Raw genomic sequence first — 72,089 nt, forward strand, 5'->3', positions numbered from 1 at the left:
GTTTTGTAAATAAATGTGTGTGTCTGCAATGGATACAGCATCTCTGACACCTTGCATACTCTAGACACAGATGTCAAAGCCCTTTTCAGCAAGCTGAAAGAATTTGAGTAAAATAGATCAAAAGCCTCAGGAGGACTTGAAACAAGAAAACCTGACACAATTCTATGCACAGTGTTGTCAAGATGCACATCTACAGGTAGTCCCCCACTCAAAACACCACAGGATGTCATATCAGAGAGCAGGAGAAGGGTTGAGGGGAGATAGTAGGATAGTACAACCCCTCCATGCCTGTAGCCTTTTCCACTTCTCCACACAACAGGAATACCTGTCTGAAACATGGCCCTGGGAATCCCACTGTAGAAAGATAGATGATTTACCACTGCAGGTATCATATCCATATTCACCCTGAGTACAAGATAACAAATATATATATATATATTGTGTGTGTGTGTGTCAGATGAAAGGGGGTCATACACATCAGTGCTTCAGATAGTAGCTATATATACACTATACTGTATCATACAGTGCTTTCAGAAAGTATTGAGACCCCTTGACTTTTTCCACATTTTGTTACATTACAACCTTGTTCTGAAATTGATTAAATACAACAAATTCCTCAGCAATCTACACACAATAACCCATAATGACAAAGCGAAAACAGGTTTTTTAGAAATGTTTGCAAATGTATAAAAATAAAAATAAATCCCTTATTTACATAAGTATTCAGGCCCTTTGCTATGAGACTCGAAATTGAGCTCAGGTGCATCCTGTTTCTATTGATCATCCTTGAGCTGTTTCTACAACTACCACCTGTGGTAAATTAAACTGATTGGACATGATTTGGAAAGGCATACACCTATCTGAAGAAGGTCCCACAGTTGACAGTGCATATCCTGTCTTATCCGGTGTCCAGTGTGAATTTAAGTATTTTTTCGCTCTCGCTCTCAGACCATGCCTCAGGACTACCTGACCTGATGACTCCTTGCTGTCCCCAGTCCACCTGGTCATGCTGCTGCTCCAGTTTTGACTGTTCTGCCTGCGGCTATGGAACCCTGACCTGTTCCAGACCTGCTGTTTTCAACTCTCTAGAGACCACAGAAGTGGTGGAAATACTCTTAATGATTGGCTATGAAAAGCCATCTGACTCCTGAGGTGCTGACCTGTTGCACCCTCTACAACCACTGTGATTATTATTTTTTGACCCTGCTGGTCATCTATGAACATTCAAACATCTTGGCCATGTTCTGTTATAATCTCCACCCAGCACGGACAGAAAAGGACTGGCCACCCCTCATAGCCTGGTTCCTCTCTAGGTTTCTTTCTAGGTTCTGGCCTTTCTTTCTAGTGAGTTTTTCCAAGCCACTCTGCTTCTTCACCTGCATTGCTTGCTGTTTGGGGTTTTAGGCTGGGTTACTGTACAGCACTTTGTGACATCAGCTGATGTAAGAACGGATATATAAATACATTTGATTGATTGTCAGAGCAAAAACCAAGCCACGAGGATGAAGGAATTTTCCATAGAGCTCCGAGACAGGATTGTGTCGAGGCACAGATCTGTGGAAGAGTACCAAAACATGTCTGCAGCATTGAAGGTCCCCAAGAACACAGTGGCCTCCATCATTCTTAAATGGAAGATGTTTGAAAGGTCTAAGACTCTTCCGCAAGGTGGCTACCCAGCCAAACTGAGCAATTAGGGGAGAAGGGCCTTGGTCAGGGAGGTGACCAAGAACCTGATGTTCACTCTGACAGAGCTCTGGAGTTCCACTGTGGAGATAGGAGAACCTTCCAGAAGGACAACCATCTTTGCATCACTCCACCAATCAGGCCTTTTATGGGAGAGTGGACAGACAGAAGCAATTCCTCAGTAAAAGGCACATAACAGCCTGCTTGGAGTTTGCCAAAAGCCACCTAAATACTCTCAGACCATGAGAAACAAGATTCTCTGATCTGATGAAACCAAGATTGAATTCTTTGGCCTGAACGCCAAGCGTCACGTCTGGAGGGACCCAAGCATGGTTGTGGCAGCATCATTCTGTGGGGATGTTTTTCAGCAGCAGGAACTGGGCGACTAGTCAGGATTGTGGCAAAGATGAACAGAGCAAAGTAAAGAGCTCCTTGATGAAAACCTGTTCCAGAGCGCTCATGACCTCAGACTAGGGCAAAGGTTCACCTTCAAACAAGACAACGACCCTAGGCACACAGCCAAGGCGACGCAGGAGTGGCTTTGGGAAAAGTCTCTGAATGCCCTTGAGTGGCCCAGCCAGAGCCCGGACTTGAAAAGACCTGAAAATAGCTGTGCGGCAACACTCCCCATCCAATCTGACAGAGCTTGAGAGGATCTGCAGAGAAGAATGGGAGAAACTCCCCAAATACAGGTGTGCCAAGCTTGTAGCGTCATACCCAAGAAGACTCTATGCTATAATCCCTGCAATAGGTGCTTCAACAAAGTACTGAGTAAGGGTCTGAATACTTGTGTAAATGTAATATTTTGTACATATAAATTAACAACAAAAAAACTGTTTTTGCTTTGTCATTGTGTGTAGATTGATGAGGGGGAAAACAATTTAATCAATTTAAGAATAAAGCTGTAACGTAACAAAATGTGGAAAAAGTCAAGGGGTCTGAATACTTTTTGAAGGCACTGTAAGAGCTTACACATCACAGAGCTGAATTGTATTTTGTGGCGGTCTCCACCATCCAAACTGAACTGAGGTGAAAATAATGAAACACAGAGGACAAAGAATGAAAGTTGGAACACTGTCTCCTTATGTATGAAATATACAGGAAGGAGAATCATCGCTGTCTGTCTACTGGTGATGTAGTACACGACTTGGCAGCTCGTCATAAATATCATGATGACCCAGTACTCCTCAGTCAGTGCACAGTAATATCTCATCCTAATATTTATACAGTATGAAGTTTGGACACTCTTTCAAGGGTTTTTCTCTATTTTTACTATTTCCTGCATTGTAGAATAATAGTGAAGACATAAATTATGAAATAACACATATGGAAACATGTAGTAACCAAAAAAGTGTTAAACAAATCAAAATATATTTGAGATTCTTCAAAGTAGCCTTCCTTTGACTTTATGGCAGCTTTGCACATTCTTGGCATTCTCTCAATCAGCTTTATGAGGTAATCACCTGGAATGCATTTCAATTACCAGGTGTGCCTTGTTAAAAGTTCATTTGTGTAATGTCGTTCCTTCTTAAATGCTTTTGAGCCAATCAGTTGTGTTGTGACAAAGTAGGGTAAGTATACAGAAGACCAAGTCCACATTATGGCAAGAACAGCTCAAATAAGCAAAGAGAAACGACAGTCCATCATTATTTTAAGACATGAAGGCCTGTCAATACAGAACTTTGAAAATTTCTTCAAGTGAAGTCGCAAAAACCATCAAGCGCTATGATGAAACTGTCTTTCATGAGGTCCGCCACAGGAAAGGAAGACTCAGAGTTACCTCTGCTGCAGAGGATACGTTTATTTGAGTTACCGGCCTCAGAAATGGGCAATTAACTGCACCTCAGATTGCAGCCCAAATAAATAATTCACAAAGTTCAAGTAACACATCTCAACATCAACTTTTCAGAGGAGACTGCGTGAATCGGCCCTCATGGTTGAATTGCTGCAAAGAAACTACTACTAAAGGATGCCAATAAGAAGAAGAGACTTGCATGGGGCCAAGAAACACAAGCAATGGACATTAGACCTCAACCCAATTGAAATGGTTTGGGATGAGTTGGACCGCAGAGTAAAGGAAAAGCAGCCAACAAGTGCTCAGCACATTCCAAGTGAAGATGGTTGAGAGAATGCCAAGAGTGTGCAAAGCTGTCATCAAGGCAAAGGGTGGCTACTTTGAAGAACCTCTAATATAAAATTATTTTGATTTGTTTAACACTTTTGGTTACTACATAATTCCATATGTGTTATTTCATAGTTTTGATGTCTTCACTATTATTCCACAGTGGTGCTTCCTTTAAAAGTTGCGGCGTACAGCAGCACAGCTTGCAGGGTGCAAAAAATTCTATGGCATGTTAGATACTACTGCGTTGTTGGAGCTAGGAACACAAGCATTTTGCAACAACCACAATAACATCTGCTAAATATGTGTATTTGACCAATAAAATGTTTAATTAAGCCTGCTATGTGCCCCCAGGCTGTTCTCTCAGGACATCCACTCTTGTCTAACCTCTGCTGTGTGTATAACCTCTGTCTGAGATGGACATGCTCAGAGGGATAAGGGGTAGAGTCCTAAAAGGGAAACTGTGCTTTCCGAGGTCGTTCTATCCCTTGAGTCCTGCACTACATATAAGCTATACTACTGCATTACATGTACTACATACAGTATGTGAAGGTCGACGCTATACCATACAGTAAAGGAAGGCCTGTATATTTCACTGTTTTGTGTTATGGCTACTAATGGTATTTTAATACTCATTCAATGCAAAGTAACAGCAAAATCTGTTGTATTTCGGCTTTAGCATTATTTGCCAATTTATTTGTTTTATATTATATTCTCTGTATCCTACTTTAATCTTGTTATTTTCCTACTGTTGTTACTGTACTAGCCACAAAGAACAGGTTTAACTCAACCTGGAGGCATCGACAACAACACAGATTATTGCAACAGTTGTTAGGTATTTAGGCTACCATTAGTTTGTTTGTACTCTGCTCTATTTTGTAGCTGTGAAACATTATCAACGTGACCAACAAGCTAATGATAATTAGCAGTCTGTGGGGGTGTTTTGTTTTCATGTTATTGGAACACAAGTTGGGTCCGCAGGAAGGCCGTTTGAGATGGGGATTGGGACCCAGATGGCACCATATTCCCTATTGGATGCACTAGTTTTGACCAGGGCCCTATGGTCCCTGATGAAAAGTAGTGCACTTGTTGAGAATAGGGTGCTTTTTAGGACATAGCTGCTGTTTTCAAAAAAAAAAAATTCTCCCCCTGGTCCGAATTAGTGCCTCCTAAACACTGATTTACATACGTCTCTTTGAGAGGACCAGTGATTAGCCCGTATTTAAAAAGGCAGAAGGCACAGTTACCGCGGTAATTGCTTTATTAATTTGTAGGAGTTTGGTTTGAGCTAAACTGATAAGATTCCCTTTCATGAGAGTCAGAGGGGCTGGCGAAGTCAACAAAGTCTCTCTCCGCTTAGGGAGACATGATTTAAAGCCCATTTCACACTTGACTTCAGAAATGCCTGAATCATCCTGCCTCTCTCTCTCTGCCTCCTCACCTGCAGAGCTGCCATCTTGTTTTGTCCTTGTGGCTCTGGCACTTTGTCTGTTTCCAGAACAAGACTTTTACAAGAGTTTCACTTTTGTAAAAAGTGGGTGGCAGGTGTGTGTTGGTGTGTGTGGGTGGGTTGGTTGGTGGTTTTGTGTGTGTTTGGGTGGTGTTTGGTTGGTGGTTATGTGTGTGTGTGTGGGTTGGTTGGTTGGTGGTTGTGTGTGTGCCTCTGTACGACACACTCTGGCCTCTCTGACTGGGTGGGTGGGTGAATAATGCTCTTACAAGAAAGCTATAGCCTAAGTGCAGCCATCTTGTCATGTCCATATGCCATCTCCTCTCCCTTTGAGAGCTCATACTTGTTTCTGCACTCTATGTGGGTGGGAAAATATCTGCCAGTGTGTCTCGGCACTCTCCTTATTTCCATTAGAAAGTAAACAGATAGTTTCCCTTGTGACTTTCACTCCCCAACATGGCTTAAAGGTTAATATATATGCCATAGTAGTAAAAATGATAAATAAATGGGGCGGTGGGATGTGAGACAGAATATGCAGTCTGACTCCAGGAAGACGAGCAGCCTCTAAGGCATCAGCTAATGGAGATCCAACTGAAGAAGAAAGAGAACCAGAGCTATAGAGTGAACCAGGGGAGATGGAGGCCATAGGTATATGTGTATTGTGTATGTACAGATGCCGTATCTTAATTTGATCAGATTTAAAAAGGCTTCAAAAGTGTAATTTCGACTTCAGACTTGATTTGCCCAAATGAAAAATGTATCAACCCCTACAAAGACTTTCCATCAAACATAATCCACATAACAATTCACATTTCCTGTTGCTGCAGAATTATTTTCCTACTGTGAGAAACTGGCTCAAATTAAGATACGGCATCTGTATATTTGCTCCTCTATATAGCCAAATAGCCACTCGTATACACTGTCTTCATTAAAACTCTAGTCACACCTGCTAAACCACTGAGCACAGATGATCAGCCAAATACTGTGCTGATCAAATTCCCTTTGTGTAAGCAGTAATTAGAGGGAGAGTGACAAACAGGCTGTGTGTGTGTGTGTGTGCGCGCTTTCTACTCGTATCGCCTCTTCGCTTGCTCCTCTCCTCTGGTCACATCACAGGCTGCATGGATTGTAGAGCGTCTCCATGGCTACAAAGCATGGCTGAATTAGACGTAGGGCATTAGACATATGTTATAACCGGTAACTGGGTTTACTTTCCGTGACAAGACCAATACAATATCCCCCCAGTCTTCCTGTGCAGCCAGAAAGCTTTTGGAATGGATTTTTTGTTAGTTGTTTCTTTTCAAACTGTAAACACTGGGCCATGGTTCTGAGTAAAATTGTTTGGTATAGGGATCCAAATTTGCACTCTTGCAGTGTAAAATTATATTTGTTTTCATCCCCAGAAATGCAGGTATTGTTTATGATTGAATGGCACCTTAACTTAATATCGTGGAGAGGAGTAAAGCAAAGCTGACCGGCTGTACAACACTTCTTTATTGTTTTCCCATAATAAAATGGAGCACGGTGTCAATCATTGGCGTACATCGACCTGGGATGTTAATTGAATGACCTTCGTTAATGAATGCATTATCCCTCCTCATTTGCGGCTGTACGCAGAGTCTTAATCTGCATTAGGAGAACGTGATACGGCGTCCTGTCTCCGTAATCAGTTTATCTCTCCAAAATGTTACATTTGCTGATCTGCTTATTATCTTAATTAGAACGCAATAGGAACAGTAGATATGAACATCTGAGTCTGGACCACCCGGTATTTCATGTAGGCCTAAAAGTGAAACGGAAGCTTTGTTTATTTAGATACTTTTTGACATCTGTTGATTTTGGTTTTGATTGCTTTGGGCTTGATAAGAACCCTGCCAACAACTGAAAGATTCCGTAATGCTGAGTTACATTGTTGTTTTTCATAGTGTTACATTGAATTGAATATCCTATTGCCAGTACATTTTTGCTGGACATAATGCCATTTGTCGTGTGCTGCTTGGTACCTACTTGTACCTACAGCATTCAAGAGGGAGTAATGTAAAGTAACAAATGACAGATAATGATTGGCTTGTGGCCAATACTGTAGGTCTGGCAATCTAAAGGTCAGACAGTAGTGATGATCAGTTTCCTTCTATAGCATATTGTAGTTCTCAGAACTTTGATAGTGTTAGTTGTCACTGAAAGAAAAGAGCCTGCACCTTTTGAAGATGTAGCAACATGTTTCATCAGAATATAAATGGATGAAAGGGCATCAAGGAGAATAGAACTGATTTCCTTTGACATGTTATAAGGCCAAGGGAGACGCAGAGATACTGCAGAATCAGTTTAGATGGTATTATAAGCAGGTAAAGGAAATGTTTGATGCTCGACTCAGATTACATATTCTTCCTGTGGTAATTTTAAAAAAGAATAATCATTTGCAAGAGAAGTTCACACTAGGCTACATACTGCAGTATAGGATATGAATTCACAATCAGATCAGTGACAAATATTGGCTGTGGCAGTCTTTGCTTATGTGAAGACTAATATTATGGTTGTTGATTAATTCATATGTTGTCATATTGAGTTTGTCCAGCAGAGCTGTTCAATGTCGGTCCTGTGGAAACATGACTTCTGGTTTTGATCCTCTCCTAATAAGGGACTAAATCAGACCAGGGACAGCAGGTGAGTTCAATTAACTACCAGGTAGAAGAAAAACAACAGAAGTGTTTCTCCCCTCCAGGACCGGAATTTAACAGCCCTGGAGCCTTGCTGAATTCATATAGGCATAGGAAATTACTGATGGTGGAATGATTTATTTTTGTAAAAATTCTGAGAAACTTTTGAATTTCATGGCAGTTGAATATCCCAGAAGCAAGAAAACAAGTCAGTTGTTTGACATCAATGTCTGTCTTTAAATGATAATTAAACATTAAATATGGGTTGCATAACTGCAATTTGGACTTTCATTCCAGATAACAGAGCAGGGATGACTTGTTTTCACTCAGAGTAAAAGAAAGAAATGGATACATTGATATGTCTATCTCCGGCACCATTTTTGACTTGTTTTATAACCTACATGTAATGAAAGAATAATGGCGATCCTTTTTGGTTTAGGAAATAATTGGCGTCAAGAGGAAAGGAAATAAGGATATGTGAGAGTTTCAGACTGAACCTCCTTATTTAATCATTTGAATCCGCTTCTGACATGATCCCTATAATGAAATAGTTTAGTAAAAAATATCATCCCTGCCTAATGTAGCTTACCAACGGAAACATGGAACTGACATATCCAGAAAGGGAAGAATGTAGTTAGGCCTACACCTAAAATTCAACATCAACTTTATTCCCTAAGTACATTCACACATACTCTGAATTTTACTTAGTGATATAGTGCTGCTAGTGATAGACACCATTTACAGACAGCAGAAAGACAGAGGAATTTACTCAAATGTACACAAAGTAGATGGATGTAAGTGCAAATTAAGTAACATAGAAGGAAGTGTTTGCTACTTTCACATCATCTGCATTCCACAGCTCTGATAAAGCAAATGCTACTAGCATTAAAGTGCTAGAGCTCCCCAACCATCATGTGTGTATTCAACAGTCAAAGCTAACAGTATCAGCGTTGAAGTGTTACTGTTTAGCTGTGGTGCTAACTGTCAAATCTAATGCCTTACATTAGCATTCAAGCCCTAGCTACTTAGCTGTGGTGATAAATGTCAATGCTAATGCCATTACGTTAGCATTCAGGAGCTAGCGACTTAGCTGGGATGCTAACTGTCGCGTTGGTTGCACCTCATTTAAAAAGAGCAATCAGGGGCCGCATGCTGCTTATCAGCAGGTGTTTGGAGCGGAGTGACTCATCAGCATAAACAAATTAACCTTAGATAGATGGAGCCCAGAGGCGAAGACAGATGAATAGAACACATTAGCGAGAAACAAGAACGATAACCTGTCTGTCACATTCACAAACACGACCAGGCTAGGGGGCAGGAGTGTCTCTATTAAAAGATGAGGGTATTTGATTAGAGTTTTGTTATTGTTATTTTGTTATCTGACCATGTCATAGATACATTCATTGTGTTGTTCGTCATCTACTACATAGCTTTGATCATTTAGGCCTAGGCTACTCGGAGTGCAACACACAATTTGTGTGCTGTGACGTCAAGCGAAGTTGAATTGGGCAGTTAGGGGCTACGTTAGGCCAATCTCTATGCTCTCAGTTGTACGGTATCCATATTCGGATATACTCACTGACACAACTTCCATGGATGTGTGACGCTGTCTTAATATGGACACCGTGCAGGTAACTTTTACTTAACTAACTGTAACTTTTGAAAGAACAATGCTTCGTCCTATCCTATCTCTGAGTGAAGGGAAGCTTTATGGCCATTAGGTATTCTCCCAATGCAGTTTGCATTAGCCGGTATGTTCCCAAACAAACAGGAACCTGTCACCTGTGAAATTACTCCATGCATTCCCAAACACCCTTTTTGTATTCAACAGTGACAGATAAATATAAGAACCGATTGTTTTGCGTGACGCATAATTGCTTATTAATGAGACGCAAATTCAAAAGAGCATCACCGTTTCTCGGTCGTCACTACCCACTGGGCACACACTAGTTGAAACAACATTGTTTCCACGTCATTTCAATGAAATTGCTCTGAACCAACGTGGAATAGACGTTTGTGCCCAGTGGGTATTGGCATCGTCTGCATGATACCACACCTGCATTGGAATGGAAGTAACCTTATACCACTGCTAGCTATGCGATTTTATCTAGATGCTTAGATTTATTATTTAACCTTTTCAAAAACTGCTGTGATGTCATCTTTATCTGTGCCCAGTGGGTAGTTGCCACAGTTATAATTGTATTTTTTTACCTTTATTTAACCAGGCAAGTCAGTTAAGAACAAATTATTATTTTCAATGACGGCCTAGGAACAGTGGGGTAACTGCTTGTTCATAGGGCAGAACGACAGATTTGTACCTTGGGGGTTTGAACTTGCAACCTTCCGGTTACTAGTCCAACGCTCTAACCACTAGGCTACCCTGCCGCCCCGCCTATTTCTACAATGTATCTTCTAAAAATAACATTTTAACCCTAACCACACCGATAACCTTATTCCTAACCCTAAACTTAAATTTGTTTAAAATATTTTTTTTGTGTTTTTTTTTGTGAATTTTACCCCTTTTTCTCCCCAATTTCGTGGTATCCAATTATTGTAGTAGCTACTATCTTGTCTCATCGCTAAAACTCCCGTACGGGCTTGGGAGAGACGAAGGTTGAAAGTCATGCGTCCTCCGATACACAACCCATCTTAACACAGCTCTCGGAGGCTACACCGTGCACCTGGCAACCTTGGTTAGCACGCACTGCGCCCGGCCCACCACAGGAGTCGCTGGTGCGCGATGAGACAAGGACATCCCTCCCTAAGCCCTCCCTAACCCGGATGACGCTAGGCCAATTGTGCATCGCCCCACGGACCTCCCGGTCGCGGCCGGTTACGACAGAGCCTGGGCGCGAACCCAGGGACTCTGATGGCACAGCTGGCGTCACCACTGCGCCAACCGGGAGGCAAATTTGTACAATTTTGACTTTGTGGGTATGGTAATTGAATGGAAACTTAACATTGAAGATTTTCTGATTTCAAGCAACAGCAAAATTGTGTATGGCAACAGCTTTTCATTTATATGGGCAGTGAACACAGTGACAGTAAACAAATGTATAAAACAAATGACACAGACAAAACAGAGCCATTGATGTTGTGTACATTGAGCCCTTGGACAATCTTCCTCTCTTGATTATGGACCTGCTCTTTTATGAAGCACTCTACCAACCAACATCAATGAGAAGATCTATATATCAGTGAAGCACTTGGCCTCCTGCCTTTGAGGCTGCTGCTCACTCCTCACCTCACCGCACCACCGGCCATAACACAATGAAATACCTTGGCTCCAGGCCTAAAGCCCACCGGCATTTGTTACCCATAATCATATCATATATTCACACTACCGCCGGAGTGTCTGCTTCGCTTGGTTCTCTCCTCTCCTCTCTTCTGTCTTCTGTCCTCTATCCCCCTTTCTCTGTCTCTCTCTCTCTCTCTTCTACGCCTTGTATATTTGCGGGGGAAAGCATTCTGATTTGTATGAGTGATGACCGGGGGAGAAGCGCAGCTAGCAGGGCCCTAAGAAGCGTCAGCAAGCGAGGAAAACAGTCAGTCACAGCTGGCGTTTCTTTCATTCCCCCGCAACCAGCCAGAGTGACTTGATGAAAGCGTGTCTGCTTTTACAGAAATATATCTTTGAGGCTAGTGGAATGAGAGACTTGGCTCTGATACAGTACACAGCAGAGCTTGCTAATGAAACACAACTCGTATACCTATCAGATATTAATGTTGCTTTCTGTCTTTCAGAGTTGAACTGGCGACTGTGGAGACATCTAGTGTGGAATTGAATAAGAAATGGACTAAGAAGTGAGGCAAGTTACGCAATCTAACTCTCTCCCCAATAATTATTCACAGGCTAATTATCCAAAATGTCTGACAGTCCCTCTCAGTAGAGGAAGTCCCTTCCTCTGCCAACACTGTGTCTCGAAATCCCAGAGCAGAACTAAATGCTAAACGCCCACTTTTATGGAGAAGAGGATGGATGGAGGAGATGATGGGAGTTCTGGGTTTCTCTCTGCCACCAGCCTCAGTCATCCACACAGCCAGGTGGGTGGATGAATTGTCTGGTGCTGGACTGATAGGGCGGGGTGGAACTGGATCAGATGGTTGGATTTGTTTAATAAACTGCTCCTTCGTCGACTTACTGTAGTAAACTAGACCCTTATGGGTTTGAGTGCTCTAGGGCATGTTCAAACCAGGTGTATGACAGTATGGGTTTAAGTGCTCTAGGGCATGTTCAAACCAGGTGTATGACAGTATGGGTTTAAGTGCTCTAGGGCATGTTCTAACCAGGTGTATGACAGTATGGGTTTAAGTGCTCTAGGGCATGTTCAAACCAGGTGTATGACAGTATGGGTTTAAGTGCTCTAGGGCATGTTCAAACCAGGTGTATGACAGTATGGGTTTGAGTGCTCTAGGGCATGTTCAAACCAGGTGTATGACAGTATGGGTTTAAGAGCTCTAGGGCATGTTCAAACCAGGTGTATGACAGTATGGGTTTGAGTGCTCTAGGGCATGTTCAAACCAGGTGTATGACAGTATGGGTTTAAGTGCTCTAGGGCATGTTCAAACCAGGTGTATGACAGTATGGGTTTAAGTGCTCTAGGGCATGTTCAAACCAGGTGTATGACAGTATGGGTTTAAGTGCTCTAGGGCATGTTCAAACCGGGTGTATGACAGTATGGGTCTAAGTGCTCTAGGGCATTTTCATGTTTTGGCTCACTGCCAGTATTTATAAACACTAACTGCAATATTTAATGAACAGTTGCACTCCTAGGTCGACTCACTGTCCCATTCAAACAAGACATTTTGTTGATTACTTTTGGTTGCGTTTGCCCTTTAATTCTTTCACATTTTTCATATCTGTGAGAGAGCTACAGTATGAGAGCACGATCTGTCTGAAAAGTAGAATTCCAAAAGCTTGAAGGTTTGAATTTCCCGCCCGCCCACCCACACACACACACACACACACACACACACACACACACACACACACACACACACACACACACACACACACACACACACACACACACACACACACACACACACACACACACACACACACACACACACACACACACACACACACATCACCATGATAGCCACTAATACGGTTCAGCTAATAACAAGTCCACATATAATTACATGGTATTATGCCTGAACTTAATGAACTTGACATCTACAAACTTCATACAGTGAACTTTTTAATGGTCATGGTGAATACACCAGTTCTATGCCTTTGACAATACAGTACGCCCACTAAGCCAAGCCAAGCTATGATTTGACTCTGCAGTGTGCACACCGTCTAAATTTACCCATCATGGACAATTGGACTCAGAAATAGATCCTGCATTTCTCTGTCTCTAGGTCTGTCTTTCTCTCTGGCTGTCTGTCTTTCTTTTGTCTCTGTCGCGTTTTCTCTTCCGGTTCTCTCTCTCTCCCTTCCTCCATACTACAGTATGTGACGGTCTTAGTGTGAATCCACTCAGCAGTGTACATGTTCTTAAGCAGGCCAGGGATTTCCTCTCCCCTCTCTAGAGTGGAGGAAGTTACCGTTGGACCCACTCCTCCTCATCCCCAGACCCAGGGACACGTCACGTATGTCGGGCACGGACTCTTGTGTAATCCCCCTCCTCACCAGCAGATTTCCCCTTATTACCTAGTCCCATCACACACTGTGAGAAAGCCACCAGGGACAGCCTTTCAGGCGAGAGCGCCTGAGGTTAGATCACTCTAGCTAGCTAAAGTGGATCAGTACACACACACACACACACACACATGCACATATTTTTCAACACGCCTACACAAATGTTCTGATGCATTATACACACACAGTATATCCACAATCACACATGACAATGCCTGCAGTGGCTAAAAATGCAACGGACATCAGTTTGCTAAAAACAGTGTAGCTTCCTCCACCAACCCTGTCCCCATACCGGGCTCCATACCGGGGTCCCCATACCGGGCTCCAACCAGTGATCCTCTGCTCACAGACAGACTTGAGCGTCCTCCTTGACAACGTTTGAGCTATCGGAAAATATCTAATTGGATAGCCCCCTCGGCTGCAGTTCAAGCTAGCTGTGGAGAGAGCTCACAGTACGTTCTTAACTCTGTTACACACACACACACACACTAACACACTTCAAACAATACCTGCAGGGTGATTATATCAGTCTCCTAAATGTTTCCCAGAGAAATTAAACACACAAGCACAGCATTCATATTCCTGTCATGTCACTGAGCCACACACACACGCACGCACACACTAATGCACTTCAAGACAATAAATGTACCTGCAGTATGAATATATCAGATTGTATCACTCTCCTAAATGTTTCCAAGGGAAATTAAACACACAAAAGCACAGCATTCATATTCCTGTCATGTTCGCTGAGCCACACCAATTACAACCCAAACAAACTCATGCACATCATACAGGAACACTCATACATAGAGACTCACGAGCACACATTGAAATGTAGGGACCGGCGAAATGTCCCCACTTGGCCAAATCTACCTTTTTTTACTATCCTTGTGAGGACTTCTGGACCCCACATTGAGACTCACTGTAGAAAACCTCTTCCCAGCTCCCGGCCTTTACTGTCTAGAAGTGCACTGGAGGTGCTGCAGCAAGACCTGCTGCTGTAGGCTACATACTGTACAGTATGTCTTCAAGACTGTTCCTCTTACAGCACGTCAGCATGCTGGTTTCCTTGGAAACCCCATACTGTGTACAGCAGCATACATCATCCTCATATGGATCAATAATGTGCTCATCCAAAAGGTGTGTTACCGTGGTAGCATTATTTTATAGTGTAGCGTTGTCTTCCGACAGGTGGTGTCGGTCCTGCATGAAGCCATAATCCCCGACAGTGCAGAGGAAAGTCACACCATGTGACACAAGACAGTAGTACTGTTGTGAATACGTCTCACTTCAAACTTCCTGAAATAACTGCATCAACTAGACTAGAAACGTGACTCAGACAGTACAGTACACACTGTCTTAGTGAGTTGTAATGGATTCTACCTTAATACATTTATAATGATTTGCTGCCAGAGAATCATACTTACGGACAATAATAATGAACAACTCACAGAAGGGCTTTTGCTTGGGGCAACAGTCGACAGATTTTCAATATCTTAACTTCTATTGGAAGATAATAAAATATTTCTTATCTTCGGACTAACTCTGAGGTGTGTCTGACTCTACTTTATTAAGAAGTAAAACAAATTAGAAAAGTAAAATTCATACATTCAAACCAAGGGATTATGTAGTAAATATGAGAATTTGGACTTGTGCTGTTGTTGAACTATACTGAAAGTAACTGACAGAACTGTAAAGGAAGAGCCGCGCTACTTCAATTGATAAAGCCTCAGTATTAACCTTACATTTACAATGCACTTAAGTAGGAGTTCTAAATCTTAGATAGCTTTTCTTCATTCTCTTGCGTTGCGATGCCTCAGTCTCAAGGTTTTCTATGCGTCTATAATTTAAAAACAAACCCAAATCAGGCCTCTTTTATACTGTACTGGGAATATTTTATACAGTTTTATTTTTTGAATAATGTAACCTGTGTATCACCTTAAACTGTACAAGGTTGTGTCTGGCATTCACTGAACTGTGGTTTATATTCCTGAGAGCTTCTACTCAGTCCTCATCTGAGATTTCTGAACCAAGTTCTTGTTCCCAAGCCCTTTTAACAGTGTCTGTAGATACCTCTATGTGGGCCTGTAGCACATCATACAGTCAAGAGACCGACCCTTTTGACAGGGGTTTGACAAGGATCAAGCTATCTAATGTAGGATTATTTGGCTTCATGCCATACTGTGGGATATGTGTCCTTAAGAAATTCCTGATTTGGAGGTATCTGAAAAAATGTGTTGACATGTTGAACGTTCCCTGTAATTGTTGAAATGAAACTAACCAATTGTTGTGAGCCCCTTCTCCCTCCACTGTGAAAACACCACATCATCCAATGCAGGGTGGAAAGCATGATTCAGGCAAATTCGGCTGTCTATGTAAACACTGGGTATGTTAAGAAAATACCTCATCTGTTTCCAGATCCTAAGAGTATGACAAATGACTGCCTTTTTTCACATATGATGGACTATTGCAGGGAGTGAGGAACGTTGACAGGAGGCCTGCTCAATCAAAAGCCATGAAGGCATATCATTCTGTCCATCCCAGGTAGACTTTCCCTCCAGAAAGACACAATGTTCAGATGAGCAGCCCAATAATACAGTTTGAAGTGAAGAAGGCCAAAGCCCCCCTCTATCTTATACTTGCATAAATGCTTCTTTGAAATTCTGGCTGCCTTGTTATCCCATAAAAATGAAGTTTCTATTGAATCCAGTTTCTTAAAATGGCTTTGTGGTATGAAATTGGGTAGACATTGGAAGAGGTAAAGAGACCTGGGTAGGACAACCATTTTAATAGAGTTTATACAACCAACCAAAGAGATAGGCAGAGTTTTCCAAAAATCTATATTTTGTTTAAGCTGATCAATTTTCATGTTCCAATTCACTTTCAATAGCTGATCAAGGTCTCTTGTCACTACAATGCCAAGCCTTGTGAACTTGTCCCTCACTGTTCTAAACGGGGTAGATTGCAGAAATTGCGTATCCACAGTAGAGGTCAACCGATTATGATTTTTCAACGCCGATACCGATTATTGGAGGACCAAAAAAAGCCGATACTGATTAATCGTCCGATTTGAAAATATAAAAATAAATGTATTTGTAATAATGACAATTACAACAATACTGAATGAACACTTATTTTAACTTAATATAATACATCAATAAAAATCAATTTAGCCTCAAATAAATAATGACATATGTTCAATTTGGTTTAAATAATGCAAAAACAAAGTTGGAGAAGAAAGTAAAAGTGCAATGTGCCATGTAAGAAAGCTAACATTTAAGTTCCTTGCTCAGAACATGAGAACATATGAAATCCGGTGGTTCCTTTTAACATGAGACTTCAATATTCCAAGGTAAGAGGTTTTAGGTTGCAGTTAATATAGTATTTATATTACTATTTCTCTCTATACCATTTGTATTCCATATACCTTTTAATGTTCCTATACTATTGGATGTTCTAATAGGTACTTTAGTATTGCCAGTGTAACAGTATAGCTTCCGTCCCTCTGCTCGTTCCTACTTGGGCTCGAACCAGGAACACATCGACAACAGCCACCCTCTAAGCAGCGTTACCCATGCAGAGCAAGGGGAACAACTACTCCAAGTCTCAGAGCGAGTGATGTTTGAAATGCTATTAGCGCGCACCCCGCTAACTAGCTAGCCATTTCACATCGGTTACACCAGCCTCATCTCGGGAGTTGATAGGCTTGAAGTCATAAACAGCTCAATGCTTGAAGCATTGTGAAGAGCTGCTGGCAAAACACACAAAAGTGCTGTTTTAATGAATGCTTACGAGCCTGCTGCTGCCTACCACGCTCAGTCAGACTGGTCTATCAAATATCGAATCATAGAATTAATTATAACATAACAACACACAGAAATACAAGCCTTTGGTCATTAATATGGTCGAACCGGAAACTATCATTTTGAAAACAAAACGTTTATTATTATCGCATATACCCTGACTCTGCGTGCAATGAAAGCAAGAGAAGTGACACAATTTCACCTGGTTAATATTGCCTGCTAACCTGGATTTATTTTCGCTAAATATGCAGGTTTAAAAATATATACTTCCTTGTATTGATTTTAAGAAAGGCATTGATGTTTATGGTTAGATACACGTTGGAGCAACGACAGTCATTTTTCGCGAATGCGCACTGCATCGATTATATGCAATGCAGGACATGCTAGATAAACTAGTAATATCATCAACCACGTGTAGTTAACTAGTGATTATGATTTATTGATTGAGTGATTGTTTTTTACAAGATAAGTTTAATGCTAGCTAGCAACTTACCGTGGCTTCTTACTGCTTTCGCTTAACAGGCAGGCTCCTCGTGGGGTGCAATGTAATCAGGTGGTTAGAGCGTTGGACTAGTAACCGAAAGGTTGCGAGATTGAATCCCCGTGCTGACAAGGTAAAAATCTGTCATTCTGCCCCTGAACGAGGCAGTTAACCCACCGTTCCTAGGCCGTCATTGAAAATTAGAATGTGATCATAACTGACTTGTCTAGTTAAATAAAGGTGTAAAAAAATTAAATAAAATAAAATCGGCCAAATCGGTGTCTAAAAATACCGATTTCCGATTGTTGAAAAGGTGTCTCAAATTGTAGTATATATGTCGGCCCGGGATAAAAACCTGTCTGGTCAGGGTGTATGATGTCAGAAATATATGTTTTCAATCGGTTTGCCAATATCTTTGTCAACACCTTGTTTTCTATGGGGAGTAACGACACGGGCGATAAGACGACATCTCCATGGAATCTCTATATTTTTTCTAGATCAGTGCTATTGTAGCCTCATACAGTGTTGGCGGGAGTTTGGCGTTTTCTTTGGATTGTTTAAACATTCACAAGTGGAGATAGACTGGCGCAGTACTTCTTATAGAATTATATTACATATCCATCGGGCTCATGGGGCTTTGCTATTTGGAAATTGTGCTATCGCTGTGTTCATTTCCTCTAAAGTTATCCCTGCATCGAATGCAGAAGCTGCCCCCTGTCTAGTTTAGGAAGTTCACATTGAGCGAGAAAGCGTTTCATAGTTTGTGGATCAGTAGCATCGCATTTTGATAGCTCTGAGTAAAACTGCGCAAAGCATTTATTAATATCCTGCGGATCTGTTACTATTTGACCCTTCTTGTCTTTTATTTTGTGAATAGCTCTAGATGACTGTACATGCCTTAGCTGTCTTGCTAATAATTTATGTGGTTTGTCACCCAGTTCATAATAACTTTGTTGCGTTCTAGCAAGTAAAGAGCCCATCCGTTTCGAAAGGATGGTATTGTATTCATATTTCAACTTTGTGATCTTCTCAAGGACTATATTCAAGGAATTCGTCCTAAAAACATTATCCTGTTCCCCGAACTCTCTTTCAATTTCTCTCAGCCTAGTATTGGCGCGTTTCTTCCTCTCTGATGTATAAGAAATAATGTAACCTCTAATCACAGCCTTTAGAGATTCCCAAAGGGTGGAGACATCAACATCCCCCATGTCAATTAGCGCCGAGGAAAAAGTCAATCTGCTCCTTCAAATACTGACAAAAAGCCTCATCTTTCAACAGGTATGCGTATTCTTTTGCTGAGTTCATCATTGATATCTTTTGAATATTTTGTGTTGCTGGTACAGATAAACCCTGGTGTTAGTTTCCCTGTGAGAGATGATGTTTATACAGCTCAAATGGTGCATGTTTTGTGGTTGACCTCAGGCCAATGTTCTCCCACTAAATTCCAACACGATGCACTATGGTAGAGTACACTTTTCCTCTTTTGAAGCCTGGACGTTTGTCTTCCAGTGAAGGGGAAGGAAGGAGGGGGGGGGGCGTCACCCATCGGAGAATGTGCCCATCTGTGTTGCCGCCTGCATCTGTCCACCTTTCCCTTCGGTCCGGATAGCGATGGGATCTTATCTGGTTTCCTGTGCGGTCGGCCTGTCTCTCAGATAGCAGGCTAGGGCCCTCGGTGGTGCTCTGGGTAGGGATAATGGATGACGACTGTACTCTCTCCGTCCCAGACAGGACATGGTGTCAAAACACCTCCTAGCACTCACTAGCTTTGCGCTGCTGGCACTGAAAGTACCATTGTTTGTGTTTATTGTGTCTGCGTCTGCTAGATGTGGTGGTTGGAGGGGGGTGGTATCTGCAGACATACTGTAGCCCTGTGTGTGTGTGTGTGTGTGTGTGTGTGTGTGTGTGTGTGTGTGTGTGTGTGTGTGTGTGTGTGTGTGTGTGTGTGTGTGTGTGTGTGTGTGTGTGTGTGTGTGTGTGTGTGTGTGTGTGTGTGCGTGTGTGCGTGTGCATGTGTGCGCAGCATGACAAAGCAGCGTTACTACGCATGCAGGATGACACACCAGCGTTACTACTGACCACACTGGGTAGCACAGTTGTTGAACGGTTCCGATGAATGATGCATCATGGGAGTTGTAGGAGATTTACTGGTGGTAGGAACTCGGCTCTCTCTATGTCTGGTAATCAGATAGCTCTGGGGTTAGTTGTTTATATCACAGAGGGTGCACAAAGAACATTAGTCAGTCAGTTGGTTTGCTCTTCAAAAGGAAATTGATTATGTAAAAAAGGCTACTGAACGATCTTCAAAATAAATGTTTGCATGACAGAGTAATGTAAGGGGGAACTACATTGGACCCAGAGATAAGACATTGAGATCTTCATTAGAGCGTCAATTAGCAGCTGAAACCACAACAAAGTCTCCTCCCCGCCCCTGTTTCTGTAAAAAGCTGAGGGATGGGGTCTTGAAAAATGAAACCACTCTCAAATTGATAGACAGAGCCATGGATGGAAGGACTGACCATCCATGAAATCAAAATTATAGTTTGAACTATGTTTTGAGGCTATATAGTGTTTGTTTACATTTACTTTGTTTACAAACATTGGAGTAAAACAAGCTTATATTGTGGGTGCTGATGGGGTATGACAGTTGAATTAAGTTCATGGATAGATTAATGTATGAGTCCAGAAATAGATGTAGCAAGTGCAGATTGTCCCTTTAGCAAATAATGCATGGATGTCAATGTAAATATCAAGGAATTGCTACAATACATCTCTCCATTCCACAAAGTCAACCTCGGACAGCATTTGAACTCTTCTCTCCCATTACTTCATTGGTTGATGCTGTGGGAAAACAACCAACTCCAGACCTGGGTAATTTATTGCTGTGTCTGTGTATCGCCCTGTCGTGTCGTGTTTCCCTCACCAGACATGAGTTACCTGCAGTTCTTGATCACAGCTGTAACGTTTATGCATGAGTTAGAAAAGACTCTGTTTTCAATCCGGGTCGTCATTGAAACCAATTCATTTTGACGTGGAGTAAATTACCCCATTGACGTCAAGCCACAGCTGGTCCAGGTGTGTATTTATGGTTTTGAACTGCGTTAGACAGTCCTTTTACCTTCAGAGCCGGACGGAGCGGCTGTAATTATACAAGGAGGAAGTGAAATCATAGGAACAGGAAGTGTTATTGACGGCAATAATGGTGATTGGTTAGGAAGGTGATTGGTTAGTGGATGGAGGCCCTGGGATTAATGTCTTGGAGGTCGGGGGGTCAAAGACATAGGATGATTCCATCATGACGGCCTAATAACATGTAATGATGACACACGTGTATTTCCCTTCAAAGCAATCAGCGTAAAATGAAAACATGGAATGGCCCTGTTAAACCTATGGCTGAGGCAATGCATAGGTTACCCAGTTAAACCTATGGCTAAGGCAATGCATAGGTTACCTGTTAAACCTATTGCTAAGGCAATGCATAGGTTACCTGTTAAACCAATGGCTAAGGCAATGCATAGGTTAAACCTATGGCTAAGGCAATGCATAGGTTACCCAGTTAAACCTATGGCTAAGGCAATGCATAGGTTACCTGTTAAACCTATGGCTAAGGCAATGCATAGGTTACCTGTTAAACCAATGGCTAAGGCAATGCATAGGTTACCCAGTTAAACCTATTGCTAAGGCAATGCATAGGTTACCTGTTAAACCAATGGCTAAGGCAATGCATAGGTTACCCAGTTAAACCTATGGCTAAGGCAATGCATAGGTTACCTGTTAAACCTATGGCTAAGGCAATGCATAGGTTACCTGTTAAACCAATGGCTAAGGCAATGCATAGGTTACCCAGTTAAACCTATTGCTAAGGCAATGCATAGGTTACCTGTTAAACCTATGGCTGAGGCAATGCATAGGTTACCCAGTTAAACCTATGGCTAAGGCAATGCATAGGTTACCTGTTAAACCAATGGCTAAGGCAATGCATAGGTTACCCAGTTAAACCTATTGCTAAGGCAATGCATAGGTTAACTGTTAAAGCTATTGCTAAGGCAATGCATAGGTTACCTGTTAAACCTATGGCTAAGGCAATGCATAGGTTACCTGTTAAACCTATTGCTAAGGCAATGCATAGGTTACCCAGTTAAACCTATTGCTAAGGCAATGCATAGGTTACCCAGTTAAACCTATTGCTAAGGCAATGCATAGGTTAACTGTTAAAGCTATTGCTAAGGCAATGCATAGGTTACCTGTTAAACCAATGGCTAAGGCAATGCATAGGTTACCCAGTTAAACATATTGCTAAGGCAATGCATAGGTTACCCAGTTAAACCTATTGCTAAGGCAATGCATAGGTTACCCAGTTAAACCTATTGCTAAGGCAATGCATAGGTTACCTGTTAAACCTATGGCTAAGGCAATGCATAGGTTACCTGTTAAACCTATGGATAAGGCAATGCATAGGTTACCTGTTAAACCAATGGCTAAGGCAATGCATAGGTTACCTGTTAAACCAATGGCTAAGGCAATGCATAGGTTACCTGTTAAACCTATGGCTAAGGCAATGCATAGGTTACATCTTAAAGCTATTGCTAAGGCAATGCCTAGGCTACATCTTAAAGCTATTGCTAAGGCAATGCCTAGGCTACATCTTAAAGCTATTGCTAAGGCAATGCCTAGGCTACATCTTAAAGCTATTGCTAAGGCAATGCATAGGCTACATCTTAAAATCCATAGCTAAGTCAATGTAGATGCACTAGTAAAGTGGCTGTTCTATAATGTAATGCACCAATTTGTAAGTTATAGAGCTCTGCTAAATAGGTAACAGCTCTATCTTAAAATCCATAGAAGTCTGTAAACTGTTATAGTAAAGCTCTGCAAGATTCGCTGTTGGTATTTTAAGATCAAAGAAACGCTGCTGCTACCTCGCTTTCAAACCGGAAGGTGCATGAACAGACTGTCTGAACAGACTAAAGTGGAAAAGATATTCAACTCTCGGTAGCACAATGGAAGTCGTGCTTCAAAAATGAACATTTTATTATTAAAACCAACACGTTTCGATGAATTCCATCATCATCATACACGTCACTAACGTCTGAAGGATTAGACTTGTAGACACACTGCATACTGGGTTTCCTAATGCATCTCCTTAAACTCATCAGAATGAACAAAAGGGTTTTAATGGTTTATTTATTAGCAGCATTTCATTTTACTCTGTATAATAATATTTTAATAATCCCCTCTTTCTCCCAACGATAATCTCATCAACCCTTAATCTTCGTTCCCTATTCCAACTCAGCGAAGCAGGCCTGCATTAGTGCTCGAAACTAATTCAATTATATCAGACAAAAGCATTCTGGTAAACGAGGGAAATTCGAATAGGGTGCAATTTTGGACGCAGCCTGTGAAAGCACCAAACCCATTATAACCAGAGCCCTGGTCAAACGTAGTGCACTATGTAGGCAATAGGGTGCCAATTTGGACGCCTCCCCAGGCTTTAGCCACAGTGCCGACACTCTACAGCGGCTTCACACTAAATTGAGTTTGATTCAGATTAACCCTTTAATGTCTTTATTAGGGAGCGATTTGAGCTAAATGCTAAATGCTTTTCTCTTCCTAATCATATTTATTCCCCTGTTAGCAGCAGCTGTGTCATCAAAACACAATTAGTAATCAGTGTTTTGGCATCTAGTGCAATGTACACACAGAGGGGCGCTGCTATTGTTGTTTTCTTTCGAAAATGTAATCTCTGTTCTGTGTTCCTTCTACGGAACATTTAGTGTGTGTGTATGTGTGTGTGCCTACGTCCATGCCTGTGCTTGAGCGTGAGCGTGCGTATCTCTGTATATCTAATTATGATGTGCTTTATTAAATCCATTCTCTATCATTTGCAGATCGCCACGACCACCTCGAGGACACGCTACTGCCCAATCACCACTGGGCCCAGTGGGTTGGCATGCCAACCAACACCATAAGTCTTTGTGTTACTGTTTGTGTCTGGTCGTCTGATTCTACAACAGAGCTTGATGCAATTTAAAATCAAATTTGATACATTCATATGTACAAGATTGGCATAAACCCCTGTTATATTTTCATTACCCCGGTTGTTGCTTTCGTGATAGGAATGAAATGACATCAACTACATTGAGATTGTATTGCTTGTGTTTTGATTATCTACATTAAATAAGTGTGAAAGTAAAAACAGCCTGTGTAAATTAAACATGCTGAAATAAAATAAAAGATGTTTGTGTCTCAAATGGCATGCTATTTCCTATATAGTGCACTACCTTTGACTAGAGACTGGGAATAGTGTGCCATTTGGGACTCTACTATTGAGTCATACAGCCTGTATTGATCAGGGCAATCTGTCGCATTCGACCGGATTACATTTGCCATTTGATTCCTTTTCAATTATCTCTGCTTTTCATCACTCTTTCTCTGTGTGTGTGTGTGTGTGTGTGTGTGTGTGTGTGTGTGTGTGTGTGTGTGTGTGTGTGTGTGTGTGTGTGTGTGTGTGTGTGTGTGTGTGTGTGTGTGTGTGTGTGTGTGTGTGTGTGTGTGTGTGTGTGAGTGACAACAGGAAAAGTAAGGGTAAAACCTTAAACATCAATTCCAACCTAGATGCTGATAGATGCCTGCAATAAATGACACACGACACCTTATAGCTCTGGGAATTGTTTTTGTTCGACCTGTTTGACTTTGACTCTTCATCCATGATTCTGCCCACTCTGTGTCTCAGTGTGGCTATCCTTGTGCGGATGGCAAGTTAACTTTGTTCCAATTACTGATGAATACGGGTTGGAGAGAATCCTATTTGTGGCACTTATGATTCAGAGAGGCTCACTGCACAGAGTCCATTAGTAGTGACTGGATTGCTTTAGTGTATCATACCACATGGATTCAATCACTCATCATCTTTTGAGGATGAGATAAGGTGAAGTACAGAGATGAAGCATAACTCTTCAGTCGATCTGTCCAGACTTCGACTGTGTTTGCGTACTAATGTGATTTTTCTTATATGGCTATACCTCCAGGCAAGTGTCTGAGGGGAGCTGTCTGGCCCAAAAGGCTGGCCTAGAAATGCCATGTATCCAACTCCAACTACCTCAAATTGATTCTGGATGACACAAAAGCAGCACACAACTGGCGAGAGAGGAAATGACTTTGCGTTATTGGCAAACTGAATGGATGTTTTGATGGGATCAGTTCCATATCTCACACTTGTATTGTTATCCCCATGAAACTGACATTACCCTTGTTATTTGGGGACTGATGCTTATATTACCAGTACCAGTGGGCAACACAGTATCCTGAAAATGTTTTGATCTGTAGGGAACATTTTTCCTGGTTTGTAGTTCTCAATGTTATATAGCAGGGGTACTCAACTCTGACCCCACGAGGTCCGGAGCCTGCTCGTTTTCTGTTCTACCTGATAATGAATTGCACCCACCTGGTGTTCCAGGTCTAAATCACTCCCTGATTAGAGAGCAACAATGAGAAAACGCAGTGGAATTGGCATCGATGTCCAGAATTTAGTTTGAGGGTTATATAAACTCAGCAAAAAAGAAAAATGTCCTCTCACTGTCAGCTGTGTTTATTTTTAGCAAACTTAACATGTGTAGATATTGTCATGCTGGAGGGTCATGTCAGGATGAGCCTGCAGGAAGGGTACCACATGAGGGAGAAGGATGTCTTCACTGTAACGCACAGCGTTGAGAATGTCTGCAATGACTACATGCTCAGTCCGATGATGCTGTAACATACTGCCCCAGAACATGACGGACCCTCCACCTCCAAATCGATCCCGCTCCAGAGTACAGGCCTCGGTGTAACACTCATTCCTTTGACGATAAACGTGAATCTGACCATTATCTCTGGTGAGACAAAACCGCGACTCTTCAGTGAAGAGCACTTTTTTCCAGTCCTGTCTGGTCCAGCGACGGGGGCTTTGTGCCCATAGGCAACGTTGTTGCCAGTGATGTCTGGTGAGGACCTGCCTTACAACAGACCTAAAAGTCCTCAGTCCAGCCTCTCTCAGCCTATTGCAGACAGTCTGAGCACTGATGGAGGGTTGTGCATTCCTGGTGTAACTAGGGCAGTTGTTGTTGTCATCGTGTACCTGTCCCGCAGGTTTGATGTTCGGATGTACCGATCCTGCGCAAGTGTTGTTACACGTGGTCTGTAGAGGATGATCAGCTGTCCTTCCTGTCTCCCTGTAGCACTGTCTTAGGCGTCTCACAGTACGAACATTGCAATTTGTTTCCCTGGCCGTACAGTATCTGCAATCATCATGCCTCCTTGTAGCATGCCTAAGGCACATTCTCGCAGATGAGCAGGGACCCTGGGCATCTTTCTTATGGTGGTTTTCAGAGACCGTAGAAAGGCCTCTTTAGTGTCCTAAGTTTTCATAACTGTGACCTTAATTGCCTTCCATCTGTAAGCTGTTAGTGTCTTAACGACCGTTCCACAGGTGCATGTTCATTAATTGTTTATGGTTCATTGAACAAGCATTGGAAACAGTGTTTAAAGCCTTTACAATGAAGATCTGTGAAGTCCTTTGGATTTTTACTGGATAAGAGCGTCTGCTAAATGACTTAAATGTAAATGTAAATGTTTACGAATTATCTTTGAAAGACATGGTCCTGAAGAAGGGACGTTTCTTTTTTGCTGAGTTTGTCTGATGTGACAGAAAGGCATGTAATGCCATGAGTTTAGTATACCCGACCAATTTATCAGATTTTTTATTGATCCTATATTTTACCAGGTCAGTCTCATTGAGATTAAAAATCGATTTTACAAGAGAGACCTGGCCAAAATCTGTGATTTCTTTAAGGAAGAAAGGAAGGACGATAGAAAGACAGACAAAGGAAGGATACATGTTAAAAGTATTAGAACAGGCCCATGGTATTAGGTTAGTATCCACCCCCTATTGGCTGATTAGTATACCATGTGACCGCAACACCTGCTGCTGATTTGCTCTAATGAACTGCCATGGCGTTTTGAGGGATAAAGCATGAGTGAAACTACTGTATTGGACATCATAGGCTACATTTAGACAGGCAGCCCAATTCTGATATTTTTTTCACTAATTGATCTTTTGGCCAATCAGATCAGCTTTGAAAAAGCTCTGATGTGAAAAGATCTGATGTGCTTGATCAAAATACCAATTAGTGGGAAAAATATCATAATTGTGTCTGACTGTCTAAACACAGCCATATTGGCTAAGTTCACTGGATTGGGGTTGAATGGGAAGTCATTGATTACATCTAATCTCTTTATTGATTGTTTATTTGTTAGTCTACCCATTATTGAGTAATTTGTGTGAAAGTGTTTGTGTGAAATAAATGTTTTCTGTGTATGCTTTGTGGTAGCATTTTTGGATCCTACGAACATGACAGACTTGTATATTCATTGTTAGGACAGCCATAAAAACCGCTGGCACATCAACAGCTTGAACAGACACTACTTTCCAACCCAAATCAGAACCTAACCCTTATTTCCAAATCAGAACCTAACCCTTATTTCCAAATCAGAACCTAACCCTTATTTCCAAATCAGATCCTAACCCTTATTTCCAAACCAGAACCTAACCCTTATTTCCAAATCAGATCCTAACCCTTATTTCCAAACCAGAACCTAACCCTTATTTCCAAATCAGATCCTAACCCTTATTTCCAAACCAGAACAAACATACTTTATAACATGTCCATATATAGTTACAGTGTCAGGAACATATGCCCAAAATATTTTTGTTATAAGTGTAAGCCATGTGTCAACCTCTTATGTAAAACAAAGTTTGACATCCACACAAATTGTCTTATCTACTTAGTTTAGGCTTAAGGGTCGCATTCATCGTACAGCTATGGAAGTTCTGTTTTTAAATCTGCCTGATCGAGAGGAATCTGGAGAGTCCTCAGCCATGGCTGTCATAAAACATAGAGAGAGAGAGGATTCATCTCTATATCTGTGCCTTTATAACACCTGTGACAGCATGGGCAGTGCCATTGAGGTTACAACCTATAGGAATCCCCACCCAGTTGACTACTCTGATTACTTTAAAATGGCAGAAGCATAGTGGAAGCCCTCAATGGCGCTGCCCATGCTGCTAAAATGGCCTTTTGGCCACTATAGGCCTCTATCATTCTCTATGGTCGTGAGCAAGTTGATCTGTAGAAATGGTTTTCTAAGGACCTCCAACCACCCCTTTGACGACCACCGGATGCAGCCAAAGACACATTTATTGGATAAAGAAGCTTCTGAGTTTCCTGGAACTGTCTGGGTTTTTGTATTGACTTACAAAATGGTGGGAAAGAAATAAAATAGGAAATGTAAACATTATCTGTAATTACCATTACATTTAGTGAATGATTTTGACTACTGTAGTCTTAAGAACGCTCTGCCAAGTGGGTAAAGGTAGCTTACATACAGTGCCTTGCGAAAGTATTCGGCCCCCTTGAACTTTGCGACCTTTTGCCACATTTCAGGCTTCAAACATAAAGATATAAAACTGTATTTTTTTGTGAAGAATCAACAAGTGGGACACAATCATGAAGTGGAACAACATTTATTGGATATTCCAAACTTTTTTAACAAATCAAAAACTGAAAAATTGGGCGTGCAAAAAAAAATGACTGGAACGTAAAAGAACAACCTTTTCCCATACTTTTAAAATAACGGTTCTGTTCCAAAACAGTATAGAGCTCTTTCGTTCCTGGTTCTGATTCTGTTCCTCCAAAAATTGCCTTATTTTCAAGTTTTGGGTTCTGTTCCCTGAAAAACTTTATTTTGTAACATTTTTCTATTCATATGAGTAAGGATAAAATTCCAAGATGTGGATATTCAAATCAAATCAAATCAAATTTATTTATATAGCCCTTCGTACATCAGCTGATATCTCAAAGTGCTGTACAGAAACCCAGCCTAAAACCCCAAACAGCAAACAATGCAGATGTAAAAGCACGGTGGCTAGGAAAAACTCCCTAGAAAGGCCAAAACCTAGGAAGAAACCTAGAGAGGAACCGGGCTATGTGGGGTGGCCAGTCCTCTTCTGGCTGTGCCAGGTAGAGATTATAACAGAACATGACCAAGATGTTCAAATGTTCATAAATGACCAGCATGGTCAAATAATAATAAGGCAGAACAGTTGAAACTGGAGCAGGAGCATGGCCAGGTGGACTGGGGACAGCAAGGAGTCCTCATGTCAGGTAGTCCTGGGACATGGTCCTAGGGCCCAGGCCAGTTGAAACTGGAGCAGCAGCATGGCCAGGTGGACTGGGGACAGCAAGGAGTCATCATGTCAGGTAGTCCTGGGGCATGGTCCTAGGGCTCAGGTCCTCCGAGAGAGAGAAAGAAAGAGAGAAGGAGAGAATTAGAGAACGCACACTTAGATTCACACAGGACACCTGAATAGGACAGGAGAAGTACTCCAGATAAACAAACTGACCCTAGCCCCCCCGACACATAAACTACTGCAGCATAAATACTGGAGGCTGAGACAGGAGGGGTCAGGAGACACTGTGGCCCCATCCGAGGACACCCCCGGACAGGGCCAAACAGGAAGGATATAACCCCACCCACTTTGCCAAAGCACAGCCCCCACACCACTAGAGGGAAATCTTCAACCACCAACTTACCATCCTGAGACAAGGCCGAGTATAGCCCACAAAGATCTCCGACACGGTACAACCCAAGGGGGGGGGGAACCCAGACAGGCCGACCACAACAGTGAATCAACCCACCCAGGTGACGCACCCCCCCCATGGACGGCACGAGAGAGCCCCAGCAAGCCAGTGACTCAGCCCCCCGTAACTGGGTGAGAGGCAAAGAATCCCAGTGAAAAGAGGGGAACCGGCCAGGCAGAGACAGCAAGGGCGGTTCGTTGCTCCAGAGCCTTTCCGTTCACCTTCCCACTCCTGGGCCAGACTACACTCAATCATATGACCCACTGAAGAGATGAGTCTTCAGTAAAGACTTAAAGGTTGAGACCGAGTTTGCGTCTCTGACATGGGTAGGCAGACCGTTCCATAAAAATGGAGCTCTATAGGAGAAAGCCCTGCCTCCAGCTGTTTGCTTAGAAATTCTAGGGACAATTAGGAGGCCTGCGTCTTGTGACCGTAGCGTACGTGTAGGTATGTACGGCAGGACCAAATCAGAGAGGTAGGTAGGAGCAAGCCCATGTAATGCTTTGTAGGTTAGCAGTAAAACCTTGAAATCAGCCCTTGCTTTGACAGGAAGCCAGTGTAGAGAGGCTAGCACTGGAGTAATATGATCAAATTTTTTGGTTCTAGTCAGGATTCTAGCAGCCGTATTTAGCACTAACTGAAGTTTATTTAGTGCTTTATCCGGGTAGCCGGAAAATAGAGCATTGCAGTAGTCTAACCTAGAAGTGACAAAAGCATGGATTAATTTTTCTGCATCATTTTTGGACAGAAAGTTTCTGATTTTTGCAATGTTACGTAGATGGAAAAAAGCTGTCCTCGAAATAGTCTTGATATGTTCTTCAAAAGAGAGATCAGGGTCCAGAGTAACGCCGAGGTCCTTCACAGTTTTATTTGAGACGACTGTACAACAGTTAGGAAACCCTGGTCCTGGAGTGGTGCAGGTACTTTTCAATCTGTAGCATGGAAAATCTGTATCACAGCGCAATTGACACTGAAAGTTAATGTTAGCGCTTTTGTGGAGACTGCGTTCACAATAAATATTGCATACGTCGACTCAATCGGAAAATTACCTTTAAATGTCAACTGCGCTATAACGCAGATCTTCCGCGCTACGGAATGAATCGGGTTCTCAATGTTAGAGCTAGATCTGGTAACTGTTTACATCCTGGTGATTGGCTGAGTACATCTGATTCATCTGAAGCAATGGAGGATGACTAACTCACCTGACATCATTAAGGGGCTGATTCAGACTTAGGAAATGTACACCTTTTTTGTGCTCTCCTATGTTCTTCTCATTAGTTGCTATTCAGACTTACCTTATGCAGGTGCATAACGTGCTCTGTAGGTGTGGCTCCCTTGCGCACACTGAATAAATGTAATTCAACAGCTAAAAACCCTCCCACTTGCTGGCCAATAGATTTACTCATGGAGTTTTAATAATAATAATATATGCCATTTAGCAGACGCTTTTATCCAAAGCGACTTACAGTCATGTGTGCATACATTCTACGTATGGGTGGTCCCGGGGATCGAACCCACTACCCTGGCGTTACAAGCACCATGCTCTACCAACGTTTTAATGGAATAGCGTTTTCAGTACATTTATGTTAAGCCTTCTGTTTAAATACAGTGTACCTTTAATTAGAATTTAGTCAACAGATTCACTAGAATATGCCAGAATGGGTTCAGAATATTAAGGATCAATGAAAAAAGCCATATAAATATATGCATTTTCGTCTCTGTTTCAGCACCAAATGGTAAGTACAAAAAATGTGATCTTGTAGATAATTTCGAGTTAGGAAAGTATTTATGAATCATTAAAAAAAATATTTGGAAAGATTTTACACATGAAATATATTGATAAATAAAAAATACAGTGGTTTGTTTCATGTTGAAAGTTGCCATAATATGGCATTTATTGTTCCATGAAATATTGGAAATAATCCATGAAATATTGGAAGTTGTTCTTGAACAATAGTTTACTCTAATCCCCACTAATCATGGAACTGTAATTACAACGGTCCAGTCATCGTGAACCGCACGCCAGGCTCCAGGTTTAAAATGCTAAGTGTGGTCTGAGTTTCATTGTCACGCCCTGATCTGTTTTACTTGTCCTTGTGCTTGCCCCCCCCCAGGTGTCGCCCTTCTTCCCCATTATACCCTGGGTACTTATACCAGTGTTCTCTGTTTGTCTGTTGCCTGTTCGTCTTGTTTGTCAAGTCAACCTGCGTTTTGTCTCAGCTTCTGCTTTTCCCTAGTCTCTCTTTTTCTTGCCCTCCTGGTTTTGACCCTTACCTGTCCTGACTCTGAGCCCGCCTGCCAGACCGCTCTGCCTTCCCCTGACCCTGAGCCTGCCGTCCTATACCTTTGTCCCACTACTCTGGATTACCGACCTCTGCCTGACCTGACCCTGTCTGCTGTCCTATACCTTTGTCCCACTACTCTGGATTATCGACCCCTGCCTGCCTTGACCTGTCGTTTGCCTGCCCCTGTTGCTGTAATAAGCATTGTTACTTCAACACAGTCTGCATTTGGTTCTTACCTGAAACCTGATATACATAATGATTCAAATAGGCTACATGTCCCAAATTACTGTACAACAGCCTAATATGATCCTCAGGAACAACTATACGGACATCACAAAGGAAAGAAAGGTAAATGGAATGGATTGATGCAAAATATAGGCTACAAATTGAAGGAAACTAACACTAAAGTGACAGTTATAAATGTAGGTGGGAATTATTGATGGTGGCTATCCATAGCGGCTAATTTTTAACATAATAAAAAAAACTGTGAAAGGCCCGGGCATTTAATTAAAACATTCTAGAGCGCATAAATTAACTCGGTACGTTCGGCGCTACATAGTTTGGGTCTCCAAATTCCATCCCCGCAAATGATACATTTTAATTGTCACAGTGAAATGCCTTTCTCGCAAGCTCCAAACCCAACAATGCGGTAATCAATATCAATGTAGCACTACAAATAACATAAGGTAGAACAAAAACACATACAATAGAAATGAGAACAAGAGAAAGTAAGAAGCTTTTATACCAGGTCAGTTCCAATACCATATTTACAATGTGCAGGGATACTGGAGGGACAGTCGGTATAGGGGTAAGGTGACTAGGCATCAGGATAAATGGCAAACAGAGGAGCAGCAGCATACATTCTGATTGTATGTCAGTGTGTGTGAGTGTATAGAGTCAGTATATGTGTGTGCATGTTATGTGTGTTGGAGTGTCAGTGTGCGTGAGCGTGTAGAGTCACGTGAGTGTGCATAGAGATTAAAAGGGTACAAGGGTAAACTGAGTCTGCAATTGTGTTAGCTATTTAGCGGTCTTATGGGTTGAGGATAGAAGTTGTTTAGAAACCTGTTGGTGTCAGACTTGTTGCACTGGTAGCGCTTGCCGTGCAAGAACAGCCTATGGATTGGGTGGCTGGAGTCCGGGCCTTCCTTTCACTCCACCGTATATCGAGGTTGCGCCTTCTTCCCGACTGTGCATGTGTGAGTGGGCCACTGAGGAACTTCACTGTGGAAAAGGGGCCAAAATACATGTCATGTTGGTATGATTTTCATTTTTTCCCTCCATATGGCTGGTTTCACGTTCGTCTCCATCATAAGGAAAAATAATCTAAAACAATTGCTATTTGTATTTACAATCCCCTTCAAACGGATTACTCATTTGCCTTGCTGTTGTCAATTTATACATTATATAGTGCATGGAGAATGATGCTATTTAAATCAGGAATAGTAGATGTTTTGTCCACTTGGAACCGACAGGGGCTCGATCGTATTCATGGTTTCTTCACATATAAAGGTGGTGAAATCATGAGGGAATTAAGTGTACAGTGTATCTGGAGAAACACCTCTGCCACACCTCCCTTCCTGTGATCTCCACCCCAAACATATAGCTGGTTGGCATATGCGTTTTCAATTGCTTAAGTTCAAGGTCAGAGTAAGAGTAAAGTGCATAAAAGGGAATGTGTGTTATTCTGTTACTGGGAATTCAGACCGGAGTTATGCTCGCTTAAATGGAACTACAATCAGTGGAGTGAACCTTAAAATTGCCATCACACGCTAAATAACCCCAAAGAACTACAATCCCCATGTGGCATTGGATAGAAATAGTATCAAACTGAGTCAAGCTGTATAAAATATATTATCCACACCTACTCAGTTTTATTCTATTTCTGTCAATAAAAAGACCCAATGCAACATGCGAGCAAAGCTGACGAATGAATTGAAGTCTGCTGATGTATGGCTCGATTATCAATCTTCTATCATTAGTCACTAGATGAAGCAATTTGTTGTGGACTTGACAGCTTCCATTTTCTCCCAGTGTAAACCTAATCGAGGCAATTGCCTTTTGAGTCTCTTGATAAATTCCCTTACTCAAAAGGAAAAACACAGATATGATTGTGCTACTGTATAGTTTCTTGATTATTTAAAAAATGTTTACCTCAAAGATAATTTTAACATCTGTCACTCTCCCTGAAGACAAAGTACTACTGGTTGGACTTCTGTCACTCTCCCTGAAGACAAGGTACTACTGGTTAGACTTCTGTCACTCTCCCTGAAGACAAGGTACTACTGGTTAGACTTCTGTCACTCTCCCTGAAGACAAGGTACTACTGGTTGTGGCAATGTGTGTTATTGGCCCTGCACTGCAGTGTACTGAACAGTATATAGAGTTACAGTATAATATTTAATGAGTATACCAAACATTAGGAACACCTTCCCCTTTTGCCCTCAGAACAGCCTCAACTCTTCGGGGCATGGTCTCTACAAGGTGTCAAAAGCTTTCCACAGGGATGCTGGCCCATGTTGACTCCAATGCTTCCCTCAGTTGTGTCAAATTGGCTGGATGTCCTTTGGGTGGTGGACCATTCTTGATACACACAGGACACTGTTAAGCATGAAAAACAAAGCAGCGTTGCAGTTCTTGACACAAACCGGTGTGCCTGGCACCTACTACCATACCCTGTTAAAAAGCACTGACATATTTTGTCTTGATCCTACACCCTCTGAATGGCACACATACACAATCCATGTCTCCAGGCTTAAAAATCCTTCTTTAACCTGACTCCTCCCCTTCATCTACACTGATTGAAGTGGCATCAAAGTCTCATAGCTTTCATCTGGATTCTTTTTTTAAATTTTATTTATTTCACCTTTATTTAACCAGGTAGGCTAGTTGAGAACAAGTTCTCATTTGCAACTGCGACCTGGCCAAGATATAAGCATAGCAGTGTGAACAGACAACACAGAGTTACACATGGAATAAACAATTAAAAAGTCAGTAACACAGTAGAAAAAAAAATGGGCAGTCTATATACTGTTATGCAGGTGAATGAGGACCCAAAAGTGACTTGGCGAAAACAGAGTCTTTAATCCAGTAAAGTAAAAATACAATCATAAAGCACAATTTCCACTCGTAATGACGAGAACAGACTGGAGACTCGATCTTGAACTGCAGGTTGCCTCGGGAAGGCACTTGAACGTAGCAGACTCAGACACCTGCTCACCACGCAGCATCTGAGGGAAACATGACACGACAGGGCGATACACAGACACAGCACGGTGAACAATAGACAAGGATCCGACAGGGCAGAAACGGAAAACAAGGGGAGAAATAGGGACTCTAATCAGGGGAAAAGATAGGGAACAGGTGTGGGAAGACTAAATGATTGATTAGGGGAATAGGATCAGCTGGGAGCAGGAACGGAGCGATAGAGAGAAGAGAGAGAGGGAGGAAGAGAGAAAGAGGGGAACGAACCTAAAAAGACCAGCAGGGGGAAAACGAACAGAGGGAAAAGCAAAATGACAAGACAAAATAAGACAAAACATGACAGTACCCCCCCACTCACCGAGCGCCTCCTGGCGCACTCGAGGAGGAATCCTGGCGGCAACGGAGGAAATCATCAATAAGTGAACGGTCCAGCACGTCCCGAGACGGAACCCAACTCCTCTCCTCAGGACCGTAACCCTCCCAATCCACTAAGTATTGGTGACCCCGTCCCGAGAACGCATGTCCATGATCCTACGTACCTTGTAAATAGGTGCGCTCTCGACAAGGACGGGAGGGGGAGGGAAGACGAACGGGGTGCGAAGAAAGGGCTTGACACAGGAGACATGGAAGACAGGATGGACGCGACGAAGATGTCGCGGAAGAAGCAGTCGCACAGCGACAGGATTGACGACCTGGGAGACACGGAACGGACCAATGAACCGCGGAGTCAACTTACGAGAAGCTGTCGTAAGAGGAAGGTTGCGAGTGGAAAGCCACACTCTCTGGCCGCAACAATACCTAGGACTCTTAATCCTACGTTTATTGGCGGCTCTCACAGTCTGTGCCCTGTAACGGCAAAGTGCAGACCTCACCCTCTTCCAGGTGCGCTCACAACGTTGGACAAACGCTTGAGCGGAGGGAACGCTGGACTCGGCAAGCTGGGATGAGAACAGAGGAGGCTGGTAACCCAGACTACTCTGAAACGGAGATAACCCGGTAGCAGACGAAGGAAGCGAGTTGTGAGCGTATTCTGCCCAGGGGAGCTGTTCTGCCCAAGACGCAGGGTTTCTGAAAGAAAGGCTGCGTAGTATGCGACCAATCGTCTGATTGGCCCTCTCTGCTGGACCGTTAGACTGGGGATGAAACCCGGAAGAGAGACTGACGGACGCACCAATCAAACGACAGAACTCCCTCCAAAACTGTGACGTGAATTGCGGGCCTCTGTCTGAAACGGCGTCTAACGGGAGGCCATGAATTCTGAACACATTCTCGATGATGATTTGTGCCGTCTCCTTAGCGGAAGGAAGTTTAGCGAGGGGAATGAAATGTGCCGCCTTAGAGAACCTATCGACAACCGTAAGAATCACAGTCTTCCCCGCAGACAAAGGCAGACCGGTAATGAAGTCTAGGGCGATGTGAGACCATGGTCGAGAAGGAATGGGGAGCGGTCTGAGACGACCGGCAGGAGGAGAGTTACCTGACTTAGTCTGCGCGCAGTCCGAACAAGCAGCCACGAAACGGCGCGTGTCACGCTCCTGAGTAGGCCACCAAAAGCGCTGGCGAATAGAAGCAAGAGTACCTCGAACGCCGGGATGACCAGCTAACTTGGCAGAGTGAGCCCACTGAAGAACAGCCAGACGAGTGGAAACAGGAACGAAAAGAAGGTTACTAGGACAAGCGCGCGGCGACGCAGTGTGCGTGAGTGCTTGCTTAACCTGTCTTTCAATTCCCCAGACTGTCAACCCGACAACACGCCCATAAGGAAGAATCCCCTCGGGATCAGTAGGAGCCACAGAAGAACTAAAAAGACGGGATAAGGCATCGGGCTTGGTGTTCTTGCTACCCGGACGGTAAGAAATCACAAACTCGAAACGAGCGAAAAACAACGCCCAACGAGCTTGACGGGCATTAAGTCGTTTGGCAGAACGGATGTACTCAAGGTTCTTATGGTCTGTCCAAACGACAAAGGAACGGTCGCCCCCTCCAACCACTGTCGCCATTCGCCTAGGGCTAAGCGGATGGCGAGCAGTTCATGGTTACCCACATCATAGTTGCGTTCAGATGGCGACAGGCGATGAGAAAAATAAGCGCAAGGATGAACCTTATCGTCAGACTGGAAGCGCTGGGATAGAATGGCTCCCACGCCTACCTCTGAAGCGTCAACCTCGACAATGAATTGTCTAGTGACGTCAGGAGTAACGAGGATAGGAGCGGACGTAAAACGTTCTTTTAGAAGATCAAAAGCTCCCTGGGCGGAACCGGACCACTTAAAACACGTCTTGACAGAAGTAAGAGCTGTGAGAGGGGCAGCAACTTGACCGAAATTACGAATGAAACGCCGATAGAAATTAGCGAAACCTAGAAAGCGCTGCAACTCGACACGTGACCTTGGAACGGGCCAATCACTGACAGCTTGGACCTTAGCGGAATCCATCTGAATGCCTTCAGCGGAAATAACGGAACCGAGAAAAGTAACGGAGGAGACATGAAAAGAGCACTTCTCAGCCTTCACGTAGAGACAATTCTCTAAAAGGCGCTGTAGAACACGTCGAACGTGCTGAACATGAATCTCGAGTGACGGTGAAAAAATCAGGATATCGTCAAGATAGACAAAAACAAAGATGTTCAGCATGTCTCTCAGAACATCATTAACTAATGCCTGAAAAACAGCTGGCGCATTGGCGAGACCAAACGGCAGAACCCGGTACTCAAAATGCCCTAACGGAGTGTTAAACGCCGTTTTCCACTCGTCCCCCTCTCTGATGCGCACGAGATGGTAAGCGTTACGAAGGTCCAACTTAGTAAAGCACCTGGCTCCCTGCAGAATCTCGAAGGCTGATGACATAAGGGAAGCGGATAACGATTCTTAACCGTTATGTCATTCAGCCTCGATAATCCACGCAGGGGCGCAGAGTACCGTCCTTCTTCTTAACAAAAAAAAACCCCGCCCCGGCCGGAGAGGAAGAAGGCACTATGGTACCGGCGTCAAGAGACACAGACAAATAATCCTCGAGAGCCTTACATTCGGGAGCCGACAGAGAGTATAGTCTACCCCGAGGAGGAGTGGTCCCCGGAAGGAGATCAATACTACAATCATACGACCGGTGAGGAGGAAGGGAGTTGGTTCTGGACCGACTGAAGACCGTGCGCAGATCATGATATTCCTCCGGCACTCCTGTCAAATCGCCAGGTTCCTCCTGAGAAGTAGGGACAGAAGAAACGGGAGGGATGGCAGACATTAAACACTTCACATGACAAGAAACGTTCCAGGATAGGATAGAATTACTAGACCAATTAATAGAAGGATTATGACATACTAGCCAGGGATGACCCAAAACAACAGGTGTAAAAGGTGAACGAAAAATCAAAAAATAAATAGTCTCACTGTGGTTACCAGATACTGTGAGGGTTAAAGGTAGTGTCTCAAATCTGATACTGGGAAGATGACTACCATCTAAGGCGAACATGGGCGTAGGCTTGTCTAACTCTCTGAAAGGAATGTCATGTTTCCGAGCCCATGCTTCGTCCATGAAACAACCCTCAGCCCCAGAGTCTATCAAGGCACTGCATGTAGCACCCGAACCGGTCCAGCGTAGATGGACCGACAAAGTAGTACAGGATCTAGATGGAGAGACCTGAGTAGTAGCGCTCACCAGTAGCCCTCCGCTTACTGATGAGCTCTGGCTTTTACTGGACATGAATTAACAAAATGTCCAGCAAGTCCGCAATAGAGGCACAGGCGGTTGGTGATCCTCCGTTCCCTCTCCTTAGTCGAGATGCGAATACCTCCCAGCTGCATGGGCTCAGTCTCTGAGCCAGAGGAGGGAGATGGTTGCGATGCGGAGCAGGGAAACACCGTTGACGCGAGCTCTCTTCCACGAGCCTGGTGACGAAGATCTACCCGTTGTTCTATGCGGATGGCGAGAGCAATCAAAGAGTCCACATTTGAAGGAACCTCCCGGGAGAGAATCTCATCCCTCCAGAAAACGAGCGAGCAGCGCCGGCTCGTTCCACTCACTAGAGGCAGCAAGAGTGCGAAACTCTATAGAGTAATCCGTTATGGATCGATCACCTTGGCATAGGGAAGCCAGGGCCCTAGAAGCCTCCCTACCAAAAACTGAACGGTCAAAAACCCGAATCATCTCCTCTTTAAAGTTCTGGTAATTGTTAGAGCAATCAGCCCTTGCCTCCCAGATAGCTGTGCCCCACTCTCGAGCCCGGCCAGTAAGGAGTGAAATGACGTAAGCAACCCGAGCTCTCTCTCTAGAGTATGTGTTGGGTTGGAGAGAGAACACAATATCACACTGGGTGAGAAAGGAGCGGCACTCCGTGGGCTGCCCGGAGTAGCAAGGTGGGTTATTAACCCTAGGTTCCGGAGGCTCGGCAGGCCAGGAAGTAACAGGTGGCACGAGACGAAGACTCTGGAACTGTCCAGAGAGGTCGGAAACCTGAGCGGCCAGGTTCTCCACGGCATGGCGAGCAGCAGACAATTCCTGCTCGTGTCTGCCGAGCATGGCTCCTTGGATCTCGACGGCAGTGTTACGGCGTCTGTAGTCGCTGGGTCCATTCCTTGGTCGGATCCTTCTGTTATGCAGGTGAATGAGGACCCAAAAGCGACTTGGCGAAAACAGAGTCTTTAATCCAGTAAAGTAAAAATACAATCATAAAGCACAATTTCCACTCGTAATGACGAGAACAGACTGGAGACTCGATCTTGAACTGCAGGTTGCCTCGGGAAGGCACTTGAACGTAGCAGACTCAGACACCTGCTCACCACGCAGCATCTGAGGGAAACACGACACGACAGGGCGATACACAGACACAGCACGGTGAACAATAGACAAGGATCCGACAGGGCAGAAACGGAAAACAAGGGGAGAAATAGGGACTCTAATCAGGGGAAAAGATAGGGAACAGGTGTGGGAAGACTAAATAAAAAATAAGACAAAACATGACAATATACAATGTGTGCAAAAGGCATGAGGAGGTAGGCGAATAATACAGTTTTGCACATTAACACTGGAGTGATAAATGATCAGGTCATGTACAGGTAGAGATATTGGTGTGCAAAAGAGCAGAAAAATAAATAAATAAAAACAGTATAAAAAAAGTATGGGAATGAGGTAGGTGAAAATGGGTGGGCTATTTTCCTATAGACTATGTACAGCTGCAGCGATCGGTTAGCTGCTCGGATAGCTGATGTTTGAAGTTGGTGAGGGAGATAAAAGTCTCCAACTTCAGCGATTTTTGCAATTCGTTCCAGTCACAGGCAGCAGAGTACTGGAACGAAAGGCGGCCAAATGATGTGTTGGCTTTAGGGATGATCAGTGAGATACACCTGCTGGAGCGCGTGCTACGGATGGGTGTTGCCATCGTGACCAGTGAACTGAGGTAAGGCGGAGCTTTACCTAGCATGGACTTGTAGATGACCTGGAGCCAGTGGGTCTGGCGACGAATATGTAGTGAGGGCCAGCCGACTAGAGCATACAAGTCGCAGTGGTGGGTGGTATAAGGTGCTTTAGTGACAAAACGGATGGCACTGTGATAGACTGCATCCAGTTTGCTGAGTAGAGTGTTGGAAGCCATTTTGTAGATGACATCGCCGAAGTCGAGGATCGGTAGGATAGTCAGTTTAACTAGGGTAAGCTTGGCAGCGTGAGTGAAGGAGGCTTTGTTGCGGAATAGAAAGCCGACTCTTGATTTGATTTTCGATTGGAGATGTTTGATGTGGGTCTGGAAGGAGAGTTTGCAGTCTAGCCAGACACCTAGGTACTTATAGATGTCCCCATATTCAAGGTCGGAACCATCCAGGGTGGTGATGCTAGTCGGGCATGCGGGTGCAGGCAGCGATCGGTTGAAAAGCATGCATTTGGTTTTACTCGCATTTAAGAGCAGTTGGAGGCCACGGAAGGAGTGCTGTATGGCATTGAAGCTCGTTTGGAGGTTAGATAGCACAGTGTCCAATGACGGGCCGAAAGTATATAGAATGGTGTCGTCTGCGTAGAGGTGGATCAGGGAATCGCCCGCAGCAAGAGCAACATCATTGATATACACAGAGAAAAGAGTCGGCCCGAGAATTGAACCCTGTGGCACCCCCACAGAGACTGCCAGAGGACCGGACAGCATGCCCTCCGATTTGACACACTGAACTCTGTCTGCAAAGTAATTGGTGAACCAGGCAAGGCAGTCATCCGAAAAACCGAGGCTGTAGAGTCTGCCGATAAGAATATGGTGATTGACAGAGTCGAAAGCCTTGGCGAGGTCGATGAAGACGGCTGCACAGTACTGTCTTTTATCGATGGCGGTTATGATATCGTTTAGTACCTTGAGTGTGGCTGAGGTGCACCCGTGACCGGCTCGGAAACCAGATTGCACAGCGGAGAAGGTACGGTGGGATTCGAGATGGTCAGTGACCTGTTTGTTGACTTGGCTTTCGAAGACCTTAGATAGGCAGGGCAGGATGGATATAGGTCTGTAACAGTTTGGGTCCAGGGTGTCTCCCCCTTTGAAGAGGGGGATGACTGCGGCAGCTTTCCAATCCTTGGGGATCTCAGACGATATGAAAGAGAGGTTGAACAGGCTGGTAATAGGGGTTGCGACAATGGCGGCAGATAGTTTCAGAAATAGCGGGTCCAGATTGTCAAGCCCAGCTGATTTGTACGGGTCCAGGTTTTGCAGCTCTTTCAGAACATCTGCTATCTGGATTTGGGTAAAGGAGAACCTGGAGAGGCTTGGGTGAGGAGCTACGGGGGGCGGAGCTGTTGGCCGAGGTTGGAGTAGCCAGGCGGAAGGCATGGCCAGCCGTTGAGAAGTGTTTATTGAAGTTTTCGATAATCATGGATTTATCGGTGGAGACCGTGTTTCCTAGCCTCAGAGCAGTGGGCAGCTGGGAGGAGGTGCTCTTGTTCTCCATGGACTTCACAGTGTCCCAGAACTTTTTGGAGTTGGAGCTACAGGATGCAAACTTCTGCCTGAAGAAGCTGGCCTTAGCTTTCCTGACTGACTGCGTGTATTGGTTCCTGACTTCCCTGAACAGTTGCATATCACGGGGCTATTCGATGCTATTGCAGTCCGCCACAGGATGTTTTTGTGCTGGTCGAGGGCAGTCAGGTCTGGAGTGAACCAAGGGCTGTATCTGTTCTTGGTTCTGCATTTTTTGAACGGAGCTTGCTTATCTAAAATGGTGAGGAAGTTACTTTTAAAGAATGACCATGCATCCTCAACTGACGGGATGAGGTCAATGTCCTTCCAGGATACCCGGGCCATGTCGATTAGAAAGGCCTGCTCACAGAAGTGTTTTAGGGAGCGTTTGACAGTGATGAGGGGTGGTCGTTTGACTGCGGCTCCGTGGCGGATACAGGCGATGAGGCAGTGATCACTGAGATCCTGGTTGAAGACAGCAGAGGTATATTTGGAGGGCCAGTTGGTCAGGATGACGTCTATGAGGGTGCCCTTGTTTACAGAGTTAGGGTTGTACCTGGTGGGTTCCTTGATGATTTGAGTGAGATTGAGGGCATCTAGCTTAGATTGTAGGACTGCCGGGGTGTTAAGCATATCCCAGTTTAGGTCACCTAACAGAACGAACTCTGAAGCTAGATGGGGGGCGATCAATTCACAAATGGTGTCCAGGGCACAGCTGGGAGCTGAGGGGGGTCGGTAGCAGGCGGCAACAGTGAGAGACTTGTTTCTGGAGAGAGTAATTTTCAAAATTAGTAGTTCAAACTGTTTGGGTATGGACCTGGAAAGTATGACATTACTTTGCAGGCTATCTCTGCAGTAGACTGCAACTCCTCCCCCTTTGGCAGTTCTATCTTGACGGAAGATGTTATAGTTGGGTATGGAAATCTCTGAATTTTTGGTGGCCTTCCTGAGCCAGGATTCAGACACGGCAAGGACATCAGGGTTAGCAGAGTGTGCTAAAGCAGTGAGTAAAACAAACTTAGGGTCAATCTATAGCTGTGTTTTAATATTCATACCAACATACTGGAGACTACATACTTAATGAGTATATTAGTTCATTTTAGTATACTGTAAACGAACGGTATCCTTTCAGCTGAGTGCACTAGTGCTTTGCCTGTCTACCGGAAGTTGATGCTGTTGCTCTGCAACCTCTTGCTAGCTTGTTAGCATAACAAATGACTAGCAAGACATTTTATGATTTCGGGTGTGTTCGCAAAATTCAATCTGGATTGCCAGACTGCGCTCAGAGTGCAGCTCTGGGCGTTCGTAAATTCAGAGCGAAGCCAGATTGTCTGTTCGCAGTTTAGATCTAGGAGAGCGCATCACTCATAGTCCAGCACCCAAGCTAACTGACTAACATTGGTTAGCTTGTTAGCCATTTCCAGACACAAATGAGAGAACACCTCACTCTGACCATTTTACTCGCCATAGCAGAGCTGGCTAAGTTGTTTTCATGTTATCCAGAGCATTGGTGACTATAACTGTGCTGCTGGCCACAATGTCATTACGCTTTTTTTCACTGCATATTTTCCACCATTTTCTTCATATCTGAAAACGTTGTGAAGCCACGCCAATATTCGGAATAATTGCATTATGGGCCCTAAAAGCTGGGAAATAGTGTCCACTGCTTGTATACTTCGTCATTTGCATTATGCCGTATTTAGTACAACATCCGGGAACATTTGGCATACTAACTATATCCATACTATGACCAATAAGCATACTACATACTCAATGTATGTCATTAATAGTACATTTCATGAGTACGAGTATTCAAACACAGCTGATGCCATGTAAAGAGCAGGTGTTCCTAATGTTTTGTACACTCAGTGTATATAATAGAGTATCACAGGTAATATGTACTTGACAAAACTTCCTCTCACCTCAAGGCTTCTTGGTAAACATGGAATTGTGAGAAGATCAAATATCAATGTTAAGTATTTTATTTATTAAAGCTTACATCATATCATTTAACTGTCATTCTTACTCTCTATCCTCAATATTTTGGTAAACAGACTCGCAAGAAGATCAAATATATATATTTTTACATCACTCAATATCATACAGTATCATATCACTATATCAGACAATATTACATAATCTGGCTACACTACTATCCATTCCTTCCACCACCCCTTAAGTGTCATCGATTAGATATGAATGAGACAGGTTCTTTTCCATCATCTCTCTCCATTGTCACTGAAAGTACCAAACATACGGTTTTCCTGTCAAAGGCCTCAGAGAGGGACAGAGGACACACACCCACATACAGTGTGTTACCAGACCGAGAAAAGACCGGGTCTTCCTCATGAGCAGGAAACATTGCATAACGTCCTCCTCGTGACAGGTGCATCACAACACTCCCTTGTTTTGAAAAAGTGCAAAATGGAGCGAGAGAGAAGAGGATGGACAGATGAAGAAAGGAGAGGATATTTCTATATCCCTGTCAGATGGCTCCAGAGAGGTAGGCTAAGATGGGCTGCATCATTCCACTATGTGCTTTCTTAGCAGTGAAGTTTTTACCCCCTTTTTTGGGGTCTTCTCTGGCTTTGATGAAATCTGTGGTTCCTGAGAATAACGTGAGTGGTGAGTGGGGGGAATGGGATGAATATTTCAAGCCACTCCGAAGGACAGAATATTGGCGTGTTGCACTGACACTGGCAGCTGTCCCTGTTCTGTAAGGCTTCCTGGCTGTTCTTCTCTGCTGTAGGACTCTCCTTCTCCTCTAGCACAGAATAAAGAGGAACACGCGCATGAACCAGCAGCCCATTTAAAGCTTTTACCACAGTTGCATGCAAACGGTGTACAGTCCCCCGGTGGAAAGCAACTCAACGGCCCCCTCTCCATCTCCAGGACCACTCTTCCCCGTTCCTGTGTGTATGTCTGTGTGAACACAAACCAATAACGATATTGAACACCCAGCTTCTAATAATATCCCTGATCACTCAGCGGGGTATCCCTACGCGCCGCTGGCCGTCTCACTCCTCTAGCTCCATCTCCTTCCGCCAGCCTGCCTGGCTGTTTTAGTAGTGGGTTCTTAGCAACTGTGGCTAAGGACCCACTGCTTTACACACCCAGCATGCTGTGAAATTCAATTAAGTCTCAGCACAGAAAATGTGCGTTTGGGGAAATAAGATGGGAAGACGTGAGAGGGAGTGAGGGGAATACGTCTGTCCTTTAGTTATGATTTGCTAGAATCAGAATTAGACTGGGCGTAAAGATGCAGAGTAAATGTTTTGCGGCTAGATGTGTTCAATGTGGTTTATTACAGGGGAAAGTTAAAGGGGTGGGGAGAGGGGAGGGGAGCGGAGTGGAGGAGAGGGTAGAGGAGAGCGGACAAGGAGAGGAGCGGAGGAGAGGGGAGAGGAGAGGCTAAATCAATAGGAGTATAAAACACCTGCTCAATTTCATCTCCTGTATTCCAGATGGATACAATTGCAGAACCAGCGGTGCCTTCATAATGAAATCTGAAAAGTAAAAACAACACAAAGGAATAGGGATAAGTGATGAATATGTGGTGTCGAGGGCTCAAGGCAGCACATCCATTCTGAGGAAGAGAAGCTTCAAAACAATATCATTATATCACAATTGGATATGTTATCCTGTAAGAGTTCCATCTCATCTAGGCCATATTTATCCAGCATTATGATGAGTCACCAGTGGGACTAAAAGCTATTCTCTGTCCTCAACTCGCGAAGTCTGTGAGGGTATTGATCATTATAGTTGGTGAATGGCTCTCTGAAATTGTAAGCGTAGGGACGTTGTTTTAAATGTTTCATTAGACTCTACCTGGCTATGCAAAATGTTGCAGGTGATATCTCATTTTGCTCCACATTGAGCTGTGGTTGACGATTGAGGGCTGGTTTCCCAGACACAGATTAAGCCTATTCCTGGACTGAAAAACAATTTCTATGGAGATTCTCCATTGAGCATGTTTTTTTTAGTGCAGATCTAATCTGTGTCTGGGAAACAGCCCTGTATGTCTGTCAGAAGACTGATCCTTACAGAGCGGTGGCAAAGAGCCAGGGGTTGGAACTCTAATGGCTCGTGGAGCTATGATCTAATAGTATAATTCCTCAGAGTCTGCTGGCAATATGCACGACTAACCACACTGGGCAAACAGTAAGCGATGCAACACACAAGGAATGTTTCTGTGCTCAGCCTTAGAAATCGATTCCTGATCTCTTGCTGTCGGCGCTCTCTCTTTCTCAGTTTTTTCCCCCTCTCTTTTTCTCTTCTTTTCTCCGTTCCTCTGTATTCTCCTCCTCTCTCCACATTATTGGAAGACCAAGTGCGTGCTTACTGTTCCATCTCTCCCTTGGGATCCTAAAGATTCTATTTCTACCCACCATCATGCCATCGTACGTTGAGTTCATCTCCTCCTGAGGAAAACTACAACTAACTTGACTTCAGTGCGAGTGGATTTCTTCCCCCTTCTTTTCCACTCCTTCCTCTTCCTCCACCTCTTCCCCCTCCTCTTTCTGTCTCTTATCTATGTTCCTCATGCTCAACCTAAGAAAAGTATCCCATCATCCGAGGAACCATCCTGGCTTGTCCCAATGCAATTACAAGGCCTGTTATTTCATACCCTCCAGTAGACCACTGCACACCACTCCACTCCCCTCAACCAGACAGTGGCCGGTGCACTGTAGACACACACACAAGGTTATTATTTCCCACTCTCCACTAGACCCACACTCACACACACACACACACACACACACACACACACACACACACACACACACACACACACACACACACACACACACACACACACACACACACACACACACACACACACACACACACACACACACACACACACACCCTGTCTGACAGTAGCTGTACACTGTAAAGTTTATCCACAAAACAACATCCACACAAACAACATCCACTCAAGCAGATGGCTTCTCGCTCGTAGGCTTCCTTTCTCTGAGATAACAGTGAAAATGTACACTTGTATACTGGAAAGAAATGGTCCAAATACCTTCCCAAAGATTTAGTTGATTTTGTAGTTTCGTGAGCTAAGAGCCTGAAACTCTATGAACGAATGAAAAGTCCTTATTGGTCTGTTGAGCAGTGGCCTCAGTAGGAAATGACATTGGACTGGTAATGGGAAGGAAATAAAAATGATATTATCTGCCCTGACCATTTCAGTAGAGGAAAAGCATCATTACAACATTTCATTCACTTGCAAGCAAACACACCACACACAAACAAGCAAACACACCACACACAAACAAGCAAACACACCAAACACACCACACACAAACAAGCAAACACACCAAACACACCACACACAAACACACCACACACAAACACACACAAACAAGCAAACACACCACACACAAACAAGCAAGCACACACACACACACACACACAATCATTTGGTTAGTAGCAGATGTTTATAGAATCTCTCTCACCTGCAGTTCAGAGCTATTCCAAACATGGCTGCACATCCAGATCAACTCCATCTCACATGACACCACACATTCTCTGTAATTGGTCAACACAGGCGTGGCTCTCGTTTCATCCAATCAGGAAATTCATGGCTAGAGGTTTAGGGGGAAAGAGTCACATTCCATCAAATATTGACAAGAGAAATTGAGCGAGCGTGAGAGAGAACGTGAAGGTATGGAAATGGAGAAGCCAGTGGAGTTGATGGCAGACGAATGCATTCTTTTTTATTTGACCTTTATTTAACTAGACAAGGCAGTTAAGAACAAATTATTATTTTGAATGACAGCCTAGGAACAGTGGGTTAACTGCCTTGTTCAGGGGCAGAACGACAGATTTGTACTTTGGGGATTTGAACTTGCAACTTATCGGTCACTAGCCCAATGCTCTAGCCACTAAGATACCCTGCCGCCCCATTACCCTGCCTGCTTTGCCCTAGAGCAGAGTTTCCCACCCCATAGGGTGCACATAATGGTTTTTGCCCTAGCACTACACAGCTGATTTAAATAATCAACTAATCATCAAGCATTGATGTGTTATTGCTAGGGGAGTAACCAAAAACGGCACCCCTTGGGGTCCCGAGGACCGAGTTTAGAAAACACTGCCCTAGAGTGATACGCTTTGCAGGCAGTATTGAACCTGTGATGAGCCCCATTCCACTCCCCTGTCTCCCACTCCTCTATCCGCATAATCCCTCCTTCCTTTTCTCCCTCGACAGAGAGAGAGAACTGGGGGGTGGGAAGGGGTAGAGGGAGATAGAGAGGGGGCAGAGGGAGGGAGGAAGAGAGAGAGAGAGCTACTGCATTTATTATTTATGATTTTATATGTTGTTTTGTCCAAGAACTGCATCTAACCAGTTGGTAGAATTTGAGGGATCTGGTAATTTTCACCTCTCACAGTCATGTCAAGGAATCATGCCACTAAAACAAATGGTTAATATGAAACTAAACAAGAGAATAAGATAATGAAAGAGAAAGAGATAGTTTGGAGAGCAAAATATGAACAGAGAGTAAGAGTGAGAGACAAGGGAAGCGCGGGAGAAAAGAGAAAGACTGCAGGTGTGAGTCAGGCAGACTAACTTAGTGGAGGAGTTAGAGAGGTGGATGGGGAGGTCAGCTGTTTCATCATTAGCAACTGCCTCTGCTTCAGTGGCTTCCTTTCCTCTCTCCTTCAGAGCTCCTCTGAACAGCAGACTGGATCCCCCTCTCGCTCTCTCTCCAGCTATCTCTCTCCATCCATCTCTCTCTTTCTCGCTCTCCCCCTATATCTCTCAAACCCAGACATGGGGAACAGACAGTATATGCTAGCTGACATGAGATTCTCATTCATTCCCTTGCGTTCACGCTCTCAGCTACTCTCGCTTTTTCTCTCTTTCCTACATCCAAATATATCCCTCAGGTAGTGCTCGGTATACAGTATAGGATACTCTCCCTCTACCTCTCCTGTTCTCTCTCTCTCTCTGCAAATGTCCCTTGTATCTCGGTCTCTAGTATACCCACATGATAAACCTATCTGGTATTGGCAATAAGGTGTTGTTGTTGTTCTTCCATCTGATTGTGATGAGGCCACACATTTCACTGCAGCCAAGGTCATTTCACAGTCCATACACAAGCACTTTTCATCTGTGAATCAATTCCCCCCTCAGCGATCGATATTCCGAGGAATTGCTAATGCTGACATATCACACATTTCTATACATAAACAACTGCTTAACCTTTCCAGCTAAGGAGATAGCCAGGATGTGTCCCAAATTACACTCTATTCCCCTATGGGCCCTGGCCAAAAGTAGTGCACTATAAAGGGGAAAAGGTGCGATTTGGGACACCACCCTCAGCAAATGCAGAGGGCATACTACAGTCAAGTGATTGATAACAAGGTAATAATTGGACCAACTTTGAGTTTAATGGAAATATTTGCCATGCTGTAAAGCATTCGGACGGAACAGAATGAAATGGAGTAGAAATGAGTTCTGGCTCCAACACACAAAAATGACTTGATTTAGTTGATGCCTTTATAGCTCAGTCCTCAAGCTAGCACAACTCAATCCTCTCACTTTGTGATTTAGTTCTATCGTTTAAACATACGCAGTCATATTGGAATAAATATTTCTAAGGTATTTTTATTCAAACATTATCCGTCACTCCAAGGGATTGGGAATGTGCCCATGATTTGTCCCAAAATATATTTGCCTAGGTAGGTTGCAGTGTCATTGTATTGATGAACAGATAGAAAATACTTGTGCATATCAATATTTCAACTCTAATAGCTAGTTAGGTAGTTAGCTGTGTATTCTTTACAAACACCTTAGCGACAAAACACACACAGTCATTTCAACTCCATTTTCAACACCCTAGACAAACAGTCTGCCAATACGAACACCCACTCACCTACAGCCTAACGAATCAAACATAAAAAGAATCCTGTACTCAGCAATGCAAAAGGTGCTATATCATGTTGTTATGACCGTTTGTATTTATCACAGCCATATACAGCTGTCATATCCTTTATTGACATGGCCTCCCATTCCAAACGTGTGACTCAGTGTCCCTGATCAACAATACTGTGATTGTGAACCATGTCATGTTCAGGTTTCACTGGAGCCTCCAGGCCTCTTTGTCTTCCAATAAAGCAATGGATGTAGCAGGGGATGACTGTATGGAGCTAGAGCTGTATTTCATCTGGCCATAGAGCTATACATTATCTCTCTGTCACTGTATTACATCTGGCCATAGAGCTGTACATTATCTCTCTGTCACTGTATTACATCTGGCCATAGAGCTATACATGATCTCTCTGTCACTGTATTACATCTGGCCATAGAGCTGTACATTATCTCTCTGTCACTGTATTATATCTGGCCATAGAGCTGTACATTATCTCTGTCACTGTATTATATCTGGCCATAGAGCTATACATTATCTCTGTCACTGTATTATATCTGGCCATAGAGCTATACATTATCTATGTAACTGTATTACATATGAGCATTGCAAGGTCGGGGGAAGGTCAAAGTACACCTTATGTGTTGGGCAGTCTCAACCCAGTGAGTTACACTTTTAAAAATATCCTCTCTCCCTATTGGTGTTCCTTTTCTTGCTGAACTAAAAACGGTTAAGAAGAACCTGTAACAAAATATGTTTTAAATAAAACAAGAAAAGTAGATGGCATTGAATGTGTGTATGTTCTTCAATGTGCCTTACTTACAGAGAGTATGTGACTCCAGCAGTGGTGGTGTTTTATGAGCTACATCACTAGGCTCTCTAGTCCACTAGGCTCTCTAGTCCACTAGGCTCCCTAGTCCACTATCTCCTCTCATCTAAACAACCACTCCATCAAGCCCTGCTCCACTACTGTAGTTGTGATAGCCTCCGAAATCTCCACCAGGCCATTTCAGACAGGATTTTCAGAACAAACAGCTTGAGTGTCGCCGATCTGATCTGCAATACAATGATAATGGGATTCAGGAAGCTGAATAGACACTAATTCCATCTTAATAACACTCTCATTGGCTGAGGGCCAAAATAGCGAAGGGCTTTTTGAGTTCCACCGCCTCCTTTAAACACAACACTCAAGAGGCTGCTCTCTAATAACTTATTCCCCTCTCAGAGATGAGACCGGAGAGAACAAGCACACGCATGCATCCTCGTACACAAGCACACACACACAAGCACACACACACAAGCACACACACACAAGCACACACACACAAGCACACACACAAGCACACACACACACACACACACACACACACACACACACACACACACACACACACACACACACACACACACACACACACACACACACACACACACACACACACACACACACACACACACACACACACACACACACACACACACACACACACACACACACACACACACACAGTGAGATGAGACCAGAGATCATGCAGATGCCACTGGCCCGTCTACTCTGTTGTCTTTGTTTATGGAAGGAAGGGGGGGGGGGGTTGGCATCCACATTAATGTAGAAGTGTTTATAAAGTAAAGTCACAAGCTTGTAGAGTCACAAGTTTGATGTAGTTAATTGGTGCTAAGAATATAGGACCAAATACTACACGTTTGAATACTTTATTTATAAGAATCTTTAGGGGTGTCAACCATTTTGACCCCTACCTTTTTGAGAAAAACAAGTATTACTTGTTAAACCAAATCTCTTTCTCTGAGCAAATGAATTAGTAAAAAACAATTCCCCCAAAAAATGTTTGCATATAATATAGCTCAGTATTTTAATGAATTATTTTATACAGTCATTATTTCTCATCTTTATCAAGGGTGTCAATCATTTCAGACCCCACTGTATATAACAGTCAAGCAGTGACTCTTATGCGACAGGTATCTTATTCACTGATTACATCTACAGTACACACACTTTGACCCCCCTCGTCAGTCCAACAGCCCTACCCACAGACGTCAATTCAACGTCAGTTCCATGTTGGTTCAAAGTCATTTCATTGAAATGACATGGAAACAACGTGGATTCAACCAGTGTGTACCCATTGGGAAGTCACTCCCCACCGTGTCAATTAGACAATCCATGGACTCCATTGGCTAATTAGCCTAAGTGTTGGGAAGCACACAGGTGTGAGAGAGAGATAGGAAGAAGTCCAAATGCCCTCAAAACATTAGTTTACTTTCTACTCCAACTAGTTTTGTTTGTTTTGAAGCTGAATGTACGCTTTCAAGCACATTCAAAGAAATCGTCTTGCGCATATTAATCCTCCATTTTAAGTTTATAGTGACCTGGAGCGGCTTTCAAGAAGAGACAAATGTTCCTTGGAGAAAATAAATAAATAAAAATAAGCTTTTATATCTAGCCTATTTATTCCAATTGTCTTGTATTCTTGTTGTTTACCCGCCTGAGATAAAAACAACATTAGACTCAATGATCCAGTTCAATAACTCTTCAGATTTTACCCTCCCAAAGGAGACATTTCAACTGGAATTTCAAGTCCAGCAGAAACCAATTCAGGCTATTGAACTAGATAGCTTATTGAAGCTGGAGGACTTTGATGTTTCTAATTTGATGTCACGGGGAAAATGTCTTTTTGATGTCCGAGCCACACGTTTTTGGTTCTCTGAGCGATGGTTTCAAAAGTTATTCATCAATTCATCGGCCCTTATTGAAGTCGCCCTTAGGCAGCTGAGGCTGAAATAATAAACTATGTGGTCAAAGAAGGGTTTTTCTAATCAGTTGAGATTGTGTGAAGGTGACAGAGGGTTTTCACAAGACTAAAAGAATGTCAAAGAAAGTCTACCCAGCTTTGCTAAAGTAGTTGTTTAGAACTATGCACCTAACAGTTAAAAGGTGTCCATTGATGCATGTATTTAAATATGAAAAACACACTGAAAATTGTCTGTAGGGATTTTGTCTGAAAATTGTCTGAAAACCAACCCCCCCCCCCCCCCTTCTTGCTAAGCAGGAAAAACTGTTAAGCGTCTACCTTGAAAAAACAGTCTACATCTCTCAGGGGACCTGGATTCGAATGCGAGCCAGACTTTTCTTTTACTTTACCTCTGCTGTCGGAGGCTGAGCAGCTGAGACACTAGGCTTTGTGATGAATAGTGTGTTCCCTTCCCACAGAAGACAATTATCTGTGCATCACCTTCACTTTTAGAGGAGACGCTTTAGCGGTTCGCTGAGGAGAGGCCTTAGGCTCCTGCTACGAGAAAGAGAGAGACAGAGAGAGAGAGGCGATAGAGAGGGGGATCAATGCAGAGATTAATGAGAGAGGCTCTGGTCATGAATGAACTCATTGGCTGTTTCAATGGGTATCTTCCAGTGTGTCTGGGAACTGGGGCAGTAGGTAACCTGGGTGGGAACTGGGGCAGTAGGTAACCTGGGTGGGAACTGGGGCAGTAGGTAACCTGGGTGGGAACTGGGGCAGTAGGTAACCTGGGTGGGAACTGGTGCAGTTGGTAACCTGGGTGGGAACTGGGGCAGTAGGTAACCTGGGTGGGAACTGGGGCAGTAGGTAACCTGGGTGGGAACTTGGGGCAGTAGGTAACCTGGGTGGGAACTGGGGCAGTAGGTAAGCTGGGTGGGAACTGGGGCAGTAGGTAACCTGGGTGGGAACTGGGGCAGTAGGTAACCTGGGTGGGAACTGGGGCAGTAGGTAACCTGGGTGGGAACTGGGGCAGTAGGTAACCTGGGTGGGAACTGGGGCAGTAGGTAACCTGGGTGGGAACTGGGGCAGTAGGTAACCTGGGTGGGAACTGGTGCAGTTGGTAACCTGGGTGGGAACTGGGGCAGTAGGTAACCTGGGTGGGAACTGGGGCAGTAGGTAACCTGGGTGGGAACTGGGGCAAGGTAACCTGGGTGGGAACAGTAGGTAACCTGGGTGGGAACTGGGGCAGTAGGTAACCTAGGTAAGCTGGGTGGGAACTGGGGCAGTAGGTAACCTGGGTGGGAACTGGGGCAGTAGGTAACCTGGGTGGGAACTGGGGCAGTAGGTAACCTGGGTGGGAACTGGGGCAGTAGGTAACCTGGGTGGGAACTGGGGCAGTAGGTAACCTGGGTGGGAACTGGGGCAGTAGGTAACCTGGGTGGGAACTGGGGCAGTAGGTAACCTGGGTGGGAACTGGGGCAGTAGGTAACCTGGGTGGGAACTGGGGCAGTAGGTAACCTGGGTGGGAACTGGGGCAGTAGGTAACCTGGGTGGGAACTGGGGCAGTAGGTTACCTGGGTGGGAACTGGGGCAGTAGGTAACCTGGGTGGGAACTGGGGCAGTAGGTAACCTGGGTGGGACCTGGGGCAGTAGGTAACCTGGGTGGGAACTGGGGCAGTAGGTAACCTGGGTGGGAATCTGGGCCCGTATCGCTGGTGTAAGAAATCTGGGCTTTTAGTTCATAGGGGATAGAAATAGAGCCTTATGTTACCTGGAGGTGTAACAGGATTGTGCAGTATGTACAGGATGTCAACTCAAACATAACATCACATTGAATACATTGTGTACAGTTCTTTCTAACAAGTCACAGTACAGTGTAGCACCACCTCCACCAACAGCATGAGAAGTGTTGTACAGGTGAAGACAGACAGGTGGGATCAAAGCCTCGGCAGCTGGTGGTCTCGCCCGCTGGAGACGCACGCACACACACACACTGGAGACAGACAGATGGCTCATCATTAATTTAGCCCAATACACACTGGAATCAACCCACCTGAGATCTTCCATCCCCTCCCCTCCCTGCCCGTCCACCCCTCCCTTCCTGTCTGCCGGTCTTTAAATAGAGTCTTCTCCTGTGGAAACTCCAGGGATCTCTTCCACTGCGCGGCTCTGTCGTACACACAGTGCACACTCGACATGGCGTAGATACCACATCTCATTTTAGAGGGCATGTAGGCACTGAAAGAAATAGGATTGTCAGTGTGAATGTTGGCGGGGTGTTTTTGAATGTTAGCCTAGTAGCCTTCATTAGCAACAGTTGCAGTAGCAACCGTTACAGTATCACTATGATCTTTCATGTTGAGAATGACTGATTAACTATCTGATTATTTTCTCTGTGCAACCAGTAGCACACATCTCAAACTGTTGCACAAAATTGGATCGCAGTCGGTTCTAGTCCCAGAGCACTAATCACATCATAGCCACATGGTAACACCCTGGCCTCCATCCCCACTCAGCTGTGCGGCCATCATTTCATAATCAACACGTGTGCTGCGCATTATCATCCATTTGGCCCAATGAAGTGCATCGGAGCGGCGGAGCGTGCTACCTCATTGGGTGAAATCTCCTCAATCTCCGCTCTACACCACAGAGTAAGTCTGATTTACCAAGGCTGTCATAATAATGTATTCAGTGTCAGCCACCGCTGGGCTTCTGTCTTGTCGTAGCGTGTTCCAATTCATCAGCCGCTACACAGGATGACTACTGTGGCTGTGAGTGCGTGTGTGGCTGTGGGGTTCCTACCTTCCTCACCATCCCAACAGAGGGAACCCGCAGTGCCGCTCATTGTAATGGCTGGATTGGAATAGATGGAACGGTATCAAACACATCAAACACATGGAAACCACATTTGACTCAGGTCCATCGATTCCAGTCCAGCCATTACAATGAGCCCGTCCTCCTATAGCTCCTCCCACCAGCCTCCTCTGTGCACTATGAAGTATGAAGTAATGTATTGGCAACGCATACTTAGTCAGAGTCAGTGACAAGTGCCCTCTGGGGTTCACTGATTGCCTGCTGCACTTAATGAAACAAAGATAATTACTAGATCACCTCAATCAGTGTAAATAAATATTAACATGGACACGTACCACTCTGCATATTGGTCCGATCCTTCCTACTCCTCCTCAGAAGAGGAGGGAAACCGTTACAGAACTACCCACCAAGAAAGGACCAAGCAGCGTGGTAACGAGAGGCAGCGATATCTGGAGAAATGGACATGGGAGGAGATATTGGGCGGCAAGGGACCCTGAGCACAGGCTGGGGAATAGGTAAGGCAGTGCAACAGGCACGGAGAGGCAGGCGATAGACCTGCTTACCGGAAGAAGCGCAGTACTGGTCAGGCACCGTGTTATGCGGTTCAGCGCACGGTGTCGCCAGTACGCGCTCATAGCCCGGTGCGCTATAGACCAGCCCCCCGCAAGTGCCATGCGAGAGTGGGCATCCAGCCAGGGCGTGTTGTGCCGGCTCAGCGTGTTTGGTCTCCGGTACGCTGTTTCGGCCCAGGGAATCCTGCGCCGGCGCTGCGTGCTGTGTCTCCGGGGCGCTGGGAGGGTGCAGTGCGCCCTATGCCTGTGCTCGGCCCATGCCGGGCGAATGTGGGCATTGAGTCTAAGGGAGAGGTGCGAGTAGTATGCACCAGATCTCCAGTGCTCACCAACAGCCTGGTTCAATCTGTGCCTCCTCCACGCACCAGGCCTCGTGTAGGACTCCCTAGCCTGGTGGGTCCTGTGGTAGCACCACGCACCAGGCTGTCTCTACGTCTCCTCCCTCCAGGTTCTCCCACCTGTCCGGCGCTTCCAGAGCTGCCCTCCTGTCCGGAGCTGCCAGAGCCTCCCTCCTGTCCTGAGCTGCTGGAGCTGCCCTCCTGTCCGGAGCTGCCGGAGCCGTCCTCCTGTCCGGAGCTGCCGGAGCCTCCCTCCTGTCCGGAGATGCCGGAGCCGCCCTCCTGTCCGGAGCTGCCGGAGCCCCCCTCCTGTCAGGAGCTGCCGGGGCCGCCCGTCAATCCGAAGCTGGTGGAGCCGCCCTTCACTCCCGCGTAGCCGGAGTCTCCCGTCTATTCGGGGCCTGCTACAAGGGTCCCCAGTCCGAAGTCGGCGGCGAGGGTCGCTGCTCCAAAGGCACCACTTAAGTGGGCCAAGACTATGGTGGAGTGGAGTCCATGTTCCGCGCCAGAGCCACCACTGCGGACAGATGCCCACCCAGACCATCCCCTATGGGTTTAGGTTTTGTGGCCGGAGTCCACACCTTTGGGGGGGGGTACTGTCACGTCCTGACCTTAGTTCCTTTTTTTTCTTCTCTATTTTAGTTTGGTCAGGGCGTGAGTTGGGGTGGGCATTCTATGTTTTTGTTCTACGTGTTATAGTTCTATGTGTTTGGCCTGGTATGGTTCCCAATCAGAGGCAGCTGTCAATCATAGTCTCTGATTGAGAACCATACTTAGGTAGCCTGTTTTCCCACTATGATTTGTGGGTAGTTGTTTTCTGTCTCTGTGTCTGCACCAGACAGAACTGTTTCATTTTCGTTCATTCTCTTGTTATTTTGTTTTTGTGTTCAGTTTAAATACATATTAACATGGACATGTACCACGCTGCATATTGGTCCGATCCTTCCTACTCCTCAGAAGAAGAGGAGGAAAACCGTTAGAATCAGGTGACATAGGGGAAGAGAGAGGAGGAGAGAGAGAGAGAGAGAGAGAGAGAGAGAGAGAGAGAGAGAGAGAGAGAGAGAGAGAGAGAGAGAGAGAGAGACGGTCAGAGAAAGACAAAAACAATAGGAGGAGAGAAGGAGGCCCCAGCAGCAAATAAACTGTTAAAAAGAGATGTAATTAGTTCAACTCAACTAGCACCACAGACAGGTGGATAGCTCCCTGCTCCCAGAAGCACCACAGACAGGTGGTTAGCTCCCTGCTCCCGGAAGCACCACAGACAGGTGGATAGCTCCCTGCTCCCAGAAGCACCACAGACAGGTGGATAGTTCCCTGCTCCCAGAAGCACCACAGACAGGTGGTTATCATGGTCTGGGAGTCCAGGACCCAAGATAAGTGGTGGGCTGGTGGCTTTAAAGGTCTGAGGCGGGTAGATGAGATTCTACCGTAGTGTATGTAGATGGCTGGGTTGGAATATGTTTTAGACTGTGAAGTCATCTACATACTCTACGGTATGATCTCGTCTAACTACCGTAGTGTATGTAGATGGCTGGGTTGGAATATGTTTTAGACTGTGAAGTCATCTACATACTCTACGGTATGATCCCGTCTAACTACCGTAGTGTATGTAGATGGCTGGGTTGGAATATGTTTTAGACTGTGAAGTCATCTACACAGACTACGGAAGGATCTCGTCTAACTATGTTTTAGATTGTAAAGTCAGGCCAAACATTGTTAAGTTTGAAGGCAAGAGATGGGAAGAATATGTCAATGTTCAATGTTTCAAAATGGGCAAACCCCCCCTCATCAACCAAGTAATAAACACCAAAATACCAAACAAAACAGATTCCTATAGTCATAAAAGAGCCTGAATGAACTGTCTCTTCCGGTACCCGTTTTCCTGTTCCTTAATAATTCATATTTATTGTCTGAATAAATGGACCGTAACATTAAACAAAACTGGACAAGGCGAATGTCAAAGCGAGTGGACAAACTCTCTCCCTCGTGTCCTGACCTTTTAGCATCCTACACACAGCCATTCACAGTCTACAACTCCAAATGCCACCAAATGTCACCATCAAGGCCCAACATTTAGGGCCGAGCCATGCTGCCAGTGGCATAGAGGGATGCAGAACACAGATAAAGTAGAGGTCCAGCTTTTATCGTTCAGACGTTACTCTTGAGGAAAAGCGGACATTTTCAAAAGGACAGCCCACACAACTACATAAATGACGTGAAGACATGTACACAACAAACAAAGACAAAAACTTCAACAATCACTAACAAAATCCTTTTCACAGCCATAATGGAAAGTCAAGAAGTACCATGAATTGAACTCCTCCACAAACGGGCCACTGTTTTAAAGCCACAGTATTGTAGCGTATTCATTCTCAGTCTGGTCATGTCTCCAGTGTTCTGTCTGAGAGGGCCGAGACCTTTGACCTGGGAGACAACGTTTCTCTGCTCTGCAGAACAGATGGATTCTTAAGTGCTAAAGAAACACTGTTTGATTGACGTGCCTTTGTCACTCCATCACTTCTTTGCTTTTTAACCTCGAAACAAGAAAAGAACCCTGTCAGGACCATTGTGGACAGAACCTGAGCGTTGGTATGTAGGGAGGAGTGTTGCTTTCATCAAGAGGAACAGGAGAGAAACAGAATGTCTAAGAGCTGTACAAAAGGCCATAACCTTATCATCCTGTCGGGAACATTATCACTTTTCTCTCTCGATGGCTTAGTGTCGTGGGGGAAAGGCTCTGAAATGGAAATAAGTCCATGCTCATTGCTTGCTCACCTTGTGCTAAATCACACTCAAAATGGGAGGCTCACTGTCTCAAAACCAATCTAAGAGAAGTTGCGATTACATGCCTAAATTATATCACTGACTGGAGTGATACAGTACTTAATCATCTATTCCAACACAGACCTGAACCTCAAAATACCAAAGATAAATTGGGTCCAAAATAGTCTGTCATAACAAGACTACTTGATTATGCATTGAAAATCCTCACTTCGTGTAACGAATCATTAATATGCATCTATTCATTAGCAATATTAAATTGTTGCTCCGAGCTCCTCCACATGCACAGTCACAAAAATACCCCCCCCCCTCACCACACATACACACCGTATTAAAACATAATGAAGCAGATGCATTACTTGAGAGGGAGAATTCAATTGGACCGTGCTCCATCTTCATTTGGTCTGTAATGGTGTAATGGCCTTGTGTGTTTTTGAAAATGTCAAGCATGGAGTCTGTAAGGAAATCACTTCCTGCTGTAATTATGACAAATTAAGCCTGGTTTCATAGACTGTGTTCCAAATGGCACCCTGTATAGGCCCTATACAGGATAGGCCCCAAAAATAGTCAAAGACAATCACCCAAGTCATAGACTGTTCCCATTTGCTTCCGCACGGCAAGATGTACTGGAGCACCAAGTCTAGGTCCAAAAGGCTCCTTAACAGCTTCTACCCCCAAGCTATAAGACTGCTGAACAATTCATCAAATGCCCCCCCCCCACAATATTTACAGTGTTACTTTTGACTTATTATTTACTTATTATTTAGTAAATATTTATTGACCTGCATTGTTGGTTAAGGGCTTGTAAGTAAGCATTTCATGGCAAGGTCCTGTTGTATTCAGCGCATGTGACAAAAGTAGTGCACTATGTAGAGATTGGATGCCATTTGGGACGTGGCCCAGGTTCATATGTGTGTGTGTGTGTGTGTGTGTGTGTGTGTGTGTGTGTGTGTGTGTGTGTGTGTGTGTGTGTGTGTGTGTGTGTGTGTGTGTGTGTGTGTGTGTGTGTGTGTGTGTGTGTGTGTGTGTGTGTGTGTGTGTGTGTGTGTGTGTGTGTGTGTGTGTGTGTGTTAACAACCTAACACAGCTAACAACACAGCAAACACAGTTAACAACCTAACACAGTTAACACAGTTAACAACCTAACAACACAGCTAACACAGTTAACAACCTAACAACACAGCTAACACAGTTAACAACCTAACAACACAGCTAACACAGTTAACAACCTAACAACACAGCTAACATGGCTAACAACCTAACAACAGAGCTAACACAGCTAACAGCTAACAACACAGCTAACATACAATTGAATGGAACACTAGAGAGAAACACATGCAGCCATATGTTTCCCTCCTCTCCTCCTCTAGGAACCATCTACAGGGAGAAGGGTACCAACCAAGCCAGCATAATGAAGGGCAGAGAGGTTAACGGTAGAGCAAGCAGTGTTCGTCCCTCCCTCTCTGTTCCCTGGGACTAAGTGCTGATGGGGTCAGGGCCTCCATCTACCAGGGCTTGTTTTGAATTCATCAAATGGGACTGTCACAATCATAGACAATAATACATCAGGTTCTGTATGTATGGTCGCAATGCAGTATACCTATACTGTAAACAGGACCCATAGCATCACTTGCATCATACATGCACAACTGTGAGTCACTTGAATTATGAATAGTTGAATTATGAATCAAGGGTTCATCTTAGGTAGGTACTTAGGACAAAGCAAAAACACATTTTTAGAAATGTTTGCAAATGTCAACAAAAAAAATATATATATCACATTTATATAAGTATTCAGTACTTTTACTCAGTACTTTATTGAAGCACTTTAGGCAGCGATTACAGCCTCGAGTCTTCTTGGATATGACACTACTAGCTTGGCACATCTGTATTTGGAGAGTTTCTCCCATTCTTCTCTGCAGATCCTTTCAATCTCTGTCAGGTTGGTAGGGGAGTGTTGTTGCATAGCTTTTTTCAGGTCTCTCCAGAGATGTTCAATTGGGTTCAAGTCCAGGCTCTGGCTAGGCCACTCAAGGACACTCCTGGGTTGTTTTGGCTGTGTATTTAGGGTCGTTGTCATGTTGAGCGCTCTGGAGCAGGGTTTTCATCAAGGAGTTCTCTCTACTTTGCTCAGTTCATTTTTCCTTCGATCCTGGCAAGTCTCCCAGTCCCTGCTGCTGAAAAACATTGCCACAGCATGATGCTGCCACCACCATGCTTCGCTGTAGGGATGGTATCAGGTTTCCTCCAGACGTGACGCTTGGCATAAGAGTTCAATCTTGGTTTCATCAGACCAGAGAATCTTGTTTCTCATGGTCTGAGAGTCTTTAGGTGCATTTTGGCAAACTCCAAGTGTCCTGTCATGTGCCTTTTACTGAAGAGTGGCTTCTGTCTGGCCTCTCCACCATAAAGACCTGATTGGTGGAGTGCTGCAGAGAGGGTTATCCTTCTCGAAGGTTCTCCCATCTCCACAGAGGAACTCTGGAGCTCTGTCAGAGTTCTTGGTCACCTCCCTGACCAAGGCCCTTCTCCCCCGATTGCTCAGCTCTCGGTAGAGTCTTGGAGAATGATGGAGGCCACTGGGTTCTTGGGGACCTTCAATGCTGCAGTGTTGCAGAAATGTTCCCCAGATCTGAGCTTTGACACAATCCTGTCTCGGAGCTCTACGGACAGTTTCTTCCACACCATGGCTTGGTTATTGCTCTGACATGTACTGTCAACTGTGGGACCTTATATAGACAGGTGTGTGCCTTTCCAAATCATGCCCAATCAATTGAATTTACCACAGGCGGACTCCAATAAAGTTGTAGAAACATCTCAAGGATGAGTAATGGAAACAGGATGCACCAGACCTCAATTTCAAGTCTCATAGCAAAGGGGCTGAATACTTATGTAAATAAGGTATTTAAATAAAAATTAAAAATACATTTGCAAAAATTATAAAACCCTGTTTTCACTTTGTCATTATCGGGTATTGTGTGTAGATTGATGAGGATTTTGTTTTTTAATCCATTTGTGGAAGAAGCCAAGGGGTCTGAATACTTTCCAAATGCACTGTATATACCCACAGGACACACACTGGTTGAATCAACATTGTTTCCACGTCATTTCAATTAAATGAAGTTGAAGCAAAATAGAATAGACATTGAATTGACATCTGTGCCCAGTGGGTGATAATCAGGTTAAAAAGTGAAAGTAAATTCTCCTCCTAATCCTCTACCTGATACTTTACCAATGACTCCTTACCTTAGCTCACTTTTGATACCACATGTCTCTAGAGATGACTATTTCATTGTGGTAGGTCATCAGTCACTGACAATCACCTTTTCTTAACTCTTCTTGAACTGCACTGTTGGTTAAGGGCTTGTAAGTAAACATTTCACGCTAAGGTCAACACTTGTGTTCGGCGCATGTGACAAATACAGTTTGATTTGAATAATGTTTCACACCATTCTGTATACTTCTGGCCCTTCTTTGGACACTGTGTTAACTAACCTCCAGACGAGCTTCAATGCCATACAAATCAAATCAAACAAATGTATTTATTTTGCCCAAAGTGCTGTACAGAAACCCAGCCTAAAACCCCAAACAGCAAGCAATGCAGGTGTTGAAGCACGTTGGCTAGAAAGGACAACTCTCCTTCCATAGCCTCCAACTGCTCTTAAGTGCAAATAAAGCTAAATGCATGCTCACCAACCGATCGCTGCCAGCACCTGCCCGCCCATCCAACATCACTACTCTGGACGGTTCTGTCTTAGAATATGTGGACAACTATGAATACCTAGGTGTCTGGTTAGACTGTAAACTCTCCTTCCAGACTCACATTAAGCATCTCCAATACAAAAAAATTGGTTTCCTATTTCACTGCCAAACATACCCTCTTAAAACTGACTATCCTACCGATCCATGACTTCGACGATGTAATTTACAAAATAGCCTCCAACACTCTACTCCAACACTCTAGTCTATCACAGTGCCATCCGTTTTGTAACCAAAGCCCCATTGACTACCCACCACTGCGACCTGTATGCTCTCGTTGGTTGGCCATCGCTTCATATTTGTTGCCAAACCCACTGTCTCCAGGTCATCTATAAGTCTTTGCTAGGTAAAGCCCAGCTTTATCTCAGCTCACTGGTCACCATAGCAGCACCCATTCGTAGCACGCACTCCAGCAGGTATATTTCACTGGTCACCCCCAAAGCCAATTTCTCCTTTGGCCGCCTTTCCTTCCAGTTCTCTGCTGCCAATGACTGGAATGAACATCACTGAAGCTGGAGACTCATATCTCCCTCACTAACTTTATGCATCAGCTGTCAGAGCAGCTCACAGACCATTGCACCTGTACATAGCCCATCTGTAAATAGCCCATCCAACTACCTCATCCCCATATTGTTTTTCTTGTTGTTTTTTTTGCTCCTTTGCACCCCAGTATCTCTACTTGCACATTCATCTTCTGCACATCTATCACTTCAGGGTTTAATTGCTAAATTACTTTGCCACCACTAATTGTAATTACTTTGCCACTACGACATATTTATTGCCTTACCTCCTTAATCTTACCTCATTTGCACACTCTGTATATAGATTTTCTATTGTGTTATTGACTGTATGTTTGTTTTTTCCATGTGTAACTCTGTGTTGTTGTTTGTGTTGCACTGCTTTCCTTTATCTTGGCCAGGTCGCAGTTGTAAATGAGAACTTGTTCTCAACTGGCCTACCTGGTTAAATAAATGTGAAATATTCTATGTTTTTCATGAATCCCATTATTATCTTAATTACATTAATAGCTCATCAGTCACCTCTCTAAACATCTAGTTTAACTCCCACAATTTTCAAATGCTCCGGCTTAGCAGTGTCTGTACTTAATAGAGCGTCAGTTTGACATAGAGGACCTACAGGTACGTCACTCCATTGTCCGCTTGAATAAAATACAAAATAGTAGCTAGCGAGGGGGAGATCATGGAGGTTATTTTCAATGTGTGCCTTTTGCAAATGCTAATTTCCATCAACTACTGTACCATCACTAAAACCATCACTCTGGTTTTGAATCGCAGTCTAGGGCAGTACAGGGCAGTACAGCATAAACCCCACTGGAAGATATAAGTAAAATGTTGACAATACAGTGACTAACAAGTACTGTACACCCTTCACTGCCTCTGGTGAGAGACAGCACAAACAGATCTGAGACCAGTCTAGGGCAGTACAGCATGAACCCCACTGGAAGACATAAGTAAAATGTTGACAATACAGTAACTAACAGGTACTGTACACCCTTCACTGCCTCTGGTGAGAGACAGCACAAACAGATCTGAGATCAGTCTAGGGCAGTACAGCATGAACCCCACTGGAAGACATAAGTAAAATGTTGACAATACAGTAACTAACAGGTACTGTACACCCTTCACTGCCTCTGGTGAGAGCCAGCACAAACAGATCTGAGACCAGTCTAGGGCAGTACAGCATGAACCCCACTGGAAGACATAAGTAAAATGTTGACAATACAGTAACTAACAGGTACCGTACACCCTTCACTGCCTCTGGTGAGAGACAGCACAAACAGATCTGAGACCAGTCTAGGGCAGTACAGCATAAACCCCACTGGAAGATATAAGTAAAATGTTGACAATACAGTAACTAACAGGTACCGTACACCCTTCACTGCCTCTGGTGAGAGACAGCACAAACAGATCTGAGATCAGTCTAGGGCAGTACAGCATAAACCCCACTGGAAGATATAAGTAAAATGTTGACAATACAGTAACTAACAGGTACCGTACACCCTTCACTGCCTCTGGTGAGAGCCGTTTGAATCACAAATAACATCATACATTTACAGAGCACAGTGGAAACCACTGATGCACAATACAGCCTTGCGTCTGAGGATTAAAACCCCTATGTCTCAATTTGCATCTAAATAAAAGCTTACACTGCATGTTACCGTTCAACTGTATCTCAATATGCAAGCCAGCAGATACGGGGAAATAAACTTATTGCATGTTGCCTTGGAGACCGTGGTTTTACACATTCATTTTTATGCTATTACACATTTGTTTCTCTGGGTTTGTTTACGTTTCGTTCAGGACCTGTACTACAGTCCTATGCCACTACTGGATATAGATATTTATATTTGCATCTACACTACCGGTCAAAGGTTTTTGGACACCTACTCATTCAAGAGTGTTTCTTTATTTTTACTATCTTCTACATTGTAGAATAATAGTGAAGGCATCAAAACTATGAAATAACACATGTGGAATCATGTAAATTAGTAACCAAAGAAGTGTTAAACAAATCAAAATACGTTTAATATTTTATATTTTTCAAATAGCCCTTGTCCTTGATGACAGCTTGGCACACTCTTGGCATTCTCTCAACCTGCTTCATGAGGTAGTCACCTGGAATGCATTTCAATTAACATGTGTGCCTTGTTAAAAGTTCATTTCCTTCTTAATGCGTTTCAGCCAATCAGTTGTGTTGTGACTCGGTAGGGGTGTATACAGAAGATAGCCCTATTTGGTAAAAAAAACAAGTCCATATTATGGCAAGAATAGCTCAAAAAAGCAAAGAGAAATGACAGTCCATCTTTCATTCAAGACATGAAGGTCAGTCAATATGGAAAATGTCAAGAACTTTGAAAGTTTCCTCAAGTGCAGTCGCAAAAACCATCAAGTGCTATGATGAAACTGGCTCTCATGCAGACCGCCACAGGAATTGAAGACCCAGAGTTACCTCTGCTGCAGAGGATACGTTCATTAGAGTTACCAGATTCTGAAATTGCAGCCCAAATAAATGCTTCACAGAGTTCAAATAACAGACATCTACTAACCACTACTAAAGGACATCAATAATAAGAAGACTTGCTTGGGCCAAGAAACACGAACAATGGACATTAGACCGGTGGAAATTTCTCCTTTGGTCTGGAGTCCAAATTGGAGATTTTTGGTTCAAACCGCCGTGTCTTAGTGAGACGCAGTGCTGGTGAACAGATGATCTCTGCATGTGTATTACCCACCGTAAAGCATGGAGCATGTTATGGTGTGGGGGTGCTTTGCTGGTGACACTGTCTGTGATTTATTTTGAATTCAAGGCACACTTAATCAGCATGGCTACCACAGCATTCTGCAGCGATACGCCATCCCATCTGGTTTGGGCTTAATGGGACTATCATTTTTAGCCCTTACACCTCCAGGCTGTGTAAGGGCTATTTTACCAAGAAGGAGAGTGATGGAGTGCTGCATCAGATGACCTGGCCTCCACAATCACCCAACCTCAACCCAATTGAGATGGTTTGGGATGAGTTGGACCGCAGAGTGAAGGAAAAGCAGCCAACAAGGGCTCAGCATATGTGGGAACTCCTTCAAGACTGTTGGAAACAAATTCCAGGTGAAGCTGGTTGAGAGAATGCCAAGAGTGTGCAAAGCTGTCATCAAGGCAAATGGTGGCTATTTCAAGAATATAAAATATATTTTGATTTGTAGAACACTTTTTTGGTTACTATTAGTATATATTAGTTTTTTGGTCTCCACTATTATTCTACAATGTAGAAAGAAAAAAAAATGAAACCCTTGAATGAGTAGGTGTTATAAATCTTTTGACTGGTAGTGTTGATTCATCAGGGGGTGCAACTTTATTTGTATTTTTTTTTCCTTTTTTTTTTCAATTGGATAAACACTCCAAACAAACAGCCTACCAGACCACTCAGAGGCATCCGCATGGTCTTAAAGCACACCGTAGCCTCCTTTCTTATCACATTCCAATGCTAAAACTGGGGGGGACAAACATTTCAGAATGTGGCCCGACCCCCAGTCCCCACTGATAGTTGCGCCCCTGGGTTTACTGTCTGTCTTGATTTTATGACCACAGTCTCTAGCACATCCATCTGAGACCACGTCATGACTGCATGTCACAGAAAGTCAGATTGGACAAAGCACCATCATTGGCTTTGACTAGCTTTACCCAACTGTAAATTAGACTTTAAAAACGCACTCAGGGAAACGTGAAAGATGAGGCAGGAACAGGGATTGGCACATTGAGATTGATATGTATTGCATGTGGATGAGAATCTGGGAATGTGCTTCTGATAGCATTCACATAACGGGCACACACACACACACACACACACACACACACACACACACACACACACACACACACACACACACACACACACACACACACACACACACACACACACACACACACACACACACACACACACACACACACACACGCGGGCTAGTGATGAAATATTCATGTATAGAAACAAAAAGGGAATGGTGGTGGGCTCGCCCTATACTCCTAAAGGGCAATTCCGCCACTTTTCAATATAATATTAATTTTCTCTAGCACCAGACGGCGTTTCCATGATCTGTGGTGAAAAAGATAAGAATAAAGTTCCTAAAATATTATTCTCTGTGACATCACGGGGTAGGATTAAAATCAGTGATTTTTTAAACGTGCAGAGAGTTGATAGTCAGAGGAGGGTATGCGAATCTCATAGTGTTTGAAAATTACTTCTTAAAAATGCTTTCACTTTTGATGATGTCATCAGGTAGAGCTTTTTGACTTTATATTTTTTCCCAACAAAATACTGAAGTTTTCACATATTTTCACATACAAATAATGAAAATGAGGTTGAAAAGTGGTGGAATTGCCCTTTAATGAGGAGAGCTTGAGAAAATGCTGCAGGCTCCTCATTCCAATGCCAAGCGACAGCCATTGATTTAAGGTCCATCTCAGCACAAAGGGTACATCTAGATAAGGGGTGGGCAATCATTTTGGCTCGAGGGCCACATTGAGATTTCAAAATTTAGCCAAGGGCCAGACTATTTTATTTACGGACCAATTTGTTTGTCAAAAGCAATTTGCGGGCCAGAAAAAGGGCGGTTATTTGAAAGTATATAGGTCCTTTATAGTTCCTACAGGCTTTCTATCTAGTTTTAGACATTCAAGAGTGGCCTGGGATGTTTTTTAACTCGAAATAATCATTTCCCCTGTTCCCTTTCTTTACTCCAACCTCCCGCGCGCCGGATTGAACGGGATGTGGAGAAGTCCGCAGCCGTAGTTTGCCCACGCCTGATCTAGACTTCGGTTGCATGTCTCGTCTGTGGGATGGGCAGGCAGGTAGACAGACGTGCAAATTCACATGCACACAGGCTAATACGACCCCATCCTTAAAGGTTAATTAGCTGTGTGTGGTAGCTAGCAATACAGGAGACTGGAGACAATGTCAAAGGTGTTATTTGTTTTGTCTACGTTATTGATTAGGCCAGCTTGTTTTCTCACAGCACATTTTGCCTCCAATGCCCACCTCCCATTGCCTGGCAGACAGACACACACGACCAGCCCCTCCAAACGGTAAACACACTCATGACAGCGAGCAGTGAGCTTCCAATGCCCACCTCCCATTGCCTGGCAGACAGACACACTCGACCAGCCCCTCCAAACAGTAAACACACTTATGATAGCGAGCAATGAGTGGCCAGCGAGGGAGCTCAGATCGCCTTTTGATGTCATGCTGCTGTGAAAACAGAATACAGCTTGATACTCATGATCATTTACTATACAGAGTTCAACGTCTATACAGTTCTGATTCTATACAGAGTTCAGCCATCTACACTGCTCTGATTCTATACAGAGTTCAGCCATCTACACTGTTCTGATTCTATACAGAGTTCAGCCATCTACACTGTTCTGATTCTATACAGAGTTCAGCCATCTACACTGTTCTGATTCTATACAGAGTACAGCCATCTACACTGCTCTGATTCTATACAGAGTTCAGCCATCTACACTGTTCTGATTCTATACAGAGTTCAGCCATCTACACTGTTCTGATTCTATACAGAGTTCAGCCATCTACACTGTTCTGATTCTATACAGAGTTCAGCCATCTACACTGTTCTGATTCTATACAGAGTTCAGCCATCGACACTGCTCTGATTCTATACAGAGTTCAGCCATCTACACTGCTCTGATTCTATACAGAGTTCAGCCATCTACACTCTTCTGATTCTATCCAGGGTTCAGCCATCTACACTGCTCTGATTCTATACAGAGTTCAGCCATCTACACTGTTCTGATTCTATACAGAGTTCAGCCATCTACACTGTTCTGATTCTATACAGAGTTCAGCCATCGACACTGCTCTGATTCTATACAGAGTTCAGCCATCTACACTGCTCTGATTCTATACAGAGTTCAGCCATCTACACTCTTCTGATTCTATCCAGGGTTCAGCCATCTACACTGCTCTGATTCTATACAGAGTTCAGCCATCTACACTGTTCTGATTCTATACAGAGTTCAGCCATCTACACTGTTCTGATTCTATACAGAGTACAGCCATCTACACTGCTCTGATTCTATACAGAGTTCAGCCATCTACACTGTTCTGATTCTATACAGAGTTCAGCCATCTACACTGCTCTGATTCTATACAGAGTTCAGCCATCTACACTGCTCTGATTCTATACAGAGTTCAGCCATCTACACTCTTCTGATTCTATCCAGGGTTCAGCCATCTACACTGCTCTGATTCTATACAGAGTTCAGCCATCTACACTGTTCTGATTCTATACAGCGTTCAGCCATCTACACTGTTCTGATTCTATACAGAGTTCAGCCATCTACACTGTTCTGATTCTATACAGAGTTCAGCCATCTACACTGTTCTGATTCTATACAGAGTTCAGCCATCTACACTGTTCTGATTCTATACAGAGTTCAGCCATCTACACTGCTCTGATTCTATACAGAGTTCAGCCATCTACACTGTTCTGATTCTATACAGAGTTCAGCCATCTACACTGTTCTGATTCTATACAGAGTTCAGCCATCTACACTGCTCTGATTCTATACAGAGTTCAGCCATCTACACTGTTCTGATTCTATACAGAGTTCAGCCATATACACTGCTCTGATTCTATACAGAGTTCAGCCATATACACTGCTCTGATTCTATACAGAGTTCAGCCATCTACACTGTTCTGATTCTATACAGAGTTCAGCCATATACACTGCTCTGATTCTATACAGAGTTCAGCCATCTACACTGTTCTGATTCTATACAGAGTTCAGCCAAATACACTGTTCTGATTCTATACAGAGTTCAGCCATCTACACTGCTCTGATTCTATACAGAGTTCAGCCATCTACACTGTTCTGATTCTATACAGAGTTCAGCCATCTACACTGTTCTGATTCTATACAGAGTTCAGCCATATACACTGTTCTGATTCTATACAGAGTTCAGCCATATACACTGCTCTGATTCTATACAGAGTTCAGCCATCTACACTGTTCTGATTCTATACAGAGTTCAGCCATATACACTGCTCTGATTCTATACAGAGTTCAGCCATCTACACTGCTCTGATTCTATACAGAGTTCAGCCATATACACTGTTCTGATTCTATACAGAGTTCAGCCATATACACTGTTCTGATTCTATACAGAGTTCAGCCATCTACACTGCTCTGATTCTATACAGAGTTCAGCCATATACACTGTTCTGATTCTATACAGAGTTCAGCCATCTACACTGTTCTGATTCTATACAGAGTTCAGCCATCTACACTGCTCTGATTCTATACAGAGTTCAGCCATATACACTGCTCTGATTCTATACAGAGTTCAGCCATCTACACTGCTCTGATTCTATACAGAGTTCAGCCATCTACACTGCTCTGATTCTATACAGAGTTCAGCCATATACACTGTTCTGATTCTATACAGAGTTCAGCCATCTACACTGTTCTGATTCTATACAGAGTTCAGCCATATACACTGCTCTGATTCTATACAGAGTTCAGCCATCTACACTGTTCTGATTCTATACAGAGTTCAGCCATCTACACTGTTCTGATTCTATACAGAGTTCAGCCATATACACTGCTCTGATTCTATACAGAGTTCAGCCATCTACACTGCTCTGATTCTATACAGAGTTCAGCCATATACACTGTTCTGATTCTATACAGAGTTCAGCCATATACACTGCTCTGATTCTATACAGAGTTCAGCCATCTACACTGTTCTGATTCTATACAGAGTTCAGCCATATACACTGCTCTGATTCTATACAGAGTTCAGCCATCTACACTGCTCTGATTCTATACAGAGTTCAGCCATATACACTGTTCTGATTCTATACAGAGTTCAGCCATATACACTGTTCTGATTCTATACAGAGTTCAGCCATCTACACTGCTCTGATTCTATACAGAGTTCAGCCATATACACTGTTCTGATTCTATACAGAGTTCAGCCATCTACACTGTTCTGATTCTATACAGAGTTCAGCCATCTACACTGCTCTGATTCTATACAGAGTTCAGCCATATACACTGCTCTGATTCTATACAGAGTTCAGCCATCTACACTGTTCTGATTCTATACAGAGTTCAGCCATCTACACTGCTCTGATTCTATACAGAGTTCAGCCATATACACTGTTCTGATTCTATACAGAGTTCAGCCATCTACACTGTTCTGATTCTATACAGAGTTCAGCCATCTACACTGCTCTGATTCTATACAGAGTTCAGCCATATACACTGTTCTGATTCAATACAGAGTTCAGCCATATACACTGCTCTGATTCTATACAGAGTTCAGCCATATACACTGCTCTGATTCTATACAGAGTTCAGCCATATACACTGTTCTGATTCTATACAGAGTACAGCCATCTACACTGTTCTGATTCTATACAGAGTACAGCCATCTACACTGTTCTGATTCTATACAGAGTTCAGCCATCTACACTGTTCTGATTCTATACAGAGTTCAGCCATCTACACTGCTCTGATTCTATACAGAGTTCAGCCATATACACTGTTCTGATTCTATACAGAGTTCAGCCATATACACTGCTCTGATTCTATACAGAGTTCAGCCATCTACACTGCTCTGATTCTATACAGAGTTCAGCCATATACACTGCTCTGATTCTATACAGAGTTCAGCCATCTACACTGCTCTGATTCTATACAGAGTTCAGCCATATACGCTGTTCTGATTCT

General features: G+C 43.8%; 1 long non-coding RNA gene across 1 annotated transcript; it reads right to left on the bottom strand.

The window, feature by feature from the left end:
- Positions 1 to 32,527: 32,527 nt before the first annotated feature.
- LOC124012323 lies at positions 32,528 to 47,058 on the bottom strand. Its single transcript, XR_006834703.1, has 4 exons — positions 46,958 to 47,058; positions 46,556 to 46,613; positions 45,365 to 45,434; positions 32,528 to 33,027 (listed from the first exon to the last, which is right to left on the bottom strand). It is a non-coding gene; the product is annotated as an uncharacterized LOC124012323 (long non-coding RNA).
- Between the last annotated feature and the right edge of the window lie 25,031 nt (positions 47,059 to 72,089).

This window comes from Oncorhynchus gorbuscha, linkage group LG24, assembly GCF_021184085.1.
Source record: "Oncorhynchus gorbuscha isolate QuinsamMale2020 ecotype Even-year linkage group LG24, OgorEven_v1.0, whole genome shotgun sequence".
Taxonomy (NCBI): domain Eukaryota; kingdom Metazoa; phylum Chordata; class Actinopteri; order Salmoniformes; family Salmonidae; genus Oncorhynchus; species Oncorhynchus gorbuscha.